This window comes from Spodoptera frugiperda, chromosome 23, assembly GCF_023101765.2.
Source record: "Spodoptera frugiperda isolate SF20-4 chromosome 23, AGI-APGP_CSIRO_Sfru_2.0, whole genome shotgun sequence".
NCBI classification, from domain to species: Eukaryota; Metazoa; Arthropoda; class Insecta; order Lepidoptera; family Noctuidae; genus Spodoptera; species Spodoptera frugiperda.
In genome coordinates, this window is record NC_064234.1 from 7,049,963 (window position 1) to 7,100,914 (window position 50,952).

Below are 50,952 nucleotides of genomic sequence, written 5' to 3' on the forward strand. Positions count from 1 at the left end.
TGAATATTTGTTTAATCATACGACTGTGAATGATGTTCGTTATCCATTATCTAATAAATTAGACGCAACATGCGCATTGATTACGGAAACGGTCACGACGGCGATGCGATGGTGAGAATTTTGCTAATTGGCTATATCTAATAGATAAGCAATAAAATCAATGGGGAGGACATCGGCTGCATCTTCAATTTATGCCGATGTGGATTCGCGATGCGTCGGGTTCCGACGCCGGCCCCCGCCACCGGACCTCATATTTATACGCTAAAGCGGGCGCCGCTAAGAGTTCAAACGTGCGTCGGGCGCTCGGAACAGTAGACGATCGAGAGAATCGCAACGCGTGGGTAGACGAGGGCGAGTGCAGTGTGCAGTGCGTGCGGGTCTTGTGTCGCTGAAAGCTCGCGCCGCGAAGCCTCCGAGAGCGGCGGCATCGGGCGAGCGCCCGCTTCGCGTCAGTGCCGGCCCGGCCGTGCCGAAAGCACCACGCTCCGGCAACGATACGATCTAACTGTTACCTGCTGGACACTGATTTATACCTGCCGGCCGTCTAGTGTACGCGAATATATTTACTGTCAAAGACTGGTGAGTTTTCTTCATTTTACATAATTTAGCTATAAAACAAATATTTCGAGAAATGTTGTAAATTGCAAATATTGTAATTTATACTATTAAAAACTTTAGTTATTTTGAATTAAGAAAGTAATAAATGCGGAATAATATGATATATTGATGCGCAGCCCGCAAAAGCGCGGCGTCTGAAAAAGCCGGTCTGTGAGCTTTTCCACCGTTCAGGCCTTAGAGCTAGCCGTGAGTTTTCGTAATAGTGTGTGTTTTCAGATGATATACTTATGTTAAACAATAGTCAACTAAATAATGTTTCATTTTCTAATGTAAAAATAATCACTTAAATTTTACTGCATTTTCCAACTTCGATATTGAATATTTTTTCAATGTTTTAATAATTCATTTTCCATGGTACATTATCAAATTAAAGGATAAAACGCAACGTTTTGTATTTGTAGAACATAAGTGCAAACACGTTATTGTTTTGTTACCTTTCTTTATTTCAAATTAGTTTAAAACATTTTCGTACATTTTCCATTCTTAAAAGAACTGCGGTTGACTAGAATGAAAGTCACGTTTTTGTTTAACGTTTATACGCTTTTAAATCAGTTGATTATATTAATAAAAAGAAGAGTTAGAGTGTTTGTAAGAATATTAATAAGGTATCAATTGGCACAATATAATATAGATGAAATACATAGTATGGCGTGAGTGAATCGGATACAGCCGCGTGCCACAACAACGAGCGTGGCGGATTCAATATTTCACAGTCACCACCACTAATCATTCACGATTGTACTTACAAAGTAGATTGAAATCAAATCAGGTACTTGATGCATACAGACGATATTTTTCACAATTCAATAATATAAATAAAACACAAACATTTTTGTGAAAATTTTAAATATTTAGCCATAGCATTACCTCAAAAGATTGTAACGAGTCGTACAATGTTGTATAAACATACAGTCAGACATTTATGTAGATGAAGATATGTGAAAGCAACCCTAAAGTGGGCTCGCTTCCCTCATCTCAACAAAAGTTTCCCGAGAGTTCGACGTCACGTACACTTGAGGAAGGAATCCTTGTACTCGCGAACTCGGCGCGGAGCACCCTTTACTTAGTCCTGCACGACGCTCACACTTACTGCTCCTGCCTAATGTTCCTTTAATTGTGTTTTCATGTTATCATTATATCTTTCTTTATTTTATTAGAGTTCATTCTCTTATACTCTTAATAAGTTGTGTTCTAATATCGAAAGTTGCCGACTTTCGATTTCTTTGTCTTAGATACATTATATTCTAAAACAAAAAGTTCTAATTCAAATGCTTTATTTATTATAGTCACCATCTATTTTAATTTGTCTTCCCTAAGTTGAGAAGTCGAACGAACGTTTCCCATTGCTCATGTTTATCTTGAGTTGAATTCGCGGCGGGCTCCCAGCCCCCTCGGGGCTCATTTAGCAACGAAATTTATTATTCGGGGTCAGTGTGTTGCCTCTGTGAATTCTGAGTCAGAAGTTACACTGGCTGGAATAATAAAACCAAACCAACAGCCGGTCGACTACGTAGGTACACTTTCGCGAGTTGATCGTTCATTTTATGACATACAGTTTTAGGGAAATAATTTTCAGTGATAAAACTTTAGTAAAGTTGCAAACGTTGATATTTCCCTGTAGATTACGTTTACTGTCTTTCCGGAAAGTTAATGTTTTATCTCAAGTATTTGCCAAGTTTCTATAGCAGATGTAGGTAAAAAGATTAAGTCGGCTTCCGAAAATTAGCGACGAAGCTAAGTCGGTGAATGTGGTGTACGAATTGTCGGTTTCGGTCCGGTTGATTGCGGCGGCGGGCGGTGCGGGTGGGCTCGGGCGCGCCTGCCTGAGTTCAAGTGCAGGGTGAAGGTTCCGCGGCTGGGAGTACGCCGCGCCGCCGCCGCTACCGTCGCGGACGCCGCCGCCGCCGTCACATCCGTGCTTCAACTTTTACTAACTACATACACCTCAACTTCCGATCCCTTTCCTATGTTTACATTAAATTATGCAAAGGCACAATTGTGTATCAGTCGAGTCGATTTGTATCACGTTTACGTAATATCGGACGATGAAACTGCATCAACATCTTGTTGACATTTTCGGCGAATGGCACGGTCATATCGAGGGTCAATGACAAGGCTAAGTGCTATTATGTTTGAAGTTATTAAAATAATACTAGTAAAGACAGTTTAAATTTTACACTATGCTTTAAAGAAATTCTTATGTCATTTAGTTTTCAAATGTACTTGTTGATCACGTAGGTTATCCGACAAAAGAAAGTTAACTTTAATAAAAAGCTTATAGTGACCTGACCATGTCCTAAATTCAAGAAAAAGTTATAAGTACGGAAATTCAAATTACAACAATGAATGAAACACAACATATTCCAAAAATATTTGACCTTTCGAATTCAAACTGTCAAGTTACATTATGTAATGTAGATAATTTAAGGAAATGTTTAAAAAGTACATATCTACAATTTATAGTAAACGTTTTAAATATTCAAAAGAAACAAAGAAATAAAAATCAATTTGCATACGTGACGAACAAAAATTAAATGGCAAATCAAAAGTAAATAGCCGCAATCATTGATGATGGTACCTACAAGGCCGGCGAGCTTCCGATTCTTTTGTTTAGTGTTTAGCACTTAGAGCACGGAAATACGCCTAGTTGACGGGAGCTAAATGACTGGATGACGCTCTTCCTTTAAATATACCTAATGGCCGTGATGTTAACTACACTTTTTTACTCGCAGTAAAAACAATACGATTTTTAGCCATTTAAGTTCATGGATTTTAACGGAGGTGGCTACATTAATTATATTATTTGTCAACTGGCTTATCGAATCAATATATTTTTATAATTTCTTAACTTACGGTAATTCTTGAAATTCGCGTCGAGACAAAGCCGTTATAGAGAAGGCAGCTATAAAAATAAGCATCCTTAAAAGTTAGCAACGTCTTCGGCGACTCCAGTGACTCCGCATTAATGAAAGCGCGCGTCAATATGCGCGCGCGCAGTCCCGCCGTGACAGAATGCGCTCGCGGCGTCCGTCGACAGAGCTGCGTGCCACGCGCCGCCGCCGCTTCCTGAGAAAATGGCAACTTATGGGGAACTGAATCTGGGCCTCGCAGGTGCCATTGACCCGCGCAACCTGCCACACTCGACGCACATGTGTTGCCATTCACATTTAATATTTACCCACATACCTCCACTTTATATAGGTTTATAGACTCGTAAGCATCGAACAGCCACAATGGAGCGCAATGGCCAGTGGTTTTAATGACTGCAGCACTAGCTATTCCACATGGTCTTCACCCTAGTTTATTTAACATATTGTTGATGGCCACAAAGTAGTGATCGTGCATTGTTATGGTACACGAGTAGAGCGCAAGAAGCCGAAGCATTGTGCGGTAGCTGTAGATGGCACGGAGTGTTGGTGGTCGAGCGCAATGTGTCTGCCAGGCCGCGCCGCCGTCGCCGGTGTAGGAGCTGAAACCGTTACCGGACCACAAAAATGTCGCAAAAAAGCTCGTAAACCGTTTCTGTTTCACTTGTTATATTGTAATTTTGTGACGTGACTTTTATTTCATGGTATATTTAAGGAGATTTATCAACAATAGACAGCTCTCGTGTACTATTATGTAATAATCAAAGCGTGTACTTCGTGATTTTGTCTATTGTCAAATTCACTGTCTGTAGTTACCACTTATATTTTTTATTGTAATGCGTGCAATGTGATTATATTTCTATTATAATACAATAACACAATCTGCAGATTAAATTAGTTTTGCAAAGGTGCAACGGCGAAGCATCACGTGCCTTGTAAACGCACAAAGAAAGTATTGTTCTAGTACAGGATGGTTATTGGTTTCCGATGTACTGGGCAGTGGTGCAAGTGTGTAAGAAACCTCGCGCCGTGTCGCCGTCTGAATATCAATATCAGAATATAAGCAAGCTACGATGCCAGTCACAATGACCGATAAAAGAGAAACACACGAATATGGCCCTAGTCCGAGTCTGTTTAAAATTCACATTCAGTGTTAACACTCCGCTTGGTGCTCGGTACCACCAATCGGAATGTAGGTTATGATGTTATTTAGCCCAAGTTTTTTGCCGGCACCAGTTTTTATATTACTTACAATGGGTAATAGTTATCTATTTCCATGCCAATCAATCTCATATAAGGCGTGAAAGTATTGACGTCACTGTGCTAAATTAAGTGTTCTTGAGTGTGATGATACCTGCGGCCATTTTATTGAGATCACGACTTGTTGCCTTTGTGTTTATCTGTATTGAATTAGGTGCCATTCCAACCAAACGATTGAGTATTTAATGTTTATTGGATTTATTTGATGAATTGAATCACTTTCATTATTAGTCCGTTGTTAACTAGTAAATTACTAATGATACGTTCGGTTAATAGGAAAATACATAAACGATACGTTGCACTATTATTATTCTCGTCAGTATAAATCATTTCAGTTAATAATAAACTAAACAATTCCAATAACGTAAATATAGAGGTACTTTCAAACATGGAAATGTTTTACAAAACGAAATAAAAAATACAACGCAGTAACTTAGACAGCACTTAAGCGGAATATGATTTATAATAACGCAAAAAAGCTCTCCGGGCGTCTGAGCTTAGTCAAGCAAACATAACAATAAGATAGGATAATGTCGGTGCTTGCTAGACCACTCAGTTCATTCCTTTACTTCGCACTCCCCCACAAGTATCGCTATTAAATTCACGCTGACAATAAAGAAAGGAGTAGACTTATATTACTGGCTGAATTTACAACCACAGCTTAAATTTATCGTGTCGATATTCCCGGTGCGAGTGTAGCGATGCATTAGCTACCTTCCCTAAAGAGTATCTGCTCGGGCCCACGCTCATGGCACCCACACTCTAATAACAAGACAAATAGACATGTCCACTTTACCATTTACCGAGTAAAAATTCTCATGTATTGTTTGAATAGGTCTTTTACCAATTAGTATTTATACCGACCGATATATGAGGGTTAAGGTTTGTCTGTTGCACTCACGGAACACTGTAGCGACCGCGACCCTCGCGTGCCGATCTAAAGTGTGAGAGAATAAAGAGTCGACGGCTAACAACCCATTGTTTATGTTCAAACACCACTCGTTTTGAACTTTCATGTGAAATGTTAAAGGATTTTGTCGATCATAAAAGGATTTTAAATCTACACAAGTTTTTGGAACTTATATAGTAGGGTTGACATGACATTGACAAAAGAGGAAAATCGTGGAGTCTTTGGAACAGCGATCGGCTTTAAAATATAAATTGTTGTTTCACGTCTTACATTTCAAAGAACCTTTACCTCTTTTCGTGACCAACAAACGAGATGATTTTCGAACTTTTTATTATCTTTGTGTCATTGATGTAGAGTACCGTAAATCCTGCGTATCATCGGTGAACGTTCTGTAGTAGTTCAGCGTTCGCGAAACAAGCTAGGAAGTTTTAATGACGCAATTATAAGTAGTGCCTACATTTTTACACTAATAAAAAGGCTCAGGCAGCAGTTGATAATGTCCAGGTTGTTTTATGGTGCGGAACGTGCGATTTCATTGTCCTACGAGTGGGTAAGGCGCATGCACCTCCGCCGCGGTCCGCCGCCGCCCGCCGCCACCAGCGTCGACTCGCAAGCGCCTCTCAGCGCCTTAGCTTTTACACATTTTTATATGTTCACCTTAGAGCCGTTACATTTTTATGGTACGCAAACATTTTCCCGCGGTTTACTTCTAAATAACGTTTAAATATATCTCAGCCGCTTTATATTCACAATAAGCTCTAAGTGCGGTGAACGGTGTCCACGATCTCGATAAATTAGCATTTTTACTTATACATGCTAAAGAGGATTCTAGGCAGTGTTGATCCAATCATTCAATCGAAACAATTTGTTAGTTTTTGTAAGTTAGCGAGAAAATGCAAACAATAATAAATAATTTATACGTTTATATATTTTTAAATCGTACTTTAGAATGAAATATTCACCCCTTACAATTTGCATCGGCGTACGTACGTCTACCTACCCACTTACGCTCTTTGTTTTCCTTTAATCTTGAGAGGGTCTCGGAAGTAATATGTCAACGGAGGCCCCACATGAATTATTCACATTAGAAGAATGCCCAAAGGAAATGAATACAGAAAAATCAATAGGTCGAGATGAGTGTTTCTTAAGGTAAATATCGTTTTCAGAGACAATGGTACTTATTCACGCAAGCTTCAAAAGCGATTCGCCAATATTCGATATAATAATATTATGATGGTGGTACTTGACTCAAGTGCTCATATTACTTTGATTTATAGTCGTAATGAAGCTCCTCACATCTATCATAAACAAATGTATGTTTGTGCTTACGTTTTTTCAACAGTGTCTGCATCTCTATAACCTGAGTATATGTTCGAAAAACGTAATCAAAATAATTCAGCAAATAAACAACGTTAATGTGTATATCAAAGTAACAATAGTTAGCGTCATGTTTATTTATTTGTGTGGCTCCGTGTGTACGCGTCGAAATGATCATTAGGTTATTAGGATTATTTGTGGCGTAGTACTTCCTGATTCACGACGCTTCCCTGAATTTGCTTTTAAACATTCGTGCGCCGACATCTTCACCTTGAAAGAACATAGGCATTTTTTTCACGTCTGTTTTTTCCATGCCAATAATGATAATTTTTAGAAGTATTCATTCAATATCTTGATGCTGGAGCTAATCACGAACATCGCTGTTCTTATAACACTAAAAAAACCTCATGCCTGATGGTGATTATGGAACTCTGATAACTATAGGGCTGACGTAATCATTTACACGCTTCCTTACTTTGATTTCTTTAGTCTATACGCTAATCAGTCGAATTTAATCGGTACAACGTAGAATCTTGATTTTTTCTATTGTAGAAAATTTATCCTGTTCTGAATAAAATATGAAGCTGCCTTGAGCTTCATAATATTATACAATTGGCGCGCGTAAAATTGCGAGAAAAAGTGTAATCAATATTCCCGGCAGGTAATATACGGCGATGCTGTGGGTGGCTTCACAATGTCGCGAGTCGTTGTACTTACATTATTTAATCTATGAACCTTTGTAATATACGTTCGCAACTGTCTTTTGACAAAGAACGTATGATCATCAGCCATAAAAATCTTGCTTGTTCCGAGCTATTGATTTGGAACTTTAATTAAATTCATGCCACAATCGTAAACTAAGTGATGACTTCTTATTCCATAATATTTTGTGAATTTTATTTCCTAAAACTGGCGATTGTCAATGAAACTTCACAAAAGTATAAAGTTATTTACGTCAAATAAAATTTCTCCATCTAAAGACGCCTACAATCTAAATTGTTAGCCATTGTTAGTTCGATAAACCTAAATCTTGAAAGCCAATTTACCTACTTCAAATCGAATTAATTAACTGTAAGTCCATTTATTTGTGAACAACAGATTTCGGTCTGTCACTTTCACTACAAAAGGCCGAATAAGGCCAAATAAAAGGACCAACTAAGCTAAAGCTTTATTTGAAAACAATTGACACGAACGGACGCAGGAATTATATAAGTTTTCATTAGATAAATAAAAGTATTTAGGTTAACAATAAAAAAATCAGTTACAACTTGCCAATACATTTCAATAGCTTAAAATTTAATGTAAGTAACGTTATATTTTATACCGATATTTTTTACGAATAACGTTTGCCGGGTACAGCAATTCAATTTTATTTCATTGGCAGTTTCTCGTCTGAAAAATAACACTTATTACACATAAATGCACATCGTCTCAGTAAGTGGTTATTTTAAAACTGTGGCATTGCTGTAACGGTACTAAACTGCCTCAATTTCGGACTTGTGCAAGTAAAACGAGCTAATTTCCTACGTCGGACTTTTTCGTGTTCTCTCAACGTACATGCAAAGATTATAATGCGAGTCTCGTAAACTTGCCATGCTTTATAGGGATTCCTTAATTTTTTAACACAAGTAAACAGTTATTCAACTTTTGTATTAAACATTTTAAATTAAGTTTCTGAATTCAAGTTAACAGTTTTTTAAGTGAATTGGATCGATATATTGTTAAGTGGTGAGTCAAGCCGTCTGAAATGGCTGCAAGTATATAAATCGACGGGTAAACACAATACTCACGGTGATCTCCGGACGCGGTCATTGTACCGATTTTGATGCTACAGGCTCGGCTCGTTTTGTGATAAATACAAATTGAATATTTAGAAAAAGTATATTGGATTTGTGGACGTACTATAACTATGCATGCATGTATATACTATACAGAGTTCTACAGTAAAAACAAGTCCTAGACTTTTAAGTCTTAAATAAACAATTTAGTAAGTAATCCAGCAAGTGAACAAACCGTGAGAAAAAAATGTGATTATTTATTTAACATCGATAATCTATGATGTATGTATGTTAGTGAAAGAATGACGCTAGAAAGAAGGTGGTGTCGCGGGCGCAGCGCTGGGCGCGACCGGCCGACCGCCGCCATTGTGGCTCCCACTTACTAAATCAATATTTGCGCAGATGTCGGCGCAAGAGCATGCTATGCTTGTACCGACCTAAAATTCATACAGCTTATATGGCAATGTTAGCGGTAAATTTTCTCGGCAGCTACTTGTAATCCTTCAAATGTGGGTCGGTGCCGCACGCATTAGTTGACCCCGGCCGTGCTGTGCTGAAGGGTAATTCATTCAAATTGATCGCACATCTCAATACGTATATCATAGTAGAGTTCAAAATCTCAGCCTCGATGTATTTAAGGTCACGGTATCGAGAGCCCGACGGGTTCGTGCTTCGAATAATTTCAGCCGCGGTGATCGTTAAGTATTCCATGCCAAAGTTTTTCTCACAATGTGTATTAAGGCGTAACTAGACTCTCACAATTCCAAGCTATCATACATTTATAATTGCTGGCCAGCACTTGCTATCATGTACATGATAATTACACGAGTGAAGGAACGGGCCGAGGGTCACGCTCCCCCTTTCTACCATCAGCTCCGCAAAGTTTTTATCCAAACGTTATTTTTTTGCTTTGTTGTGGTTTCCAAGTGAAAACGAATAGCATAATTTTCTAAACGATGACCACGATTCCCGTGTAATATGATAATGCGATGTATAAATATTTCATGTCTAGGGCTCTTTATTATCGTTTTTGCACAATAACCAGTTCTCTACAATGCAGTTCCATAGCGAAAACAGGGGCCCTGCGGCTATTATTTTTATTTTTGTACCACCTCAGTGCGCGTTAGAAAACTAAAGTTTATTCAAGTATATTAGCGATCTTCGCACTACTAGGTACACGGAACGTGGAATTCTTCACGTAGATTATGTATTGGGCCCTACAAAATAACTAGGTGGCATATCATTTTATTAGTCTCAGTACTTCATCTAAGCATAACAAAACTTGTCAAGGTTTTCTTGAAAATCATGTTTCAAGCCGTAAAATAGTTAACGGGGAAATAACCGAAGACTTTAAACCGTACTACGTGCCTGTGCTCACTCGTTTAAAGCTAAACTCTGAGGTTCGTTTGTAAGTACTTGCCATTCATTCCTTACATAGAGATATGGCCAGTAATGACTGGCCGGCCGGTCAGCTATCGGCCAGACGCTCGTAAACAGTGTTCGACACGAAGCATTCGAACATGGCTGCGAATACAAGTCAATAGACATCATGCCGAGGGCGCTCACTTCCTGGTCCCAGCGCCTAACTGTTGTGTTCCATACGGCCATAGAGCCCACACACCCCGAGCCGAGATGTCGTAAAAGTTTAACTGAATTTAATTATATCTGCACATAAAAAGGATACGGAACTCAAAGGTCACTGATTTAGTGGGCAATGATACACACATGGTCTCCCCGTACGTGTTAGGGGTGCAGAGTAGCACGGGTCAGCGGTCGCCCTAATAGCTTGTGTCAGAGAGCGGTCGGTCCCGCAGGGCGCGGCGGCGGAGCGAGGGCGGCGCGCGGGCTCCGTCAAGTGCGAGGGTGCATCGACTTCCCATCACTCACTTCTCTCTCGTTTCTTTCAACGAAATCTTAGAATAATCAGAATCAATTTATCACCCTCATTTTTTGTGAAAGTGATCATTAAATATAAAACCAATTACAGCGGGAACATCTACCACTTCTCTTTTCATACGAAGTATTTATGTACTCAATAATAATTATAAGCACAATGTATGTAGTTCACCGTGAGAGGTGTCAGTAAACGGCAACCTGGAACATAGCTGAGTGGAGTTATAGTTAAGTAAGCAGCAGGCGACGTAAGAGGGCAACGCTCATCGTGTGAGCGACGCGGCCGCGGACCAACAATCGCGAATTCAAGCTATGCCTAGCAACAGCCACTCGCACTAACGGTGGCTTTCTTCGAGCACACAGACATAGAATGTACTTAAGACTTTTGAGTTTTGATGGTCTTTGTGACATTAAAAGTTAGCTTTTGTCGTAAAATAAATCTCATGGACACATTTGGCTGGCTTTACTTTGCCGTAGCTTTACTGAAACGTTGTCTGAAAGCGTTTGAAATAATTATTAACAATTGCACGAAATAAATGGATATTGTTTGTAGATCGAATCGAAATCACGGAATAACATGGAAATAAGATAATTCGTAAAAGCACATGAGCGGAATGTTAACACGGAATCTAACGGTGATGGAGACGTCTACAGCGGATTTACCTAAATTATTCGGACTACGTTAGCGACGAATGCGTGCACGAAGGCACGATCCCATATTCTATTAAAATAGCTTTCGCTCCGATCCTTGCACTGATATGAAATGGCCATATTTGTGCTCCTAAGAATAATCTGGTGAATAGTAATCCGATGTAATACCTAGTAGTTAGTAATTAGGTACATTACATTTTCGACCAAATATTTACATATTTTGCTAATGCGACTGACAACTGATTAAAATCTTGATAAATGTTAAACTTCTCATACTTTCCGCAAGACTTCCTTGCTGCCTCATTTCCTTTTATTTTTTCATCACAGGCGCACTTACCTGTGATTTCATAATAAAATCATACACACCGCATACACTTATGTAGGTACCAAAAAAGTGCGGTTTTATCTTGATGAAGCGGTCTAGATGGTTTATATTTATGTGTATCTCCTGGCACAAAATTTACGCGGGTCAACGAACCGCGAGTACCTCATGAAGGAAACTAATATTTGCTATCTTCCTACCCGTTCCCTTGAGGCACACAAACCCTGCCACGTTGAGTTACTTACACTAGACTGGGCTTCCACTTTTGTACAGAGGATAGAGTCGTCCTTTTTCGATTATTATTATCTGTTCATCGGTTCAACATCATTGGGTTTATACTGTAAGTTACACGTGCTGTATATCAATACGATTATTATAGTAATTTAACAAATTGCAGACAATAATTGCTATAAATGAATCGTAGTACACAAGTCGTGGTATGCGAGCAGTGCATGTGGCTACTTAGTATGGATGTGGCTGGCCGGGCCTGCCGTTAATCGACCGCTACACTTCAGTGACAATTATCGCCTAATAACGACGTAGTGTCGCCTTGTAGCCGAATCTAATAACGTCGCACCGTCGCCGTGTACACGACTTCTATGCTAATCACTTGTAATTTACGACGACCGATAATCGCGACACGCGTACGTGAGCGCATTGTGCGAACGGCGCGCGCGCATTGGATAACTGAGTGCTTCGCGAATATGTGGCTGCGCTTGCGAACGTAGAGCTGTGAGAACGTCCTGTGAGAACTTACGAATCGATACAGCTATTCTACAATGTAATACATGCTCAGGTTTTAGATTGTTATCTAGACCGAGAGTATAAAAGTGTCTGGGTACGCGCGCAGCATTGCCGGAGTAGGTGGGAGTGCTCCGTGACTCTGTGCCCTCCTGCCGAGTGACCCGCCGGTCATCGCGTCTCACATCTAGTACGCTGCCTCGTACTATAAGTACGATCCGTGTCTAGCTAACTAGTTTTATGGGGAAAATACACAAATCATCATAATTTTACTTCATTCTAAAGTTTTGATTATTTTTGGTTGCTAACTGTTTTAAGTTCGTTTTATTTTTTCTTTCAACGAATTTATAAAATAATCAGTTTAATAATAGTTGTTGTGTTAGGTATAGTTATAAATTTTAAACAAAATAACTGTCAGCCGTTGTTGTCCTGAATGAAACCACATGAAATGTACTTAGATAATTTGGTATACCTAACAATTTATTTTTATACCCCTAGAAAATTTGATCAGAATGAGTAATGAGTGAAAGAACAAAATTACTACCCACTTAAGTAACTTCAGTCAAATAATAATAATGTACAAGCTTCTCGATCTCCAGTAGTTGTTCGATGTCTCGATCTCAAGAAATTGGTGTCAATGTTCGCTGCGGTTGCAGTGTTCCGAAATTATGTGTTGAGCAACATCGCAACGCGGACATGCCGTTCTGCGCCCAATCGCCGTCTGCCCAACACGCCCTTCTGATCTGATTCAATCACTTTACTTATTCCCCGCTATAATAATGCACATTCCCTTACTTATTACATCACCATTGAGAAATCTAATCTACAAATAAATAGGTTTTTACACATTTATAATATGTTACCATACATAGTTATTGTGATAAAATACTATTGTAAATAGGTTGCTTTAATTGCTGGCGGTTATATACAACTTCCAAATCGGTTTATCTATGCAAATTATAAATTATAATTTCTTCCTCTCACTATCTTTGTTTAAAATTTCATTCAAATCCATCCATACATCCTCACAAACTTTCGCATTAATGTATTGAATTGACTGAATTTGATTGATGATTATAGACATTAAACAAGTAACTTAACAGGCTTCTCATTATTATTGCTTTTGACTACTATTGACCATGTCAATCAATAGATCTGATAAATTTTAGCCTTATCTATACTCAGATTATTTTACTTTAATTTTAAAATGTAAATCCGGCTTTAATACTTCTTGACAACGATATATCTCAAAATTATCAATTATCGCTTAAACCATATTCCGTAAAAAATATGTATAAACAATATCCGGACTTATAACTTTGCCTGTAACATATTATAAGCTTGTAAATGAATGTGTATTTATTAAAATTCAAATAACATTGACCCCTAAAACGTAGGTTAAGTTCATTATTAAATCAGTGAAACGTTTGCAATGTCAAAACGTGCTACAGATTGCGTAGCAGCTCGTAGCTCTTGAAGCGTTTGTGTAGATGAGTGCATTTGATCAATGGCGGCGTCACCACTCGTCTCAAGCTCCGCGGTTGCGAGTTCACAATAACAATTAAGTGCGCCACATATTTTGTGGGTTTCCAACTGACTGCGTTTCAAATTCAGGTTTATTTTAATCAGATTAACTGTTACTTTTGACGTCATACCGCTGGAAAAAACGGTATGCCAAATTATGCTTGAGAAGTGGGTTCCTATTGTGTACGGAGAAAGAATTGGAGCTCCCCGACATGAATACTCGTAATCACAACATTACCTCGGAGTTAATTATTTTAGTACTCACACGTATATTACATGACAGTGAACAACACGAAGCGCACAATTGTTGCTATTTACAATTTCGTTTTACAAACAAGGCGCAAAAAATCAAGAACACATACATATCAACACGACAGTGTGAATGGCTCTTAACGTCTGGAACACGTGGTATTTTAGTAAAGCAAATAAATAGATAGTGGTGAACTCTCCGCACCCTCACCCTCTCCGCGAAGCTGCGGAGGTGACTTGCATAGAGTGTCTAGACGGAGGGACCCCACAATAACCATATAGATTATATCTATGGATATTTGCGCACCTCGCGCTAAGAGGGTACATTAAATTTGGTTAAAGTAAGAAATATGTAAACAGTTCTTAAGAAAAAGAGTAAAACGAGCTTTCTTCTAACCATTACGCTAGTTACACGTACTTTTATGAGAGGTGCTTATGTAATCACATACTTACGTAATATACACCAGGTATTTTCCTGACAAGAAAAATAGAGAAAGCCCCCAACGACTGGCCGGAGAGGCAAGGGAGGTTGTTGAAAAATGCGTGTAAGGTGTAGTGTGTGGTACGTGATGTGTAGGTGTGTGTATATGAGTGTGGTTATGTGTGCAGAAGTCGGGCGCGGATGCGTTCCCACGGTAACGCTCGCCTTACGCTACGGACCCTGGAGTTACAATAATTTGCTCCACACCTATTGACTCTTTCAGCCAGCGCAGCGTAAACAAAAATACTTGCAATACCGTTTCTTATAAACGGTTTTTCTGCGTTGAGTGAGCTTAAAAACATTTGTGTCACGAAATCGACACATTTACTTGAAATCTCTGAATTATTTATTTAAATGAAGCATAAATTTGTAGAGAATCACGTATAGTAACAAAAAATATGTAAACTAGAACAGTAAAGTCAATAATAAAGCACATTCAAGAAGTGTGTGGTGTCTGACCGTTGTTCGAGGTGTCAGAAGTGGCTATTTATTCACAGTGGTTTCTAGAAATGTGTTAGCCCATACATCGTATTTCATTGAAAATCCTTTAAAACTGCCCACTGCTAACATTGTTTTGAATTGCCGTCGTTCCAACCACTCTGAATGGACAGTTAAAGTTCCCATTCACTCACAGCTAAATGGGCACATTTTTGTGCGAACCTCACGTTTCCGCGTTCCTTGGCCTAGCTCTGGGCTAAAATGTACCGTTCAACAATACTAAGTAGAATTCTTAATTACCGTTTTATGCGATCGTCATTGCTACTTAGATAAGATAGTGGCGGTATGTAGGCAAATGTTGATATTAAGTGCCTACAACGTTAACTAATGCTGAGCTTATTACTGCAACACGAACCTAGAGCTACACAAAGAAACAACTTTACCAATTTTCCCCACATCTACATGTGGGTAAAATTGGTACAGTAGGAGTGTTGGAAGATGTACTATGATTGTTGATCCTGACATTACTCCCACTCAAGCACGCGTCGCTACGTGTGTGAGCAAATACATACGTAGACTCCTTGGACCATGTATTTTGACTATTATTATTTATTATAGAGCCTCTTATCCGAGCTGTATGCAATCCTAAGTGTAGCTATATTGAACTCGGATATCCAGGCAGTCAGGAAAATCTTTAAACTAAACAAAAGCAAATTAAATGTGTCTGTCTGCAGCCCGAATTATTTGCTTCGCCGTCGTTTTTATTGGTAGTCCGCGTTATGGAGATAAAATAATTGTTTTTTTCCGCATCATTTGGCATCTTTGCTCCGGCTGTTACCTTATTCTTTTACTATGGGAAGCCTTTTTTACATTTTCGGTGCTTTTAACGATTTTTCATACTCTAACTAAATATAAGTTGGCGTATCTCTATTATCGGAGCGCGATGTATTTTGAGACGGCGTTTTACGAGACGTCTGCAGATGTACAATGAAATTGTTTCGTGAAATATTCCCCACAAAGTAATTGTGAGCGAGTGACGACAGTGTAGGTGGCGATGATACGAGGCGACAGTAATTGATTCGATTGTGTGATTGTTGCAGAGGACGGGGTCAGATGGATCGGCGGCGCGCGGCGGGGGCGCTGCTAGCGCTGGCCGCGTGCATCGCGTGCTCGGCTGCGGGTGAGTCCCTCCTACTTACTCCTACTCCAAGGGTTCATGTTTCCGTGGGGCTGCTCTCATTGTGTTACCCTGAGTGCGACACTACAAAGCGTCTACTGACACCCGAACGAGAAATACACTCATTACACAAAGACAAGCTTTGAAGCAACCATTAGCCTGATTGATGACAATGTAAAAGTAAAATAAAATCATAATAAGAAATTTGGAGCTTTATATACATTGGCTAAACAGTTACATTTATTATCTATTAATCAAAACTTGTATGTAAATATTAAGTACTTGCTTGTACCTATCTATTAAAAGCTAATGGCAAATAATTCAATTAATTAGTAACTTTAAAGAGTAATTCGCCGGACAAACACATCTACATACAATCAATATGCAATCGACGACGTTATTTAGTCTTCCTTTCTTCTTATTCATTAATATGTATGTATTTATTGTACACCTAGATATTTATAAGCCTGTAAACATATGAATTGCAAATTCATAACATAGAAATGATATTGAGTAGTGAATTTCTTATTATGACAAGGTACTAGGAAAACATTCCAACAGGTAGTAATATGTAAATGTTCGCGGCGGCGTTACACTAATTCTTATTTATTATATTTTGATGGTGCTGCTAAACTAGTATCTACCGTTGCCTCGTCTGCGACCCACTATGTCGTGAGAACATTGTGCTCGTGATACACATACATTTTACAATACTTCCGCGACTAACATCCTTTTTGTTAATGTTAAAATGCTTAATTTTATTTTTAATTCATTTTTTTTTTGTATAAATTTTAATATTATGAAATTACACGCCTTTCCTATAAAATCCTTTATACATATTTACTCTCATGCATTACTTATCGTAATAAAATTATGCAGAGCACAAGTAATTAATGAATGACAACTATTTCCACCTGTACATTCAGTAACACAAGTCCCGGGAGAGCATATTAAATGAAGTAATGCAATCCAATTTCGTTCTATCCGTTTCATCGAGTGGTGAAATGGGTATTCCTGTAATGAGGTAGGTATTATGAATTAGATTAGGTCCCGCAGGACGGCGGCGCGTGGTCGTGCCGGTATCTCCCCGTGGCCGCGAGTAACAGTACAGAGGTCTGTGCGTGTCAGGTTCGCGATGCATGTTATTAGATGAGGCTATTTTGGTCCGCGCAGATTTAGTATCCGCAGCACGGTCCCTTCAAAGAATTCGTATTGAATTTATGTTATACATAGGAAGTATATTTAAATGCGGCCTACAATGTTTAGGTCTACCCGTGTGAACTTCATCACGCATGGCGACCACGCCGACATTCATTCATTGAAACAACAATCCATATTAATGTAGTGCAAATTTTAAATTCATGCTGGCTCCTCATTTCGATTGCCTCGACCCGTGTTCCTAAGCGCACGATTTTGCATTAAGTAGTTTTTTGTTCATGCAAAGCCATTTATAACGTCACACTTATACGTAAAAGCGATTCATTAGGTATCATGGGAATTAGAAATGCTACGTCACGTACTTGAAAACTCGGCTATGATTCGGTACTTATTATTCAGTCAGGCAACTTGGAATTTGTACATTTCGTCGCGCACTGACACCTACTCTCCTGTACGTGGGAGTAACCCACTTTATTCACTTTGTTTTTAAGAACAGGTGACTTTTTATGATAGATACAAATATTAAAAAGCAGGATGTTTGATTTTATCCGTTACGACTATGTTCCGTTGTTTTTACGATCAATTTTAATCGTGAGAGTGGAAATAGTATAATTGAAATCTCGGTTGGCAAAAACTGGATGCTAACGACATTCCTGGCGACCGTTAGGTGGACGATCTGGCTGCGGCGCCACCGCGCACCCGCCATATAGAGGCGCGCCGAGCCCGCGCCCGCGCCCGCGCCCTAACGGTGCCGCGCCGCGCTGCCGTGCAACTCTCTGCTGATAACCACAACGCATACTGCATTCACTGGCACCATCAATTATACGAAATTATTTTTACTCTAAACCTCGATACTATTCAAAGAAAATATGAAATTAATTGCATTTACTATAATATACATCCTGTTTCTAATATAGACATTTTCTATTAGAGTTAAGTCGTTCGTAAATGATTATTTTTCTAGTAGCATTGCCACTTAGTAATTTTAGAAAAGACATTCATTATTGATAGGAAATTATTTGTCATGTAAAGTGAACCTAAACTAATAAGACTAGGATGGTGCAAACATATACTTCTATTTCAGTGTCAGTGTAATGTTTGAACCCTAAGTACAATCGACGGAGAAGTCTTAGTTTCGGTGTTAACGACTCTCTCCGTTAGTTTAATTACAGCTTTGTCGCGTCGCCGCTCAGCTTCAGTAATTATACGCAGTAAAACGGATATGTAAAACGACTTTAAGACGATGACCGATCACGGGTCTCGAGCGATTTGCAGCTAATATCCTGCACAGCTGTAACATGCTTAATAAGTCAGTCGTAAAAACAGCAGTAAAATATTCTCAGAACACGCTCATTCGAAATGTCTGTATCGATATTTTTCTCTTAACAACGGTTGGTGTCCAACGAAAATATGAACAGATCAAGAAAATGTAACTTACTACTCAAGCTGCATGTATAACCGCGACGCATAGCCAGTCCTGCTTCACAATAAACAACTGCAGACTTTGAGCACGTGTTTGGGTCACTGTGACTTAAAACATCACATTGAAAATGATTGAAGGAAAATATAATCCGGCAACATGCAAGCGGAACATATTTTACACGAGTCACTCTACCGCAATACCCGATAAGAAAATAACGAGAAACCGAAAAATTAAATTAACATAGAGAAGCCCAAGCAACCACCTTAATTAATGATTTCATATAAATATACAAGTTAAATAATTGATTTCATGTCATTTATATAAAATTCTCTTGTTGTTTTCAGCTCCTACAGCAAGCAATCAGACAGCTTTAGATTTGTATGAAAGTAAGTATTTTCTCACTTTGTAGACATTGCTTCCTATGTACCTATTTGTACAGTACGCAACATAAAGAGTTTAGTCTGTCTGTCTAGTACACAACATAAAGAGGATATTCGTGGGTTCAACTCCCTAGCGGAAAAACTAAATTTGTGTTTGGTAATGTATCCACAATAAATGGCTGCGTGGGATCACACACTTTACAAAAAAAAAAAGAAAATAACGATCAACGGTTATATGAAACATAACATGATTAAATAATTATTTGATGATAAGTTCAATGTTGGTACCAGGTTGGACCAAAATTAACATAATCCATTATTAAAATTTCAGATGCTCCAGAAGGTTGTTTCTACAACTTCCAACATTATGGCGAAGGAGACCGTATTATGACTAACGAACCATGCCTAAATTGTACCTGTCACAACCGAATGCTGATGTGCTACCTCAGGGTTTGTCCATTCACCAAAGCCATTGGTCAGGACTGCACTGTTGAAAAACGAGATGATCAGTGTTGTCCTATTGTCACATGCCCTGATGGTAAGTTTATTTATTTTAAATACTACTTCATTACTAAATATATACCATTAATGGATATAACAAACCTATGTTTCAACAATATTACAATTTTTTTAACACACCAAACTCTTTTTGTTGGTCTTTCAACATTTTTACTTAGGTAAATACTTGATTTAATCACAATTTAAATTACAGTTCCAGTTGACCTACTCACATCTACGTCAACAACGTCTCCAGCTGAATATGGAGCAACTGGAATCGGCAAACAGGATAAATACGGTTGCAGTATCAACGGAAGATATTTCCCCGAAGGATCTAAAGTACCTCCGACCCCGAACAAACCATGCGAACATTGCTACTGTATTCGAAATATGACGACTTGCGTTATGCAAGAATGTACTCTACATGTAGATGGATGTACGCCTATCTACCATAAAGACGTCTGCTGTCCGATTCGTTATTCTTGTGGTAAGTTTGCATTCACCTTTTAAATTACAAAACGTGGATCAAAACAATTTGATCATTATTTATATTCATAAATTTTGAGCACTTTTTGATTGTTTATTTGATTATATTTCAGATCACGAAGATGAGGTGCCGCTTTTGGACGACATGACGACTACTGTGCGACCAACGCCTGGATTTTTACTTACAACTACAACTATATCACCAGTAACACAGATGACACAGGATTGTGTTCACGATGGTCAAATATTTTCGGATGGCGCCTTAATCAAAACTGATAAAGCCTGTCAACATTGTTATTGCATGAAGGGAGACATGGTTTGTGTCGTACAAGAATGTGGTGATCCTATGGAAAACGAAGGCAAAAACTGTAAATCTCTAAAGACTCATGAAGATCAATGCTGTCCAGATACATACATTTGTGAAGGCGATGAACTGACTTCTGATGTACCAACCGAACCAGTCACAGATTCAATGATAGAAACACTAACAACTCTGTCGCCTCCAAGAAGAACTAATGTTGAAGGCAGTGGCTACAGAAATGAACCCGATGAAGCACCTTACACAGAAATGACTACCGCCACTGAATTAGAAGGAAGCGGGGAAGAACCAGAACCAGAAACTTCTAAGCCTCTTGGTCCTAAGGACATTATAACAACTCCAGGAGATGAGGACCAATACCTTTACAGCTCAACAAAGGCTCCTGCCATGGAAGAACACGATAAGACAACACCAGAAATCAATAAAAACATCATTCCGGATGAAGCAGAAAAGATCGACAAACTTCATGGCTACGAACCGACGACAAGCGCTCCTGTGAGTGAAGAGGTAGAAACTACTAGCAAAGTAATGGAAGAAGAAATTTCTAAACCATCAACAAAGGTGCCTGAAATACAAGAAAGTACAACTGATTTAGGTGAAGAACAAAATACTGTACCTGATGTAATTCCCGAAGAAGAAATCGGTAAACCACATGACCACATTGTAAGCACAACAAATGTACCAGTTACAAGTGATAGTGAAAAAGAACCTACAAAGGCCAGTACCTTGGATGAAACACTGAAAGAAACTTCTACGCAATCAGAGACAGACTCTGAAAAAGAACACACTGAAAGTGATATTACAAGAACGACTCCAACTTTAACAGCAGAAACTGAAAGCCCAATCCAAGAAGAAAAAGAAAGCTCTAAACCAGATGACGTGACATCTGTTACCACAAGTAGCCCTGAAAAAGAAGAGAAGGAAAGTTCGAAACCTGACGAATATGTTCCTGGAACCACAAGTAGCTCAGTTGAAGAAAAGAAAGAAGGTTCGAAACCTGATGAATATATTCCTGGAACAACGAGCAGCCCCGTTGATGAGGAGAAAGAAAGTTCTAAGCCTGACGAATATGTTCCAGGCACTACGAGCAGCCCAGTTGAAGGAGAGAAAGAAGTATCTAAGCCTGACGATGTAGTATCTGGCACTACAGGAAGCCCAGCTGAAGAAGAGAAAGAAATTTCTAAACCTGACGAGTATGCTCCTGTCACGACAAGTAGTCCTGCTGAAGAAGAAAAGGAAAGTTCTAAACCAGACGAATATGTTCCTGGCACTACAAGTGGCCCAGTAGAAGAAGAGAAAGAAAGTTCGAAACCTGACGAATATGTTCCTGGCACTACAAGCAGTCCAGTTGAAGAAGAGAAAGAAAGTTCTAAACCCGATGAGTATGTTCCTGGTACAACAAGCAGTCCAGCGGAAGAGGAGAAAGAAAGTTCGAAACCTGATGAAGTAGTATCTGGCACTACAGAAAGCTCGATTGATGAAGAAAAAGAAAATTCTAAACCAGACGAGAAGGTTCCTGGCACTACAAGTAGCCCAGTTGAGGAAGACAAAGAAAGTTCTAAACCTGATGAATATGTTCCTGGCACTACAAGCAGCCCAGTTGAAGAAGAGAAAGAAAGTTCTAAACCTGACGAGTATGTTCCTGGTACAACAAGCAGTCCGGCGGGAGAAGAGAAAGAAAGTTCGAAACCCGATGAAGTAGTATCTGATACTACAAGCAGTCCAGCTGAAGAAGAAAAAGAAAGTTCTAAACCAGACGACAAGGTTCTTGGCACTACAAGTAGCCCAGTTGAAGAAGAACAAGAAAGTTCTAAACCTGACGAATATGTTCCTGGTACAACAAGCAGCCCAACTGAAGAAGAGAAAGAAAGTTCTAAACCTGATGAATATGTACCTGGCACTACAAGCAGTCCAGCTGAAGAAGAAAAAGAAAGTTCTAAGCCCGAACAATTAACTACACGTAGTCCTTTGGAGGAAAAACAAACAACTGAACCGGATCATGGTGAAAATACCGTTGTCATTGCAGACGAACACCTTTCTTCTACCACACTCGCGGTGCCTTCCGTTGAAGAAGAACCAACTACCAAACCTACTGTAGAACAAGAAACAGACAAAACAACCATGGAAGACGTGGTGACTCCACACGAACAGTTCGCTACAGAATCGATAACAAAAGATTCGGAAACTACTGTAGAACCCGACCGAGGAATGAACACTATTCCTGAAGACATTCATGAAGACGCAACCATAGTACCAGAACATCCACAAACAGTAGATATAAAACCTACGACAGTTTCTGAAATTACAACAGGTCATATGGATAGTTTGATTACTAAAGGTGATCAATCCACTGTCACAACTGAACCATCATTTAGAAAGGAAGACGAGATTGTTTCAACAGAAAAATCTAAAGAAATTGGATCAACTACAATCAAACCTGAGTTTGTCGATGAAGGACTCATTCCGACTTCGGCACATGACGAGAAAACTGTTACAAGTTCTGATCTTCCAACTATAGAAGATGAGTTTACCACATCGGTTCCAGAATACGTAACAGAAATAGTAGAAACTTCGGAACCTAAACAAACAACAACGGAGCCAACCAGAGTAACATCGTTGATAACTGAAATGTTGCCCGAGAAAACATCTGAACAAGATAGTGCCGCAACATCTACTACAGAAAAGTCATCAGAAATCACCGTAGGTATTGAAGATACCCATGAAGAACCTAGTCGCATACCAGGTGAAGGCGATTGTCTTCAAAATGGCGTAACATATAGAAACAATTCTGTCGTACCTAGTTTAGATAATTGCCGTACAAATTGCCGATGCGCTAGCAGTATCATCACGTGTGATAAGATAATTTGCAGTCAACCACCAGACTTCATGCACAACTGCAAATCTATATTCGAGGATAATTCTTGCTGTCCCACATATGTTTGTGATCATCCAGGAGAAACTGTACCACCGCAGTCAGACAACCAAATGTCAGGAACAGAATCTCCTATGCCTTCTCCAACCATTGAGTGCCGTGGTGACCAATGTGAACTTAGTGAACCAACAAAACAACATGGTTCAACAGAACCTTGTACTTCTGGAAATTGCATTAATGAGGACGATAATAAAACCGCAGTTGAATGTGGATCAGAAGGTTGCAAAGATGTTGTACATAAACCTGATGTATCACCATCTGAGGAGTGTCCCGGTGGTAACTGCAAATCAGAAGACTGTGCTAACGGAAAATGTGAGTTGCCACAAACTGATGAGCAAGTATCTCAACAAGCATGTAAACCAGGAGAAGAGTGCAAAGAGGTACCTAGCGTTGTTACACCTTGCGAAGGAGAATTATGTAACAAAATTGATTGTGGTCCTGATGGTTGTGGTCAAAGCAATATCCCACCTCAGCCTGAACAACAACCCGAATTATGCAATGAAGAAGAGGGTTGCAAACCTCAAGATATTCCTACTTCTGACTGTACTGGAGATGAACCGTGCAGAAGGAAAGAAATTTCAGGTAGTGAAGAAAAACCACCAAGTGCTTGTGAAGGTCCTAACTGCATCATTGAAAAGGAGACTACAGTTGCTGAAGCTACTGACTTGAGCACTGAATCACCTAAGACCGAAAAATCGCCAACCGAAGAAATTGTATTGCCAGACACAACAGAAAAGACAAGCGAAGATAATGAAAAAGAAGAACCTGTCAATGAATATGAATCTACTAAGAAACCAACATCAGAAGAAGAAATGTCTGCTGAAATACCGGCTTCCACTGAAAAGACCCAACTACCCACTACTGATGAAGATAACACAGAAAAGCCATACGACAAAACTGAAGACCAAGGCGTAGACAGCACAAGCAGACCTACCGTAACAGATGAACTTGAAAATAAACCTGATGTTACTGAAAGAGCAGACACAGAATCATCCACCACTGTTAGTGAAGCAGACACAGAGAAATCAGTCATCATTGACGAAGCAAGCACAAAACAACCCGCTATTGATGAAGATAAGGAAACAGTTGTAGATGAAGAAAGTACTGATATGCCACCTATTGTAAATGTAGAAACCGAAAAACCATCACTGATCGACGACAAAGATAAACCAATTGATACAGAAAAGGATACAACAGAGGCATCTGTAACTACAGAAAAAATCATTGCGGGAGACGATGAAGGAAAAGTTAAACCCTCTGACGATGAAGATAAGGACAAACAAAGTGAGATTGATATCAGAGAGAGAGAACCTGAACTTGATGATAAAGAAACTACAAATAAACCAGAAGCTGAAACAATGGCTGCCGAAACCCCAGTTGTTACAATGCAAGAAACCACTACAAAGGTAGCTGTAACAAGTGAAGAAGACAAAGAAATAACAAAGACACCCATTGATCTTGGTGAAAAAGATGTTGAAACATCTACTTCGATTGACAAAGATGGTTCAGACAAAGAACTCACAGAAAAACCAGGATTGGAAGAAGAAAAGAAACCCCATCCAGATTTAACAGATAAGACACCTTTAGAAGAAGATAAAAAAGAAACAGTTCCAGTTGAATATGAAAGCACAGAAAAAACAGTTACCGATTCGGTCGTTTCTAGTGAAAGCCCATCAACCCCAGTACAGTCCGAAGAAGAAAAGGGCACAGAAAGTCCTACTACGGATGTAGAGAAACCTAGTTATGTGGATGAAGGCAATGATAAGCCTGTATTAAACGAAAAAGAAGACGAGAAGAAACCTATGGATAAAGAAACCACAGAACTTCCGATAATCGATGTAACTTCAGAAAAACCGGTTGAAGGTGATGAAGAAAACAAAGAAAAACCAATTACCGATGATACTGATAAAAAATCTACAGACGAGGCTGAAGAACAAACAATAAATCCATTCAGTGACGGTGAAAGTACCGCAATACCTGACTTTACGGAAAAAGAAAGTACAGATAAACCAGTCATTATTGATGAAGGAACAGAAGAACCAGTTGTTATTGAAAAAGATACAACCAAACCTGATATTGTTGAACAAGAAGAAACAAAGAAACCGGTCTTTGAGGAAGGTAAAGATAAACCAGATGTTACCGAGAAATCTATAGAAGATCTACCCGTATCTGAAACCTACACAACAAAGACACCTGAAATAATTGATGGAGAAAGCCAAGTAAAACCAGGAGATGAAGATGATATTGAAAAACCAATTCCAGTCGGCGAAAAAGAAAAACCTGTTGGAGATAAGGAAGCTGAAAAAGAAAAACCTGTCATTATTGATGAGGACATTACAGATAAACCCAGTATCGTTGACGTGAAGGTAACTGATAAACCAACAATTCACGAAGAAGAAGGATCTGGTTCGGAAGGTCCCGAAATCACGCCTGCCACAGAGGTTGAAAAGGAAGAGAAATTACCTGAAACATCGGATCAACCAACTGAGACAGCAGTGGTTGAAATAGAAAAAATAACAATGGCACCCATTTATGAGTCACAATCAACAACTACAGAACAATATCCCGAAAAAATAGATGAAAGCACATCTTCTGAAACTCCTATCCAACAAGTATCAGATTCTGAAGAAAATAAAGAAACAGATGTTAAAGAAACCTCAAAGATGCCTGAAACCACAACAGAATCTCGTTTGGAACAGGAACAAACTACTAGGTCACCAGTGTCCGTGCACGAAACAGAAACGACTGTTCAACAACAAGAACAAGATTCTAGCAGCGCAGTAACACAAGACTTAAGCAGTGAATCATTAAGTACGAAAGCTCCAGAGTTAGATGAATCATCAAAGCCTATTGGTGAAGAAGAGGATATATCCACGGATTCGCCGGACATCGAAACCCCATCGACTAAGCTTCCAGAAACTGGGCCAGTAATTATTGAACCACAAGAAGGTTTTAAGACTGAATCACCAGAACTACAAGTTACTGGTAAACCAACCGACGAAAGTGCAACTACAGTTTATAAAAAGGATGAGGAGAAACTAACTCCCGAATCACATGTAACTGAAACCTCTGCCTTACCTGAAATTGACACTTCTGATAAAGATCACCATGTCACTGTTGAAACAACCCCTGACGACGAAAGTAAAACTCAGCGTCCTGATTTGACTAGTTCTGAGAAGGAAGAAATGGTCACAGAACCTGTTACTGAACCAGTTAGAAGGTTTACTGAAATCGAGGACCCATCAGTCACTGGACATGGAGATTTGACAACTGAGTACCCTGAAGAATCAACGGGACATCTTTTACCTTCAGTTACTGATAAACTAGAAGAAACTGATGTTGGTATGACAAGCTCCGAGAAACCTCTTATAATAGATACAGAAACAGAAGAATCTGAGATGCCTATTACAAATACACCTGAACACACGCAAGAATCAGAAAAAGAAAAAACAACAACAAGTGAATTTGAATTACCTACGACAGAAAAGACTCATATTACAGATGCTCAAGAAATTTCTCATATACCTGAGGATGGTACTAGCTTTGAACAGAAGACCACAGCTACCCCTGATCTATCCGAGCACGAACATAAAGACACAACTTCATTTGAATCAGAAACTACTCAACATCCAACTGAAGAAGTAAGCAAATCTTCTGAATATGTGACAGAGTCTTACGTTACAGAAGTTCAAGAAACAAGCACAAAGTTGGACGAGAACGAAGTTGTACACACAAAGCCTGGTGAAGAAATTGAGCACGAAACTAAAGTACCAGAGCCAATGCCCACATATGATGTGGACAAGAAGGAACCATCAGTTACAGAAATAGAAAAACAACCCACTGAACAACCATTAACAGAAATAAATGTTCAAACCGAAATGCCTAGCGCGCAAGTCACAAGTGAAGTTCCACAATCACTTGTTACTGAACAAAAAGAAACAATTAACGAACAAATGACTGTATCAAGCGTGCCGAAAGAAGAAACAACACAAAAACCAGAGTTAATGACTACACAGAACGAAGAAATTTCTAAAGTTCCAGACGTACATGGAGAACATGATGTTCGTACAGAGGTACCAGTACACATAACTGAATCTGTAGAAGCAAGCGCAATACCAACTGATCAGGAAACTGAAACAGAAAAGCAATATACTGAAACTACATTGCAAGAATTACCAACTGTAACTGAAAAGGTTGAACAAAGCGAAGTTACTAAGATAACCGAACATACATCAGCTCAAACTGAACATTCGGAAACGACACCATACTTAATTGAATTAGAAGAACACACACACAAGATGGTAGACGACACAACAACGGTATTACCTTTCGATGAAGAGCATTCTTATAAACCTGTGGAAGACATTTCAATGCCGACACCATCCGAAGATGACAAACCAGTAGAAGAACCCTCAAAAACAACGCCCGCCGAGGAGGATATCCCTATTAAATCTGAAGGTGTTTCAACACCATCGATAGAAGAAGAACACTCTTTGAAACCTGATGAAGACGTTACAACGTCATTACCTACTCAAGAAGAACACTCTTATAAACCCGAACAAGAAGCATCTACATCTTCGCCTTCCGTAGACGAACATTCTTACAAACCTGTAGAAGAAGGCTCAACATTACCAGCTACCGATGAAGAGCACTCTGATAAGCCTGTAGAAGATGTGACCACGCCTTCACCTTCCGATGAGGAACACTCCTATAAGCCAGTAGAAGAAACTTCATCAGTCTCACCCTCTGATGAAGACTTTACTTCAAAGATTCAAGAGCACATCACTACAGCATTACCTTCCGAAGTGAAACTTACAACAGAGCACCAAGAGAGTAGCCAAGAGCCTGAAGTCACTGAGTTACCCACTAAGGTGACGGATGAAGTAGAAACCCACACTAAGTCCAGTGAAGTACCTCAGGATGTTTCTGAAAAGGTAACAGAATCAGCACCTGCTGAAGAAACTACACAAGCTGCGGCTAAAGACGAAGATAAATACGATGCTGATCACAAAGAATCTACGACATCGGCCCCTGTTGAAGTTAGTGAAGAAACTAGTTCACCTACAGTTGCCACAGAGTCCGAAAAATTACCCTCCTCAGAATCAGATATCACAGTACCAACTGAAAAAGAAATCGTTACTAGCGAAAAACCATCTCCGCCGATTGTATCCCAGGAAACCACGAAACCAGAAGAAGAAGTTGTATTCTCAACTACAAAAGCCACAACTGTGCGCGAAGGAGATGAATTTGATGATAAGATTGAGAAACCTGATGAAAAGCCTATTGATCTTCCATCAAGTACTACAACCGAAGCTTCTAAACCAAGTATGCCCGACTTACAATCTACAGATGAATTACCAAGTCCAGGTGAAGACGATCATTTCCCACCCGGAACTGGTCCTGGAGGATACGGTGAACCTGATTACGTCGAAGAGGATCAAGCTTTCGGACCAGGAACTTGTCGTTACGGAGGCAAAGTATACGTGTCAGCGCAACAGATACCAAGAGATGACCCATGTGATTTCTGTTTCTGCTTCCGAAGTGACATCATCTGTTTACAACAAAGTTGTCCACCTCCCATTCACGGATGTCATGAAGAGCCCATTCAAGGTTTCTGTTGTCCTCGATATGAATGTCCCGTATCCATGGCAACCACAGTCAACGTTACAACAACTACTACTACGACAACAACAACACTGCCTCCTCATTTCCCCACCCACTCGTACAAGGGGGCGGCACAGAGAAGAGGCTGTCAAATAAAAGGACACACGTACAAAGTAGGAGAGGTAGTGCGCTCATCATCAGGACCATGTTTACACTGCACGTAAGTATTTTAATTATTTTACCATGCATTGAATACGATTAAATATTAATTTGCTTTTAGACAATCATAGTCTTACAGTTAATATTTGGTATAAGATTTATTACAATTTTGCGAATTCACTCTACATAATTTTTAATAACCTTTTTGCAGATGTGGAGGAGACGGTCAGATGAAATGCGATCCTAAAGCGTGCACACCAGAGCCAATGTTAAGACAAATGATAGCTGCAGCTGTATCCGCGAAGCGGCGAAGATGAAGATCTTCGACAGCGTCGGCAACTGTCTCGCACACGCCATCACTGGGATGAAGCACCTATGTGATAAATAATTTCATCTACTCTTCTAAGCACAAGAATAATGCTCAACTCAAATTATCCCCATGGAGTAGTTTAAGATTTCGTGTCATATGTAGTAATCTATGTTATTGATTTTTTTACTTTTCCATAAATGTCGTGGCACGCGCAACTCAATTATTAAGGAAATAACCGATCATGACTGTGATTAAAATATTATAAATTTTAATATTAATTTCTGAAACTAAAATTTTATGAATTTTGAGTCTTCATTTTAGGGCTAATTTATTTTATTATTTATCTTTTCTAACAAAAGTCAGTGCCAAACGATAGTGCTAAGTTGTAAACGACTAGGCCTTTATGATAAAAGTTCAAAATTATCAAATGTCACTCATAAATTAAAATTCATATTGACCAAAGCGAAGCTAATTATATACTCTCAATAAAATATATTTCGACCAAGATCAAGCTTCAAAGGTCATTTAGATCGCCGAAATCTTGACCATTTTAAATGTAAACTTAATTGTTTTACCGATTTAAGCTTAGTCAATTTCTTTGTTTTTACACGATGTTACAGAAACCGGTCTAGTATCGTGTAAATATGAAGTTATCTTAAGGATCCCTGATGTTGTAAATGCCTTACTTAATTTGTAATAATTTATATATTTTAGGTGTATAGTACTTAAGCCATGTTTTGAGACCAGTGACTATTATAATTTTAGAAGTAAAAAGGCCGTTTACTATAATGAGAAAAGCACCGGTCGACGTGTTATCCTTGGCCGGTGCTTTTCCTTCTTTCACGTCTTACAGAAAGTGACTGTCCTTGTTTTCTTTAATTCGTGGAAGACGCGTGATTTTTACTAGCACTTGCTCAGTGATAGTGGCCAATATTTTAATCGTTTTGTAAAAACTTTACAATATGATTACACGAGAAGCATATTGTAGGATCTTTTGTAACTTTTGATATTAAAGTGCTGGTAGGTTTATAAATAAAGCAGATCGAGATGGGTACGAAAGTTCAGTAGACTGTTGCGACCGCCCGGCACCCAGGTGGTGCAGGCGTCAGCTCGCATTAATTCGTACCAACCTTCGTCTGTGCGCAAGTTGTAGTTATATTTCTTCTTATTTATTTAAAGTCGTAGCAATAGAAGTATTGGTCAAAAAATTATTGTGAATTGAATATTTCACCATTTTTTAAAGAAATACATTCAATCGCAACAAAGTATTTCAATAAATCATATTATTATTTGTTTATGATATTTTACCAAGACTAGCGAAGATCTAGCTGTCTGTACAACTGTGCGAATGAGTTTTGAATAAAATATTTCAAATGAAAACGATGTTTTGTTATTACCTTACATAAGACACCCTGAATAAAATCCGAGATGAATGCTAAACTTGGATGAACACCAATATATCTTAAAGTTATTTATTCAACTCGACATAAGAGTTATAAGAATTTATTTCTCAGCATTCAGTGTAAAAAAAACATTAACACCATTTTAGAAATGTTTGTCGATACTTTTCCTGAATTTTGTATGAAATACTAAATACATATACATTGCAAAGTTTTAAATATTTTCCAATCTACAGCTCGATATAATAATGAAATATACGTTACAGTCAATGTAATAAATCCAGATATTATATGTTTATGATATAATATGATATATGATATAGATATCTACATATTATGTATATTTGTTTATGATACTGACCAGCAATTGTGAATAATATCTACTGAATTAAGACAAAATGATTTTTTTCTTATAAATAATATTTTCCAAAACTTGGATACAGTATTACTCAATCAAGCAAAAAACAACAAAAAGGTGTAAAGATTAAATAGTTGTAAGTATACCATAGAGTCAAATAAAATAACTATATCACTGAATTAATAAAAAGGGCAACCTGACATGGTAGGCCGAACGGCATGACGGAAACTATAGTGACCGAACAAAGCGGGTGAACAATGCACATGCAATATTTTCTATAATTCTTGATTTTGTGAGTTCTTGTGTTTGTGTGTGTTTTTTAGTCAATCACATCAAAATGACTGAAGGTATTGAAATGAAATTTAAGACAGGAGTAGATTGTTGATGAATAACACATAGAACACTTTTTATTCTACGGGATTGAGGGCAAAGCCGCTGGCAGAAGCTAGTATGTAATATGTCGATATTATAAATAGAAACTGCACCGTAAAAAAATTACGGCGGGTCGCGTTCCACATGCGCCTCAAAGAGCCTGATCCGGAGCTGCGGACTACCTAGCGGGTTAACCGGGGATCCGGCTTGAAGGGCAAATGTAGGAACGGGGTGGTTTTAGTCAGTAAGAGTCTGACACTCCCTCTCGCCTCACCAAGGAAGAAGCCATTGGATGATTTTCCCCCATCAAAAAAAAACCTCCAAATAGTTTCATACAAAAATAAAAATATGTCGATAGAACTCTCTAAATATTAGAAACTCCAAATAATATGGCTTTAATCACGAATTTATGTTATGAAATTATCGAATACGGCAAAGTACCAGTCATGTCAGTGAGAACTGGCATACAAATGGCGATGTAGTAACTGCGTAGCACCAACGTTGCATCGGTGTAGCACCAGCGTAGCATCGGTGTAGCACCAGCGTAGCACAGGCGTAGCATCGGCGTGGCACCAATGTAACATCGGTGTCGCACCAGCGTATCTCCGGTACGGGACTGGCGTAGCATCGGCGCGGCACAAGCGTAGTATTGGCGTAGCAACGGCGTGGCACCAGCCTAGCAACTGCGTAGCGGTACGCAGCACATGAACGGCACGTGCGTAGCGATTTTGTAATAAATGCGGAGCAGCTACGTAGTGACTGCGTAGCGACCAACTCCATACAGGCGACGAAATAGGAAGACTTATTATCAGACTTACTAATGAGTATTTCCATATAAAAAACGGTGAGGGTTTGGGAGCCAAATTAGATCACTGTAGCTTGATTTACTGAGGAACTGGCAAAAGTAATAACTAAGGAAGTAGATAAGGGGAACAAATGTTTTGCGGTCTTTCTTGACCTCAAGAAAGCTTTTGATACCGTTTCTATTTCCAAACTTGTACACAGGCTAGAAAACTTAGGATTTCGAGGTTCTTCCCTCTCGCTTCTCAGCAGTTATTTTCAAAACAGAAGACAGGGGGTAAAAATTGAAAACTGGGTTAGTGGTGAGGAGAACGTGATGTATGGCACCTGCAGGGCAGTGTCCTCGGCCCGACGCTCTTTTTGATTTATATTAATGAGCTCTGCAACCTTTTCCTCGACGGTGCGAGGATACTGTCTTACGCGGATGACACTGCTATTATCTTCAACGCTAAGACCTGGGACAAAGTTAGGCTGAAGGCTGAGAGGGGACTGGCTAGAGTTGGTAATTGGCTTAGTGAAAACCTTTTAACGCTTAACACTCAAAAATCAAATTACATCTGATTCACTAAATACACAAACCATCAGCCAGTGCCTGACTTTACACACACGCCTACACTTCCACTCACTCAAGCACACATAGGTACACACATAATTACACTACATACACTTAAACACACATTTACATTTTCTTTATGATTATTTTCTTTCCTGGCCTCGTACTGGCTCCGATTTGTTTTGTTTTATTTTTATTAGTCTTATAGAAATGTGTAACTTATGATTAACTCGCACAATTACACAATTGTTAATAAATTGAGGAAGAGCGAGGTTCATCCCATCAATCTTCGCATTACTTTCTGGGAATCTCCGGAGTGATCCGTATTTCAACAAATTATATGATTCGCCTGCAAGGATTTGTAGAGCAAGCCACACGTACGCATAATCTCACGTTTTGCTAAGGGGCTGCTTCGGCCAACGCATCATTCGCGTCTTAATAGTCTTTTGTTTAACAATTTCCATTTATGTAATAATATTGTTATTGTAATCATTAATATACTTAATCAGATTTAACTGTATATTCTTAAATAGAACTGTATATTTTTTTGCAAACAGGTTATAAAATAACCTATTTGCAAAAAAATAAATATCATTTATCATTTATCCATAATTTAATTTTTGTTATTCTAAATAAATACTATGTTTTTATGGATATTTTGTTTAATAACTCAGGTCTATCATACTATATAGATAAATCCAGTTCGTGGACGATTGTAACATAGCCGAAAGTGTTTGTGAGTGACAATTGACCTCATATTGGGGCCAAGTTAATTGAAACAATTATGACAATAATGTAACAGTCACCCGGTGATCGAATTTCAAGTGTATTCACTTATTTACACCACGCACAAATAAAAAATATTGTGGGTGTAGCAAAGTCATATTGTTTAAAATAGAATGAATTATATTTTGTTACGTAATAGCGTAAAAGAAAATACGTACTTTTTTTTTTGCAAATAGGTTATTTTATAACCTATTTGCAAAAAAATAAATATCATTTATCATTTATCCATAATTTAATTTTTGTTATTCTAAATAAATACTATGTTTTTATGGATATTTTGTTTAATAACTCAGGTCTATCATACTATATAGATAAATCCAGTTCGTGGACGATTGTAACATAGCCGAAAGTGTTTGTGGCTCAATGGAATTTAATTATTTTAAGGATTTTTAACGACTGCCCATTAACGCTATAAAATAGTAGATTAAAATAAATAAATATTCTGAGTAAGCATCCTTGGCAGACTAAAGCTTTTGGACCTTTTTGAAACACAACTCGGCCCAATAGTCAGGTATGGCTCGCTTCATAATGATAAAGCCTCCCGAACAGAGATGGCGTTAGTTTCAATTTGAGTCCTCCTCAAAATTAACTCCCGTTGACTCTGGTAGGTGGCGTTACGTAACACATTATTTCATTACCTTTAGCAGTTACTAATTAAATTAACCAATAGAGAAGAAAGAAATGTATTTCTGAATCTTTTGATATTATAATACTGTTTGAGTTACTTAATTAAAGTGTAAAAACTACATTACATGATTTAAATAATTAACATAATTTCCAAAATTGAGAAGGAATGACAACATATATTTAGGCTTTTGGTTTTCAAACTCAAAAGTTGGTATGACGTCACGCAGCGTTCAGGGAACATAATAATCCTTAACGCACGACTCAATAAAGTCTCGTTATAACTATTTTTAATAAATATAATATCATCTCTACGTGTAAACGTACGTCTTAACCCAACTCCAAAATCCCGATTAGTATTCACAAAAATTAGTGAATAAATGCCTCTTGATCTTTTCACATTTAAATATACAGAAAACTCAATATATTAAACTAATATACTAAGTTAGCAACATTATTGATCCATTCAAAAAGCAACGTATGTAATTCCCTGTTCCGTCCCCATATTTATTGAATAAAACAAATATCTATGAATCTACCCATAAATCTCTCAGAATCAATTTGTATTACAAAGTAAACACACAAAAGATTAATATTTCCCTTTGACAAAATTTATAGAAAATAATTTCAAACTACCTGCACAACCTACATATTCAAACAGTGTAAATACCTGTTCTTGAAGTTGCTCCTGCAACTCTCTTCAACTTTTCTACTTTTTGTTCAATAATCATAACGTGGAAATACCACAGTGACAGCACAGATTTGTCCGAATTCTATAATTTATACAAACCTATACAATATTAGGGGACGGACGTCGACTTAACTGTTTAAGGACATTATACATTTTGATGAGTAAACGGAAATTAATAAAATTATAATTTTGTACAGTTTTATTAACTTTATTAAATAAAATCCGAAATTAGCTGTATGTATTAAATATATACTAAACAGTGTTGTCTTTTTCATTTAAAATTCAATTCGTAGTAACTACTAGAGAACAAGAATAAACATTCCATTTTAAATATATATTGTTTATAAAAATAAAATAATACGACCATAGTTAAGTATTTCTTTAATATTGTTCTCTAGTTAAACATAGAAATTAATAAACTTGTCCCCAACATTGTAACAAACAGAATCGATTAAGTACAAGTAAAGCCTTATAAAGTGGATGGATAAATATTTTCTTTAGAGACGATGTCGGTGGGAGGGCTCATTCCGAGTGATAATAGCTTATTATTACGAACCGCATTAATGTGATGGCTAACGTAGAATCGAAAAAGATATATTTATTGTCTATAATAGCCAATAAAACCATTACATACAATAAACACACATCTGTTGGTTGGAAATTCAGCTGTATTAAAATCGACGATCCACACAAACTTATCCAATTTATTATTTTTCAAAATCAAAATGTCATTTTCTGATAACCCTAACACTAATCTGAAATAATAAATAAAACGTGGGAGTACATTATTTATAATTCATAAACAAGACACTGGCAGTCCGCAAATGGAATATCCATATTTTTCTCAACAAGCTATTTGTTACCTATGTAGAAATATGTACCCTCAATTTGAATAACTCCCTCTCTCTCACACCTACAGCCCGCAGGCCGTGCCTTCTCCCTCTATCCCATTACTTTTATATTGTTCGCTAACTTTCTTGTTTGTATAAGCAAATACACGTATTTGAAAGTTTGTATATTTGTAGATTGTATTGTACAATGATAAGTAGATGTCGGTAGGTACAGTTTTAAAGATTTCGATGTTTTATTGGACTATTTAGTACTGTGACCTTCTTTTACTTAATGGGCTCTATAAATAAAGTGTTATTATTTGATCACCTTTCTAGGGCATAATGCTCGTGACCCTTTTACGGACTACTGGTTCGTTGGTTCAGTCATTAACATGTCAGCCTAGTGTGACGTTCTGGGTTCTATTCCTAGGTCTGGTACAGGTTTTTTATTTTCGTATTTGATAGCATATAGGATATAACCTAGATCTTTGTTAGTATAAAACTCATCTCTATGCTTCATAAGACTACTTACTAAGAAGTGTAACAGTACTAAGTTAATATGTGTACCTACTCCTCTAAGATAGAATCGTGACGCTATTGAAGAATCGTTTAATAGTAACGTCGAGAACGAACACATAAAATGTTTACATGAAGGAAAAATAAGGAACTTTGAATTCAGTGTTCTCCCTCGACTTGTGTTCGCTCATTACGTATTGATGACTTAGTGCCGTGGAACGGACTTTTATCTGTTTCTGTATAATCTTTCACTCAGCTTTAAACATCGACTTATCTTTTATTCACCATGTCCAAAACAAAAGAACAATATTTTGTAACTAAATACTTAAATAGGTACTAGACAGATATATTTCTATTCTTTCAGAATCATCTACAACTCTACCACAATCATTAACAGTATGTGTTCGAATCTAAATCACATCTAATCTTTAATAAGCAACACTAATCGTTATGTTAATCTTAAAACACCTTTTATACAAAGTTGCCTTAATAAATTAATCATAATTGACAGCCTTTAAATTTAATATAGACCGTTAAAGTTGACACAAATCTATCGGGGTCAACGGAAAGGTCTACGTTGAGATGGTCTAAAAATATCTAACAGGTATAACGCAAACAGAATCTTATAAAAAATTGCTGAATTGTGATTCACTTTTTTTCTACCCTTAATACTTTTAAAGCCTACTTTAAAAGGAACTAATTATTTTAAATCATCATCTGTAAGAAGATTGGTTTCACAGAGCCAAAATTATTGAATTTTCCTGTGATTTTTTGTCCTTCAAGACTTTGTGCATGTTGATTGATTCACCCTCATGATATCACCATTATACCACCATCGTTACCTGAGAAACATTCAGAAAAAACAGCCACGATGTTTCTTCACTATTTAGTTTACACACAGGATCCATTTAACGAAACAACCAAAACAAACACACAACCTTTCAACATATTAGAACAGGAATAACACCAATAATAATATATTTCGATCCCAACCCCTGACACTCAAAACACGTGTCCGCACTAGGGTTTAACCCGAATAACCCGAAAACGGGGTCTTATGAACCCTGTTTTCTTATTCGACTTCAACCGTTTTCAATTCTTATAAAGGTAAAATTGTTTGAGGTACAGATAGGTTGCATACAGATGCAATATACTAAATACAAAAATAACACCGATCACTCTATCCGGAAAACGATGTCGTCGTTGTTTATAGAAAGAAAAACATTTAAACGTTGACTTACGTCACGGTACTGCAGGTACACAGCCTAGGAAATATGAAATCATAAATGACGCAAAACTACATCTCCTTACATATTTCAACTACCCCTTCACATAGATATTTTCGCAGGGCAATGACACAACGTAAAAAACATTGCAGTCAGTTGTGTGCGTGTGCTACAGAGACACAAATGTTCTTGTAAACTAGATGGAACTAAGTGATAATCACTAAATAGTGACGTACAATTACAATGGCAGACTATGAGGTAAAAAGTTAATTAAACTCAATTAAACGGTTCCGAGCATCAATTCCAATAAGCTTACATAAATGGCGATAGTTCGTTATCCTTGCTATCTCTATCGACTCTATACTTTTTAGATAACATTCCATCTGAAGAATTCATTACGAGAGTCTGTGTACTCGTACAAGTAAGTTTTAATAACATTACATTACATAAACTCAACTGTACGAATACCACTAAGTACAATCTCTACTTGGAAACAGTAATACTCGCCAAATGAAATAATACAAACAAGAGATATAATTTGAAGGAATCTTCAAAACGGCAATTTTTATAGAGGGATTTGTCCCAAATAAGGTTGTATCTATTTTTTCATTTGGCGAGGGCTCGCGGGCTCCGCGGAGCGCCGTGCACCCACCATCCCGAAGCCGCGGCGCCGCCCCGCTCCGTTCGCGGTCTCCATGGCGACCAGCTCAAATGACGTATCGATCCCGCGAAGGGGGCGGGGGGTGCTCGCGGGGTGGCACCGCTCCACCCGCCGCGCCGACCCCCTTGCACCCCTGCCACCGCCACTCGACCGTTGGCCCATGCAAAATGACGGATGTAAACTTTGGATATACCTCCTTGGAAGGAAATGATATTTTCATTAAAATGAAAATGAGGCTCATGATTTTTTCCTTTTAAACATATGCGGTTTAAGCTTCCCCTAACATGGGTCTTAATGAGCCATCCTCGTCATATTTTTTGTTCCAGAAGACATGTCTGAATGTAATTGAAGAGAGATGTGAACGTTATATTAAAATATTTTCCTCTCGTATCTAGTAAATGCAACGTTAATAAAAAGGCAGCAAGAATATGCATGCAAAACACAAACGGAACCTGGAACATAAGCAGTCTCAACAAAAACCAAAGCATTGGTTAGTATAGGCAACCAGAAATAAGAAAACAAACCAGATAGTTAGACACGGCTCGTGCTTCGGAAACACCGACTAAACTTTGATTAGTTCGAGATATTAATTTCCCACCTATACTAAAATGCAATTAAAGCTGTGCAATGTTACCACGGCTCGATGTATTTGTATTTATGTGAAGTTCGTATATAGTAATTAAGAATGTTATATGTAATGTTTAGTGATTAATGAATATGATTCATTTAAATTGCTCTATTGAACTAGTTATGGTTGGCATTGGTATGGAATTATTTCATGGTTGCCAGAGGTACTACTTGAATGCTCGTTCATCAATATTGATGACAATAACACAACAAAAATAAATCATTGTAGATATCGCGGTCTCCGAGACGCAGCCAATCATCAATCAGTACGCCCGGAGCAACCAAATAATAAGCGACACTGATACAACACTAAATCGTATACGATCGATAAATTACTATTTTTAAATTAAATCATTGTCGTGTTTAAACGTCTCTTCTAAAATTTTGTTTCAAACATTAACATAATTAAGTGGTTCTCAAAGTTTTCCCATTATAAACTTAGCGAGAAATTTTATTTTTCCCTCAAGTCACGCGCCTCTGTGTGCGAGCGTGTGCACGACACAGCGAATTGGATTTTCTCTAGTGTGAGTAAACCTACTTTTGCAAAGAGAACAGGGAAACCTTGGAGATTCATGAAATATTAATATAAAACGACTCAGAACTTATTCCTTAGGTAATTTAAGCTTATGTTGCCAACATAATTTTGAGAATATAGTACGTACTGTAAGACTGTGTGTATTGTGAAGAATAATGCATACAACACTTAAAAAAAGTCTGTTGTCCTTATACTAAAAGCATAATTTAGAACAGTTCAATAAGTATGAGATACAATTTAGCAAAACACAAGTAATTATTTGCATTGGATGCATCGCCCTCTCTATACGACTCTTTGCTCCCCTAGCAATAGTAGTTTATTCTGTGTTATGTGTAGAAATATACATTCATCGTATGAAACTGTTCACCAATACAAACGAGAAATAACGATGAATGGGAAAACATTTCATATTACATTATGATAGCAATGAAAATCAAATACAGTGTTTACAAATATTTTGTACCACTCCTTCTCGGATACTGCTTGACTAATATAAAGTTACGAAAATGTAAAACTTGTCATGAATAAAAAATAGTACCTATCCCAAAACGAAAATAGTCAAACACTATTCCACCGGTTTAAGTTTCAGTCATAACGTCTTCCCTCGATGCGAACTAAGAAATATAGATCCTCGCGAGCAAAACCTGTACTAAATCACTAGTCTGCATTATTACGTACATATAATCTGACTCGAGATAAATATATATACACCATTAATAAACAACATAGACTCGATAATTATGATGTATAATGCTAGATTTTGTGTGTGGAAAAGGTAAATTATATCATTTAAAGTATGGGATTGTATCCGAGCTTAAATAATCCCTTTGAGCTCCCTCACTTTGAAACATTTATATGTTACATTAAGGGAGGTACGGAACGAATAATTCAACAAAACAACGAGCTATATAATCTTTATACAATATTCCGTAATATGTGTTTAGTTACGAAGTCATCAAGTACAGTTAACAATTTCTCTTACGGACCGGTTCTTAAGTTTGAACAAACTTATGTACGCTTTATGACTTGGGACTGGTTAATTTTAAGTAAGTTATAAAGATATTATAATGTTCATCGACTTATGTTTCAATTTAATAGCCGAAAACAAATTGAATAGTGATTTATTGTTAGGCAATTAATACTTATAACATTTTGACAGTTTCGTTTAAGTAAAAATTGTATTCACTTCAAGAAAGATTGTATTGTATTGCATACATTAGCATATTATATTATAATTACTTTTAAAATAACAAATTTTCTTATAACTGTTAAAGCAGTATTACCCGGAAACAAAACAAAATATCTCGGTGAAAATATTTATATCAAAGAACTTTGATGCAAGTAGCTTTTACAACATACTTGTTTCCCTTTTATAGATTTCTAATAGGATTTTAAAAGACAATTTGATTGCTAATGAACCGCTCGCACTCAATCTAGTTGAATACCCACTTACCTACATATTATTACGAGTTGGGCGCGTTCCCAACATCACTGAACGAGTTTCTTAAGAAACCTGCGCGCGGATCCCGTCACCAACGGTCCAAATTCAAAAACAGATTTAAAAATTGTCTAACGAAAGTTTTCGATGTATGATCGCTTGTGAGAAACCATTAGGTATTTATTATAAAAAGGTTTTAACAAAAAAGTTTGAGGGTTTTCATTCGATACAATAATAATATGTGCTCTAAATATTGTGTTTTCTAACTAATCACATTAAGTCTACTATACGGTCTATATCGTCTCTCTACGTAGCTATATAAGTGTCTATTCATCCGTTTTCGAAAACAATTCCATAACAAGTATAGATAAAGCAAGGCAGATATTGTTGTTATTAACATTATGTACTTAATTAATAAGTTGGTGTCCGGGAAACGTCGACTTGCACAATAGGATAGGACGGGACACGTCGATCCCGCCCCGCGCCCCGCACCGCGCGCCGTCGCCCCCTGCCCGCCCGCGCTGGAATGCCCATTGTCCCGTCGATATGATGTTATGCCAAGTATTGCCAAGCCACTTATGTCAATAGCTACATTTGTTTTGTATGAACTATGAATTTTATTAATTCGAACATTCTTTCCATTTTTAGTAAACACACTTGTTTTATTTCAGTTTTTGGAAGCTTACTATTGTTCATAGTGTAATTAATTTTTAGTAAGTTAAGTAGGTACTCTCAGATAGACAAATAAATATCAGATATGAATTTAAGATCCGTAAAAGATACAAAATACGGTACTAAATTATTATTACAAATTAATCTAAATATTTTATTTGATAACATTCCGATATCATTATTTATAAGTTTAAGTAAAGGTATGCATGCTGGTCTATGAAAAAGCTACTTTTCTCTACAATGTAGATGTTACAACTGACGACAATTTAAGAAAATTACCGAGTGCGTGCGAGACACGCATTAACGTATTTCCTTAGCTTTAATAAAGACGGATTGTTCTGCATACTATTTACAAGCGTAGTAAAGGTATACTCAATACTATCTGTCAGTTGACCATAACATTTTTTGTAACCTACTAAGTACATACAATATTCACAATTGATCAGGTTATCGAGACCGGTTGAGAAAATGATCTGCGCACGGATAAAAAATAAATTATTAATGCTATAATAACTTTTCGATTCTTAACTTACATCTACTTGTAAAGCAATGTTTCTGGGATTTCATGTTCAGAATCTAAAAACGTTTTCTAGCCAAAAGATAACATAAACAAATGGTCGACGAGATTTTATCGAATCCATGTTTAAAGTTCAATTTGAAACAGCGTTATAGGTTTTTTGTGTATGTCCAGATGGTCTTACTGATATCTAATAAAATAAGGCTTCCCACTGACTTTAAGAATTCATAAACTGACATATTTTGAATTATTGGAGTTTAAGTAGGCCATTTATTTAGAGTTACCTGGGATATATATTGCTTTTATGGAGTGTAAACAGTGTATTTATACCTGTGTATAAGAATACACATGCGTACGCAATACAGAACATTAAAATAGACGCGTCTAAGCGAGGCAGATAAAAGACTTATAACAGCTCGTAGTTTACACAGTACAATACAAGAGCATAGTTTATCGTGAAGACAAATGAACGCCAACAAATCTTGTTTAGACGAGAGGTTGACTGTTCAGTCGCCGAGCGTGTATGAGGATGTGAGCGCATGTAATATAATGTAACGCATAGTTGCATCGAGAGCATTATAATGTTATAGTGAAGTTATTAGTGGTTGAATCAGCCGAGAGGCTCACGTTGGACGGAGTGAGCGCAGCTGTCAAGGCCAAGTGAGGTCAGTCCTCCGACGCTCTCCGAGCCACGATACCCGGGACCGGTTCTACAATTTTTAGTCTCTTTTTATTTTCATTTTTGTATACACGACGCTGAGACTAAACAATGTTTATACGAGTCAGCATCGAATTAACTTTTACTGCGTGGTCAACTGAAATCATTTAATATGATTTTTATGTTATTGAGTTTAAAATTAGATTTAAATGTAGCCACTTTTTGTTACAATCTACATTCTAGGCACAATATAAAATATACTGTAGTTCCGATGTATATCTAGGCATAAATTCTTTGTTCATGAATTATTTAACAGTCGCTCGAGATTGAATAAATTAAATGGTTATTAAATCTTTCATTCCATTCAAGAAGTTAGTTAGTTCTTTAAATATTCTGTGAAATAAAGATATGATCAATCCATTAGTTTTTTATCTACACGTACCTAACGATAAAAAATCTGAACACAACACACCTTCTATTTTCTATGCCCATAAACGTAATAAATCAAAACATAGAAATTGTTTAAATTCAACAGAACTGTCTATTTATGATACGTACGGCGTTTATTTATTTTTACTCAAAGTTTATTTTTTCTCGAATGTTTGATGGCCACCAGATGGCGCAGCTATAGTGTTCAGTGTGTTCACGCCGCGGATACTGTATGGTTTCATTTCTCAACAGCTATAAACATGGCACCCTCTTCCCTCGCTATGGAATTTTACACACAGACTGTAAATAGCCTCACAATTTACACAAATGTAGTTGTTAAGATTGTTATGGGGCTTTCCCGGTGAAACACGAGCAATCGTAGAAAAGATAATTACACGCTTACAAACATACATACATACATTTTATTATGAAAATAATTACATTGAAAAATGGAGGAATGGATTACAATAGACGAGACATGTTTGTATTAATTTAGTTTGACGGAAGACTTTTTGCTTTCAATTTGGTTCCTCATTGGTCAAGTGGTCGTAAAAAAGAATGTAGATCATGAGGTTTCGGTTTCGATCACAGTGTCAAATAAAATAATATTGGAAATTTCCTTTTCTATATAAATAAATGTCAAGTCTTGTAACTTAATGTTCTTCTTTTAATTCAATTTCCTTAGTAGGTAATCAAAGACACACGATCTACGCTTGTAAGTATGAACAGCTCGGATGGTTGATTGTTTGAAAGCTTCAATCTCTTCAATAACCAGACGAATACATTGTTTTATATATGTATATTCTAGCTAACCCAGCAAACGTTGTTTTTCCTTATAAATTACTTAGTCAAAAAATTTAGTGTGGACAACCCTTAACCCTTATCACTTAGGGGTATGGAAAATATATAGTAGCTGATTCTCAGACCTACTGAATACGAATATAAAATTTGGTAAAAATCGGTTAAGCCATTTCGGAGGAGTACGTTAACTAACATTATGACATGCAAATTGTATGTATTACATATATATTTAAGACATTTAATCCACAGGGGTTGATGCAAAAGTCCAAGAAAAAATAGACTTTCGAGTCCATAGAATCTGATTGTTTAAAACATAATTTGTAAAACCTTAAAAAACATAAGAAGGTCGTTAGACGTTTGCAAATTACGTGAAAGTTTTGGACGTCATTAACTTTCGAATTATAATTTATATAGCTGGTGTTCTCTAGGGCAGTATTTTAGGACCAATTCAAATTTTCCTTTAAAAATAGTCATTCCAATAATCAGGTATGTCAGATTATGTAATTTTAAATACAGATTTAGAGGCCTTCGATCGGTACTTATTCAAACTAAACTAAATCACATTTTTATAAACAAAATGAAATTATAAGTTTTTAAACTGCATCATTAGAATGATATCATTCCAACTTGAAACGAGATATTTACCATCTTTATTAATTTGCCATTGCAACAGTACCGAAATATCGGAAACTCATAGAAAATAATTAACATAGTAAATATCCCGTTTCAAGTTCAAAATGAAATTGTAAATTGGCGATTTATTTCAAGAATATTTGTATGTTATCTAAGTGATGACAATACTTTAGTCAAGTCAAATCAATTAACATTGCTAACAAAACGTAGATAAGCTAATAGTATATTCTTTAGTAGACACAAAAGTACTTGTCCTGGTTCCATCCAGTTAGATGTCATATCAGAGCCATATCAAAGTGGTTTAATTTATAATTAAAAGATAATTAGATCTTAATTCAAAATTACATACTTAGATTGGTACACAATGCATGACGTTTAGTTTAAAGTATGTTACTGGCACAAAGCGATCGCCTTATGAATTATATTAACTGGTCAAGCATAGTACCAGTTTGCTTTACGTTTAACGAGATCGAAAATTTGATTGGCTGGCTACAATGAACCAACCAATCAGAGCGCCGAACGTGGTAACACTTCGATCTCTTAAACGTAAAGCATAACTTGTACCAAGCTATCACAATAGTTCTGACTGACTATTGACATTTTTTACAGTACATTACAATGGAAAAAAGTTTTACTGATACCTATTATAACAACCAGAACCAAGATTATACAAACTTCCAACATCAATAATGAATGTCCTTGGAAATCATTAAAAGAGATCGTAGTGAAGTTCAACACAGTATGCTCAAGATTACAAACATAATTGTGGCCTATCTGATCAAATTTCTTTGAAATCTGTGCAGTAGTTTATTATGTGTTTGCCATATATGGCAAACTAAGTTTCACAAAAACAAACTTATTTACATACAATGTCGTTTCTTTGTTTTTCTTTATTATAAACAATTTAAAACAAAAGCTATTACTTATAAGATAATTCGCAACTAATGTTTCTGGTGTTATATAATCGGAAATATGTAGTTAAACCGGCCCTATTATATAATACTCGTTTTGCTATCATGAAGTACAAGATCTCTAATGCGAATAAAATCAACTGGAATTTAGAACACTTTTACCTTTTGCTTAAACATTTTAAAGGTGAAACTTGCAATGTGAAAATTAGTAACTTAACAGTAAAACATTTTCTTAGTAAGATAAAAAATAGCGATTCGATCGGTATCGGAGAACACCACCATAAGTGTAGGTAGCTCAAAATTTGAGTGAGTGAACCACTCACATACTCGTGTAACGATGGTCAGATATTTAATTGCAAACCGTAATATTGTTTTATGGTATTCATGCTTCGCTAGGTATGTGTATCACTTAAATAGCGTCCAAGCGTTGGAAATGCTGGAGAAATATCAACGAACTGGAGAACAATGGAGTATTATGTGGTAATATTAGAAATATATTCGTTTGCTTATGCGTGGAAAAAAGTATCTAAACAAATCGCAGCATTGTTATACGCGACAGGGTCGAGACCATATATACATACATGTGAATAATGCGTATCAACAAATATACCATTGTTGCAAACCATTATTCATTTTTCACAAAGTTTCAAAAAAGCGGTCGTCATCCGCGATGTATTCGTACAGCTTTTACACAAAATACACGGACGGCAACGTATCAACGTACGATGTAGGAACACGCATGCGGAATGGAGAGGTTAATTGTTTAATCAGAGGTACATGTGACAGAAATCAACATTTAACGTCAAGATATTTTTATCTTATCCTGGTTTGGGACAGAAAGGATCGGAGTCGGTGGCTACGGCCAGGCTAGACGGAGCGCGCGCGCCCCGCGCTGCCCGCGCTGTGCGGGCGTCGTCGGGGATGTTTGAACAGACGCAGGAGGTTTTCAAACGTGGCTACATTCGAGGCTTCGAACAAGTAACTTGTCGGGGTCATAACCTGTTTGCGACCCCTCCCTGCGGGACCGCGGCCGCTCCGTGTACTCCAGTGACCCGCCTCCAACTCGTGAACAATCAAAACATATAATTATTTAGTTTTAAGATTTTAAAATTACTTGAAATAACTCATCCAAAAATTATTTACATCACAACAATTAATTAATGTTAGTTAATTACAGTCTCTGCAATAATACGGTATGAACAATAGCTCACTTAGATCAAGCATTACCGTCTCAAATTTAACAATAACGTAGTCAAGAATTTCAATATTTATTGAATTTATTTTAAAAGCTTGTTAAAGTGCAAGTTAAAGTTTCAAATTAGTACCTAATTACCAATTTATTGTTACAAAGTACAAGTCATTCAGTATCACGTTTCGCAGTGTCGACGGCACTAGCACTAGCTGCAAATGCTGCAAACTGTCATAGCCGCGCGTGATTACCATCAAGTAACCTGTGTACCTCTGTAGGTACATATAAAACAGAGTTAACTGAATATTATAACGTCGATACAAAAATGTATATTTGAACCGTCCGAATATATCTGTATATGAACAAGTTATTCCCGTCGCCATGCCTGCTTATAGGGAGAGCATAAAATTTAAATTGGCTGGAATTGTCGATTTGAGTTTGTTTGCGTAGGGTATTTGATTTGTTGAAATGACGTCGTAGACGTGTTGTATTTATTGTGTAGTGTTCTGTGGGCCCGTGGATATTGTTAAGGCACACAATGCGAGTGCAGCGGGCCGTTGTGCCTTGTGAAATGTTGCACGACTACTTTTTTCGTCTGGATTCTATACTCACGATACTCGTTTTTTAAGCCGCGAGCTCGAGATGTACAGGTTTATCTGTTTAAAATTTATTAACATCGAGAAACAATTTAAAACCTTTTCTTTAGACGGCCCATGAGCGATCCATGATGAATGGAAATGTACTTATGCTATTATAAAGTTATTGCTTGCGCTCATAAGAGACGCTTTTAATGTTTCTAATTTTATATTCAGTGTATTTTATTATCATAATGTAATTGAAGTTTAAGTGGTTTTGGGAAACCTTCTGGAAGCGTTATTATTTTATAACTATTGGACATGCTATGTTATTAATACACATAAATTGTAATGCTTTTAAATAAGGTTGTTTTAATAATTATCTGAGGTGAAGTGGATTGCGTAATAATTTAAAATTATCACTGGAGTTATTTAGTTTAGTATCAGATTAATCGCCTTTAATACACACGAGGTTTAATAATGTTTATAATGATAGGTATCAACTCGACTGCGGAGTTAAAATAACGAGCTTATAGAAAATATTCTGTGCGCAAACGTGTTACTTCTCTTATAGCCTTGAGGGAAAATAATTACTACAAAATGTATAATAATATTCATTATTATATTTAAAAATGCCTCCAATGTATAAAGTTGATTGCTTTATTTCACTTTGAAAGCTAAATTAAATTAGTGAACTGAACTATTTTGGCAGTAGGAATAGAAAATTAAAAAGGTGCTAATTCTTCTTTTATTTTCTATATAGATAAGAGAAATCTTACATTTATTTACTTATCAGCTCTCACCGTGTGGTAGGGACAAATATAACCATTCCTGGGTTTAATTCTTAGCCGAACTAAATTCTAATCAAAGTAGAAATAACGAACTCGAATCTTAAGTATCGTAAAACTATCACTCAAATATATTTTTAAACGAGTCTGATACTACTTTCAAAACGCAATGAACTTTGTTCTATTAGTATGTAAATACCAAACTCATAACAAGTTTACTTATTCCAAGAAAAAGGAGCTAAGCGTACATTTTATGTACATACAGTAATAACATACCAATATTTATCACTTGTATCGATAACTTTTACAAAACCCACAGTAAGGGTAGTCGCCCTGACTGTAATACCAGGAATTGCATCGTGACACCACTAAGTAAATAAGAACACGACGGTTTTCTCACTTTATGTAAGCTTGCTCGGGTTTTAAAGAATTTAAAGGACGAAGACTGATAAAATGCCTTCAATACTTTTGTTCGAAATGATTCTACCGAACGGATTTTCCCTCTATCCGTATTTTTGTCCGTTGGACATTTGACTGTAGCTATGATACTGGACATCCAGTTTCTGCTTCTGTCCTCGTTGTAAGGTCGAAGGTATTTGCGGAGAAAAATCATAGTCACGGATGGGCATCCGTGACTATATTATAATAATGTCCTTTATTGAATGAAAGTGTGGGAAAGCCATACTTCGACACGAAAGGGCCCACGGGCAGATACTACGGCCTCAGAGAAAACAGATGTGAAACAACGCTTGCGTTGTGGAAGTTAGATTACCGGAGGGCCAATTACCCCCCCCCTTCCTAATCTTCCCAATCCCTGATTTCCCAATTATACTTAAATTCCTAACCCCCAAAAGGAAAAAGGCAGGCAACGCACTTGTAACGCTTCTGGTGTTTTAGGTCTCCATGGTCGTTTACAGGCTTATATCATAAAAAATATACATTGATTATACATAAATATTATATTATTGATTACACACACAGGTAAAAGATACATTGACTTAATACTACATATACACTATCTTCATTTACGCTAAGTTGCCACGAACCCTTTACATCCTTAGGGTGTCCTAAAACCTCAATATTGACTAAGGAACTTTACAAACACATTTGATAGTGGCCCAATTAAGTGCCTTGTTCATTACTGCCATGTATGAAGGTATAATATTGTGTACCCACTAGTGATGGCATTTGTAATTTGGTAATTAATAAATCACCATTCGATTCTATTATAAAAAATATGCGTCCATTATTTTTATGTAATACTAATATATTATATAGCTTCTCCAAGCGGCTTTGCCGGCATTCCTGTGGGATAAATATAGCCTATGTGTTATTCCAGACCATAATCTATGCCTATTCCAAATTTCATCCTGATCCCTTCAGTACTTTTTGCGTTAAAGAGTAACAAACATCCATACTCATTTATAATATTAGTAGAATTTGTATTATGTCCAATATTTTGAATGTAGCGTGATGTTTTATAGCCTAGAGCCTTCATCAATAAATTCACTATCTAGCACAAAAATATTTATTCAAATCGGATCAGTAGTTCCGGATTATTAGATACTAGCGACTCGCCCCAGCTTCGCATGAGTGCAATAGTGATATTAGGCATGTATTATACATATAAACCTTCCTCTTGAATCACTCTACCTATCACAAAAAACTGCATCAAAATCCGTTGCTCAATTTTAAAGATTTACGCATACAGACAAAAATAGCGACTTTGTTTTATACTATGTAGTGAAGATTAAGATGGATATTAGAAAAATAATCACTAATACGGAATAGGACGAAATACTGTCATTGATTTCTCCACGCATAGACAAGACATGCGCCCACTGCAGAGTTGACATTGACTTCCCCCTACATAAACCGGTTTCTACATTTTATTGAATCCTTGCTGTTGTTTTCGACTTTAATCGTGGAAAATTGATGGTAGCTTGAATATATGTTCAAGCATCTAAGTATGAACTGAGGAGGTTTAGACCTTAAAGTCTAAGGACTAAAGTCAAAGTAAGATATGCGTTTGCTCCTTAACTACCACTATGCATAAAACAATTTTGGTTATAAAAATATCCTTTTCTATAACAGAGTCTATCTTTATCTAGATGTATTTAATTGTTTAGCGCTATACCAAAAATCATAGAGATTATTAAATCTAGTGTCATGAACTCATCAAACACCAACTTAACCTATCAATCGGTGCGGGTGAGCAAGGGTAGCTCGCCGCCCGACCAGAACCAGACTCGTGTGTACGGCGCTTCGCGTTCCGTGCGTACCCCAAAGAGCCATCAGACCACCACAGATAGGACCCAGTAGGGATGCCTGATCCGGAGTTGCGTACTACCAAAGGATTTACCGGGCTCCGGCTCGAGTAGGAACGGGGTGGTTTTTAGTCAATAAGAGTCTGACACTCCTTATCACCTCGCCCAAGGCGAGAGAAGTCAAGGAATGATGTTCTGCCCTCAAAAAAAGCCTATCAATCGATTTCAACCTCAATATTGTCCCACTGCTGGGCAAAGATATCATCTTATACTCTCGAGAAATTACTGCGCGATTTTTTTATTTATCCTGGGTATCTATATCAGTGATGTCTAAATATTCATATAAGGATAAACTGATAACTTGCAAAAAACATTTTGACAGGTTTCATCACACTTGCTGAGAATCTGCTAACAAAAAGTGATCTATTAATAGACACATTTGCTGCCGCTGGACATCAGAGAATAAATAAATATTATGTCCCATGAAATTTACGATTACGTCTTACTTACTACCATATCTATAATCATATCGGACATATGACACTTAAGTCTTTATAACTGTTTTAATTAATGCTCTCATCAAAAATAATTAAATTGAA

At 37.3% G+C, this 50,952-nt stretch overlaps 1 protein-coding gene across 1 annotated transcript; it reads left to right on the plus strand.

The window, feature by feature from the left end:
- Positions 1-274: 274 nt before the first annotated feature.
- LOC118267157 (mucin-5AC) lies at positions 275-30,875 on the plus strand. The gene is made up of 7 exons (XM_035580974.2): positions 275-579; positions 16,150-16,229; positions 19,152-19,193; positions 19,519-19,725; positions 19,900-20,172; positions 20,285-29,246; positions 29,397-30,875. The coding sequence occupies exons 2-7, from the start codon at positions 16,163-16,165 to the stop codon at positions 29,500-29,502; spliced, it is 9,657 nt and encodes a 3,218-aa protein (XP_035436867.2). The 5' UTR covers positions 275-579; positions 16,150-16,162; the 3' UTR covers positions 29,503-30,875.
- The last annotated feature ends 20,077 nt before the right edge of the window (positions 30,876-50,952 follow it).

Excerpts from the sequence above, each read along its gene's own strand:
- LOC118267157 (XM_035580974.2), top strand. The coding sequence starts at position 16,163 with ATGGATCGGCGGCGCGCGGCGGGGGCGCTGCTAGCGCTGGCCGCGTGC. Across the intron at positions 20,173-20,284 it reads TCCGATTCGTTATTCTTGTG|ATCACGAAGATGAGGTGCCG; the intron begins GTAAGTTTGCAT and ends ATTATATTTCAG. Across the intron at positions 29,247-29,396 it reads GGACCATGTTTACACTGCAC|ATGTGGAGGAGACGGTCAGA; the intron begins GTAAGTATTTTA and ends ACCTTTTTGCAG.